The sequence below is a fragment of the Schistocerca cancellata genome, chromosome 7 (genome assembly GCF_023864275.1).
Source record: "Schistocerca cancellata isolate TAMUIC-IGC-003103 chromosome 7, iqSchCanc2.1, whole genome shotgun sequence".
Lineage (NCBI taxonomy): Eukaryota > Metazoa > Arthropoda > Insecta > Orthoptera > Acrididae > Schistocerca > Schistocerca cancellata.
In genome coordinates, this window is record NC_064632.1 from 308,289,493 (window position 1) to 308,361,581 (window position 72,089).

The following is a 72,089-nucleotide window of genomic DNA, read 5'->3' on the forward strand; positions in this document are numbered from 1 at the left end:
TATTGGCACTTTTGTCATATTATAACATGTTACCTTTGCAACAGAGAAATAGATACATACTGACGCTAGTGTGTATTACAAGAGCTGAAGAATGAGACTCTTTGCCCCAACACAAACTCTTTGACATAACTTTAACCACACTCTTTGGTTTATTTACGTTTTGTAAAGCATGGAGAACGTGTTATCTGTGATTAAGTGTGCAAAGTGCAGTACAGTTAACGTCATTGTAAAATATTCATTATGTTTTCCAGAATATTGTATACACCAACGTCCAACTAGCGGATACTAACAACTGTAAGTAAAGCAACGAAATCTATCTCGTAATGTGAATAATTCTCGCCACACTTAATGCTTACATGTTTCGTTTGTACATCCTTCCACAGCTACACTATTCCCATACTGCTGCAGACGATCAATAAATAAGTACCATCTAATGCTGAATCACTAGGCGGTTCGAAACTGATAATGGGATAGTGAGAAATTGAAGAACAAAACAAAAGGCGATTGCCTGCAGTAATTTCAAGAAACCTACGTTTTTGAATGAGTTTTACGAACTTCGAGAATTTATTGCTATCGCTTCTTCCTAAGCTACAGAAAATACACACGTAATGCAGAAAGCATATTTCAACTGAGGAAAGACTCGCACAGCCAGTCTTTCTAAGACTAAGATAAGAACCTCCAATTGCGCTTACGATTAATTTTGTACATAATTATGCATTATCTATTAACGCATTTGTCATTTCTTTTCTTCTCTGGCGCTTGAGATGGTTGCCGGATCTCACTCCTGGCTCTCACAAAATCAGTCAGTTCAGTTTCCAGATTTTCATCAGCGCTTCCATGCGAGAGTGCTGCTCACAAAATATTGCCCCAGAAGTTGGACTATTACGGAATGCGGGGAGTAGCTCACAATTGGTTCACCTCTTACTTTAGCAACAGACAGCAAAAGGTCATTATTCACAGTGTTGAGAATGGCTGTGAAGTGGGGTCTGAGTGGGGTACGGACAAATGGTGGGGTGCCTCAGAGATCACTGATGGGGCTACTCCCTGTCCTTATTTGTATAGATGATATGCCCTCTAGTATTACACGTAACTCTAAAATATTTCTGTTTGCTGATGACACTGGCTTGGCAGTAAAGGATGTTGTGTGCAACATTGGCTCGGTTTCAATTAGTGTAGTTCATGAGATAAGTTCATAGCTTGTAGAAAAGAAACTAACGCTAAATCACGGTAAGACTTAGCTTTCACAGTTTCTAACACACAAATCAACAAAACCTGACATTTCAATTTCACAGAATGGACATGTAATAAGTGAAAGTGAACAGTTAAAATTTCTATGTGTTCAGATACATAGTAATATCGTGGAAAGCCCACGTTCAGGATCTTGTTCAAAGACTTAATGCTGCCACTTTTAATATTCGAACAGTATCTGAAGTAAGTGATGGTTCGAGACGAAAATTAGTCGACTTTGCTTATTTTCATTCGCTTATGCTGTATGGTATTATACTTTGGGGTAACTCTTCCCATTCTAAAAGTATATTTTTGGCTCAGAAACGGGCGTTTCCGGCGATAAGTGGTGTAAGTTTACGAACCTCTTGTCGACCCCTTTTCATGAGTCTGGGTATTTTGACATTGGCCTCTCAATATATATCTTCCTTACTGTCATTTCTTGTTAACAATATTAACTTATTCACGAGAATAAGCAGCTTTCACTCAGTTAATACTCGGCAGAAATCCAGTCTGCATATGGATCGCACTTCCTTAACTCTTGTGCAGAAAGGTGCTGCATCCATTTTCAATAACATACCATAATAATTCAAAAATGTTAGCAGTATTCCACGCGCTTTCAAATCGAAACTGGAGATTGCTCGAGGGTCACTCCTTCTATTCAGTCGCGGAGTTCCTTGAAAAATTAAGCTGATTCTTGTTGTATTGTTGACAGCGTTTATTTAAACTTATGGCTTGACTTTTTTCGGGTTCATAAACATTTTATTTGTAACTGTTATTACTTTTATGTTGTAATTTCATGTGCTGACATGTTCCACGACCTTGAGATTTGTTCCTCAATTTGGTCCTACGGAACTTGACGTGTAAATAATAAATAAATAAATAAACAAAATAGTAAAGTGCGGAGTCTCATGATTTTGAAGAAACGGAATTAAAAACTACATTTCATCTTCGTGTCTCCATTTCCTTATCTTTTTTTGCAGCCTGGCCGAATGTGGTATTGTGTCTAGCACGACCTGGAATAAAATGCGACCTCAGTAGCGCCCATTTTCTTCTGCATTCGTCGCCTGCAATCATCACCTACAATTAAGCAGGATTATATATGTATGTGAAAAATATTATCATTGTTACCTTCAGCGACTGCAGCAATAGGTAACACGATGGGGCAAACAAAACCTTAACTCCGTTCGAACAGGCCTTGGAAGGGCAACGGCACCGACCGGCCGCCGCGACATCCTATGCCCACAGGCGTCACTGGATGCGGATATGGAGGGGCGCGTGGTCAGCACACCGCTTTCCCTGCCCTATGTCACTTTACGAGACCGGAGCCGCTACTTCTGAATCAAGTAGCTCCTCAGTTTGCCTCACAAGGGCTGAGTGCACCCCGCTTGCCAACAGCGCTCGACCGACCGGCTGGTCACCCATCCAAGCGCTTGCTCAGCCTGACAGCGCTTAACTTCGGTGAGCTGACGGGAACCGGTGTCACCACTGCGGCAAGGCCGTTGGCTAAACAAAACCTACAGTTACTGGTTTTGTTAAGCTCTTCACCGGTGTCCCTACACATATAGTCTTTGACAAGAGTATTGTCAGTGTTTATGCGACAAATCGTACAGTTCTGGATGCCGCTGAACAGGTATTACAAGTTCCTTGTCCATGTTTACGCCCGCATCTCGTGGTCGTGCGGTAGCGTTCTCGCTTCCCACGCCCGGGTTCCCGGGTTCGATTCCCGGCGGGGTCAGGGATTTTCTCTGCCTCGTGATGGCTGGGTGTTGTGTGCTGTCCTTAGGTTAGTTAGGTTTAAGTAGTTCTAAGTTCTAGGGGACTTATGACCACAGCAGTTAAGTCCCATAGTGCTCAGAACCATTTGAACCATCCATGTTTACGAAGAACATGTCTGTGACGTCAGACAGGACACCTGCGCTCAAGAGGAATTGGTAGCAGTTCGGGCAAAGCCGGAAAGAGCCGAAAACAACTCCCGTCAGCATGCGGCGTGACTACGCCTTGATGTAGTTCCCTCATGCTAGGCTGTGTTCCTGGAGCGCACCTGTCGCCTGTTGTGGAATCGCTCTCCCGATGGATATCCTACAGCACGACACGCGCACGGCACGGACATAGCAGCTACACGGTAGAAAAATGTTCAAATGTGTGTGAAATCTTATGAGACTTAACTACTAAGATCATCAGTCCCTAAGCTTACACACTACTTAACCTAAATTATCCTAAGGACAAGGACATACACCCATGCCCGAGGGAGGACTCGAACCTCCGCCGGGATCAGCCGCACAGTCCATGACTACAGCGCCTAAGACCGCTCGGCTAATCCCGCGCGGCAGCTACACGTAAGACTATGTGTAATGTGAATAGGACGAGTTCAGTCGCTATCCCATGCTTCATGACACTATCGGACTACAGGTGGGACACAGCCTGAACACGGCAACCTATGTGGAAACTGGCCCTAATATATCTGCAGCAGATGTAGGAAGGAAAACGGGATTACGTTCCGTCGACATCGAGGTCATTAGAGACGGAGCACAAGCTCAGATTGTATCAAGTATGGGGGAGGAATTCAGCCCGGAGCGGTTTAGGGAACTCACGGAAAACCTAAATGTGGATGGTTCAAATGGCTCTGAGCACTATGGGACTCAACATCTATGGCCATCAGTCCCCTAGAACTTAGAACTACTTAAACCTAACTAACCTAAGGGCATCACACAACACCCAGCCATCACTAGGCAGAGAAAATCCCTGACCCCGCCGGGAATCGAACCCGGGAACCCGGGCTAAATGTGGATGGCCTGACGCTGATTTGAACCGTCGTCCTCCCGAATTCGAGTCCTGTGTGCCAACTACTGCGCCAACTCGATCGGTGCTGCAAGTACAGCTCTCTTAAAAGTTTCGGAAACTTTAGGGCTTGCACAGTTACATAACAATTCGAAATCTGTAGCTCCCTTAGGAAAAATTTACGGAACAGCTTTGACGTCAGACATTAATTTTTTCCTACCACACTGCCCCTATTTTTTCGACAGAGAGGCCGTTCACCAGCGTCGTTTCTTCTGCTTAATCTTTTCTCTGATGATCAGCTACTTGCAGTGAAGTAAATACTGCACTGCTAAATCCTCTTCTTTCCTCATAATACCGGCCGGCGAAAATGTGTTTAAAACGCCACTTTATAGCAATAACAAAACGGGAGCAACCTCGACAAGTTATCAATGCCAGCTGCGATTCCACACTGCCGAATCCCTTACTCCCTTGGTTTGATGAGGATAAGAGGCCGAACGCCAGTGTGTTGGCGACTAACGTTCGGCCGAATCCGTCGGTTGTCGTTCGTCGGCTTCCTTGGCCTAGTGTCTTCGACCATAAATATAATAGACTGGCCCTGACGTCATTTTCGTGGCTCCAATATCTCTGGGCTAAAGTCACGTGAATGTTGGCAAAACATGGTTGTTTCGTGTTGCGCGTATGGCTGTACTCAGCGTTTTGTCGGGGGAAATGGCATTACATTTCACGTGTAAGTGTTTCTATGATAGTGCAGATGCGTTTATTGAAATCTGCTGAAGTGACTTTTATATGTTGTTTACACTTGAAATAGAGTATCACGTAAATTAAAGTGTTGAAAGTGATGCCTGTAAAGTCAGACATACTACATTTTGGAAAGTATCTGTGATAATTCGGTTACAGAAGTAAGTATAACTGTGTCTCGTTCCTACTCATAGGTTCCCTAAAGATGAAAACCGAAGGCAGCTTTGGATACAGGCCCTGAAACGGAAAAACTTAAAGCCATCTGCACATACGCGCCTTTTTGTATATACAAGTGAGATTTTTATAAGGTAAGAGCACCTATAGTCGACACATGAAGAGAATTTTTTTGTACCTTCTAATACTATTAAATAAATGTAGGCTCCAAAATTATTTTCTGAAACTTCAAAGTCTCACCTTTCATCTAAAATATCATTTTTTTTAAAAACTGATAGTTTAAACTTTTGTAAAAATAGTAGGAACTGAACCTTTGAAGTGCACTTAAAATTGATACTCTAACACGGACCTGCTCCTAAAGTCGACAATTTTGGCAAAATTGCCATATCCCATTTTCTTTTATAAGTGACTAGAGCTCAAAACGCGGCGAATCCAATGTTTAAAGTTTTGACACGAGCCCACTCTTACTGTTTAAAAGATTTTTAACGACGTTTTACTTCAATTGGTAGTTTATAGTAATTTCGTCCCGCTGCCCACCAGAGGGGCGTTCGATATATTTGTTAGATTTTATAAATGGTACTGTAAACAAATCCAGGTCAAATGTAGTTCTGGCATAATTTTTCGCAAATAAAAAAGTAATTTTTGTTGGAAGCGTTTGTTAGACAATTGAGAAATGGGGGTAAAATGCGATACTAACATAGGATGGCAAAACGCTGATTTGAAATCCCGCCACGTTTTGCCAACAGTCACGTGATTTATGTTGGAGCCACACCAGCTCTACAGGGTGTTACAAAAAGGTACGGCCAAACTTTCAGGAAAGATTCCTCACACACAAATGGTTCAAATGGCTCTGAGCACTATGGGACTTAACATCTATGGTCATCAGTCCCCTAGAACTTAGAACTACTTAAACCTAACTAACCTAAGCACAGCAAGCAACACCCAGTCATTCACACACAAAGAAAGAAAATATGTTATGTGGACATGAGTCCGGAAACGCTTACATTCCATGTTAGAGCTCATTTTATTACTTCTCTTCAAATCACATTAATCATGGAATGGAAACACACAGCAACAGAACGTATCAGCGTGACTTCAAACACTTTGTTACAGGAAACGTTCAAAATGTCCTCGGTTAGCGAGGATACATGCATCCACCCCCCGTCGCATGGAATCCCTGATGCGCTGATGCAGCCCTGGAGAATGGCGTATTGTATCACAGCCGTCCACAATACGAGCACGAAGAGTCTCTACATTTGGTACCGGGGTTGCGTAGACAAGAGCTTTCAAATGCCCCCATAAATGAAAGTCAAGAGGGTTGAGGTCAGGAGAGCGTAGAGGCCATGGAATTGGTCCGCCTCTACCAATCCATCGGTCACCGAACCTGTTGTTGAGAAGCGTACGAACACTTCGAATGAAATGTGCAGGAGCTCCATCGTGCATGAACCACATGTTGTGTCGTACTTGTAAAGGCACATGTTCTAGCAGCACAGGTAGAGTATCCCGTATGAAATCGTGATAACGTGCTCCATTGAGCGTAGGTGGAAGAACATGGGGCCCAATCAAGACATCACCAACAATGGCTGCCCAAACGTTCACAGAAAATCTGTGTTGATGACGTGATGGCACAATTCCGTGCGGATTCTCGTCAGCCCGAACATGTTGATTGTGAAAATTTACAATTTGATCACGTTGGAATGAAGCCTCATCCGTAAAGAGAACATTTGCACTGAAATGAGGATTGACACATTGTTGGATGAACCATTCGCAGAAGTGTACCCGTGGAGGCCAATCGGCTGCTGATAGTGCCTGCACACGCTGTACATGGTACGGAAACAAATGGTTCTCCCGTAGCACTCTCCATACAGCGACGTGGTCAACGTTACCTTGTACAGCAGTAACTTCTCTGACACTGACATCAGGGTTATCGTCAACTGCACGAAGAATTGCCTCGTCCATTGCAGGTGTCCTCGTCGTTCTAGGTCTTCCCCAGTCTCCCGTAGCACTCTCCATACAGCGACGTTGTCAACGTTACCTTGTACAGCAGCAACTTCTCTGACACTGACATTAGGGTTATCGTCAACTGCACGAAGAACTGCCTCGTCCATTGCGGTGTCCTCGTCGTTGTAGGTCTTCCCCAGTCGCGAGTCATAGGCTGGAATGTTCCGTGCTCCCTAAGACGCCGATCAATTGCTTCGAACGTCTTCCTGTCGGGACACCTTCGTTCTGGAAATCTGTCTCGATACAAACGTACCGCGCCACGGCTATTGCCCCGTGCTAATCCATACATCAAATGGGCATCTGCCACCTCCGCATTTGTAAACATTGCACTGACTGCAAAACCACGTTCGTGATGAACACTAACCTGTTGATGCTACGTACTGATGTGCTTGATGCTAGTACTGTAGAGCAATGAGTCGCATGTCAACACAAGCACCAAGTCAACATTACCTTCCTTCAATTGGGCCAACTGGCGGTGAATCGAGGAAGTACAGTACATACTGACAAAACTAAAATGAGCTCTAACATGGAAATTAAGCGTTTCTGGACACTTGTCCACATAACATCTTTTCTTTATTTGTGTGTGAGGAATGTTTCCTGAAAGTTTGGCCGTTCCTTTTTGTAACACCCTGTATAGCTTCTGCACAGCAAGGCCAGTCTACTATTATCTATGGTCGAAGCCTAGTGTTTATGCGCCTTTAAGCGAAGCGTTTGGTGAGGCTGGAAGAAGCAGCAAGGCTGAGGCGGCGCCAAGGCCGCATTCGGCGCACGTCCTGTTTCGCGGCGACCTCCGCCGCTGCCCTGAGCTGGCAGTGGGGTGGGGCGGCTGCACGCTCCGTTTGACACGAGGGTCGAGCGACACACGCGTCGCGGTCGTTGGCCCGCTAAGTGCTGACTGGCGGACGGAGCGCCCCAGACCTCCCTGCGTCAGCCACACACATGGAAACTTACTGTCCTCAAACAGACGTCTCTCTGCTACGTCTACGTCTAATTTGTTATGACCCATCGGGTCATCTCAGGGTCCTGTTAACATGGTGAACGACGTCCTTCCGAGCACTCCAGGCCGTTGTTTTGGTCCTCAGTTCTTCCAGAGCTATTCCGCTTGTTTCTTTGATGTCCCCTATACACCTGCTAGTTGGTTTTTTTCTACAAATCTTTGACCTTCTTCCGAGCAGCACAGCTCTTCCTACTGTATCTCCTGCTCTCATGCTACTGTATGCCCAAAGTATCTTAGTTTCACCAGCAGTATTTTGCCCTCCAAAGATATTTTTAGTTTTTGGGGTGTAGAAAATTATCTGCTACCAGTCACAATAAAAGGTTATTTATTTTCACACGACCGATTTCGGGCTTGCACCCATCTTCACGTGTTTACACATTCATGTACATGTTTGTCCTTTAGGAGATCACTGTATAAATACAAATAAATTATTTGCTGGTGACTATACAGATACAAGTGGGACAGTTGTAAGTGGTAAGGCAGCATTTGACCAAAATATATCTGTACTTACATAAAGATGAAGCGTCATTATTACAGTTATGCTGTGGTGATAGTTTTGTCACTTACTTACACACTTATGGTCATTTTCACGTCCAGATTTCAGTTTTACCAAGTATGGCTTCATATTCAAATGGTTCAAATGGCTCTGAGCACTATGGGACTTAACAGCAGCGGTCATCAGTCCCCTAGTACTTAGAACTACTTAAACCTAACTAACCTAAGGACATCACACACATCCATGCCAGAGGCAGGATTCGAACCTGCGACCGTAGCGGTCTCACGGTTCCAGACCGACGCGCCTAAAACCGCACGGCCACACCGGCCGGCGGCTTCATATTACACTATTATGATGTGCACTCGTGAAATACACTATGTTTACATACAAACATGTGGGCTGTGGTCAAAGAACTTAGATGTAGCAAATGTAAAGATGTTGCTCACACAGAAACTTGTAGGTTATTGTCAAAGATCTTAGCCACAGTAAGCACAAGCCGTAACTGGCATTGTATAATGTGTAATAGCTTTCAAAATTTCATGTGTGTAACATTATTGTACCTCCTAGATGTAATTTCTCGGACAACAGTGTGGCTCAAAATAGTTCTAGCTGTCATTTTTTAATTTATAATAGCTGTGAGTAATTTCAATATATATAACAACATTGTGCTTCCTACATCTAAGCTCTCCAACAAAAATGTGGGAAAAAATCATAATGTGTATCAAGAAATGTCGTAGTCTATAAAAGCTTTTTAAATTTCTATTTATGCAACACCCTTGCACTTACTGTGGCTAAGATCTTTGAGAATAACCTACAAGTTTCTGTATGAGCAACATCTTTACATCTGCTACATCTAAGTTCTTTGACCACAGCCTACATGTTTGTATGTAAACATAGTGTATTTCACGAGTGCACATCATAATAGTGTAATATGAAGCCATACTTGGTAAAACTGAAATCTGGACGTGAAAATGACCATAAGTGTGTAACTAAGTGGCAGAACTATCACCATAGCATAACTGTAATAATGGTGCTTCATCTTTATGTAAGTACAGATATATTTTCGTCAAATGCTGCCTTACCACTTACAATTGTCCCACTTGTATCTGTATAGTCACCAGCAAATAATTTTTTTGTATTTATACAGTGATCTCCAAAAGGACAAACATGTACATGAATGTATAAACACCTGAAGATGGGCGCAAGCCCGAAACCGGTCGTGTGAAAATAAATAACCTTTTATTGTGACTGGTAGCAGATAATTTTCTACACCCCATAAAGGAACAGTCACGGAGTTCGACAGCATCCACTATGGATAAAATTCATTTTTAGTTTTATTTTTACTTTTTCAAAACAGGAAAATCCGATGGTGCTCCTCACCCACACTTCATATGAAAGGATTTTCTTGCGCTCCACGGTTATCATTGTGCACGTCTCACATTTGTACAAAACTATGGGGAAGATCAATGTGTCAGACATTTTTACGTTGGTCAGTAGTGACAGTACCCCTTCTTTTAGCAACGTGACCAACTTGCTTAATGTAATTGTATAGGCTTTTCCAAATGGTACCTCTCTTCTCATTTCCTCAATGGAGGAGAATGTAATTGTATAGGCTTTTCCAAATGGTACCTCTTTCCTCATTTCCTCAATGGAGGAGTTGCTTTTTGCTCTCCTAGATCCTAATATACAAGGTGTCTCAAAAGGTACGTACAGCTTCATTGTCGTATAACTCGACTTGTAACTAACTTAGAGAAAAAAGGAAAGTTTGTCTGATGCACCTACTAAAAGAAAATGTTTTGGTGTCCAGGTGTCAAGAGTAACAAAACTGAAAAAAGTGTTTTTTTTTCGTTGTCGCAGGATTGTTGGGGAACTTTAAATGGCTCTAAGAATTAAGTATGCACAGGAAAGAGCACAGTGTGTGACTTGGTTTGTTGAAAAGAAATCAGACACCCTAGTTCAGAGAAGTTTCAACCACCAACCTCTCGGGCTCACGCGGACGATCCGAGTTCAGTTCCATGAACTGACAGGGATTTTTTTCTGTTGTGGGAGGACTGAAATGACGTGCAATCGGCATCGAGATGCTAACAGAGTGAGAAGTAGCGGCTCTGAGATGTGGCAAGCTGACAACGCTTGGCTAATGACTCCATTCGGATGGGATGACATGGCTTCTAGTAGACATCGCACAGACTTACGTGTTTGATAGCAGTTTTTATCGACGCTAGGGTCATTTAAGAACTTTAATTCCTCTTTTGTCTTTCTTTCCTCTTTCCTATTTTTCCGGTACTTCTTCACCTTCTACCCAAGCAGTTTAGTCATTTCTTCTGTTCGTGCTGTTCCCGATTTCTTATTTCTTCCACCCAGAAACCTTTCTAAATTTAATACTTTTTCTTAAACAGGAACCTTTCTCTCGATTCCGATTCTTTGAGGTTATTTCAATGTAGCTCTTTTCTTATTTCTGTAGTAGACGCTATTATCATCTTCTATTTGCAGAAATATGGAAATATTTGTTTCATTAGCCTCTCCTCATTCATTCGCTAGAGGTGTCCAAAGAAGGTTAATCTTCACTCCTGATATTTTCTTTATAATTTCGTAGATTTCCTCGTTACGCCTCATTTTCCAACCATCTGTCTATTGTATTGCACTGATTATTTTTCTAATAGCCCGTCATTCAAGTACCTCTAGTCTGTCCATCTTATAGTTTATCATTAAGCATTCACAAACATGTAAACATTCCGGTCTTACCTCTTTCGTATAGTATCTTAGTTTTGATTTACTAGGTATGCATTTCTTTTTATAGATACTTGTTGTCAAATCATACGCTCTTCCCATTTTATCAAGTCTTACATCTATTGCAATTTCTTCTAGTCCATTCCGTTGTACAGTTCTTCCGGGATATTTAAATTTATTGACTGGCTGTACCTTAACTATTTTTGCTTCTGTGTTCTTTGCTGCATTTTTTATATTTGCTACGAATTTAGTTTTTTTTTCAGCCGCAATTTTGTGAACAGCTCTGTTCGCAATTTATTCCAAATGACTTACTTCAGTAGTTGCTTGTGTCAGATTTTCTGAAAGTAATGCAAAATGTCCCACAAAAGCCAGACAGTTTGTCTTAACCACATCTGTTTTCTCCCCAGAATTATTGCTTCAATACCGCAATTTTTTATCTTCAAATTTCAGATCCCTACAGTTATTTATTGGGTATTCGTATCTCCGTCTTCCCTTGCAGTATTTTCCCTCTACAGTGTCATCAAGTGCCATGGAAGTTATTCCCTGATGTGTTAACATATACGATGGGGAAACGTAAAGTTTTAACTGTCACCCACAAAAAATAAAGTTCCGTAATTAGTTTTTTGTTTGCTCGCAGTTACACGTCTCCAATCCTGGTATAAACTAAAAGCCTGCACCACAATACCGTAGCATTCGTGCATTGATAATGTGGAGCATTGAACGGTAATTCGGTTTTCGGCAGCAGCGGAAATGTTGCAGCTGTGTTAGGCTAATTCAGATAACTTCTTTAGCTGTCTGGATTGGCGTGACACAGCTGCAAAATTTCCGCTGCTGGCGAACACCGAATTAACGCTCGATATTCCACTTTATAAATGGGTTGCGCCTATCTCTTTGTTTGTCTAATTGCGTGATACGTTACTGCAGCGTGAGTTTTCAATGTGTACCAGGACTCCTGACGTACATACAAAATTTGAAATGGACCTTTATTTTTTCGAGGTGATAATTAAAACTTTATGAGAAACTCTCCAATTTACCAGGCTGTTTTATTCCTCATCATTTCATCATCATCCTCATCCTTTATGTCTGTGGCTGGATTGGACTGTGAAAAAAATTGAAGTGTGAAAAAATTGGAACTTGGTCTGGGCGATGATGGCCGCGCAGTTGAGCGCCCCACAAACCAAACATCATCATGATGCTGTTTTGTGCTCTAGTTACTGTTTCACTCAAAATCCTGTCCTCTCATATTCTTTGAATAAGAGGATAAGGGACAGTCAAATGAAAACAAGGCAGATGAAAAAATAGTAAGTAAACTGCTTTTTTATTTAAAAAGTAATCGCCATAACTGTTAGCACGTTTATCCCATTGTGAGATAAGACGGCCAGGCCTTCATGCAAACATGTTTGTGGTTACCTTAGAAGCCATGATTGTACCTAGGCATGTGGGCTGTCGAAAATGCACGGCAGTTCTGGGTCAACGGATAAAGCACGAAAATCCACCGATTTTCTCTCACACCCTATCGGAACCGCAGAGCTAGATCCCACGAAAGGGCACTGCACGCTAGTGGGTAACGACGTGACTCAGACTGGCGGGCCAGATCCGTCTAAGATACCTACAGTTCTGGCCCGTGGTGGAAATCTGTTCGTGTGTGGCCAAGTAATATGTTTCTTCAGGGCTCCAAATATATGGAAATCGTATTGGGAGAGATTGGGACCGTATGGAGGATGTGTAAGAACTTCACAGTGAAACTTCTGCAGCGTATACAAAACAACAGGCACGCGATCTCTAGGAAAGTCATGACGATCTCTTTTTATGACTGCTGTGCGAATGATCCTGGCGGAGGTTCGAGTCCTCCCTCGGGCATGGGTGTGTGTGTTTGTCTTTAGGATAATTTAGGTTAAGTAGTGTGTAAGCTTAGGAACTGATGACCTTAACAGTTAAGTCCCATAAGATTTCACACACATTTGAACATTTTTTTATGACTGCAAGGGCCCATGGTCACTGACTTACTGAAACATGGCACCACATTTACTGTACAGCGGTACGTGGCCACTTTGCAAATTGGCATCACAGGATAAAGTCCAACGGGTTTAAGTCAGATGAGCTTGGGTTGCCAAGCAATTGGCCCACCTCTTCCTGTCCAGCGATAAGTATAAGGGCAAGTGAGATACTGGCGGACGAGAACACTAAAATAAGCAGGTGCACCACTGTTCATGAAGTAAATCTATTGCCAGAGTTGTAATGAAAGATCTTCTAACATAGGAGGAAACCTTGTTGAAAAAAAAAGACTGTTTGTACCTCCACCCGTTCAGGTGGTGGAGAAGTACGTAGGAGTCCTCAATAACCCGTACTGAGACGTCGATGGCGAATCTTTGCTGATGGGCCGCTTCAACAGTTACACGTGGACTGACGTATGCCCACTCTGCTGATTACGGAAATTTTGGATGCCGTCATGCGTGAATATTGCCTCAACCGCTCACAACACCACTGCTTGAAAAGCAGGCCCTATGCTGCGTTGTTGGATAAATCACCGACAAAACGTAAGCCTTGCAGGAAAATCCACAGGACCAATGCCTGAATCCGCTGAAGGAGAGACGGATACAGCTGACGTCACCAGACAGTGTTGTGGGGTACATCCAGTTGACGATCCAAGCGCCGAGGGCTCATGTGCGAATTCTATTCTCGAGCATCAACAGTGTCCTCAGTAACAGGCGTGGTGCGTCGTGGACGTTCTCTTGATCCAGGTAAAGGCGTGGAACCACTATGCTCACATAAGCGGCGGCGGAATTCTCGGAATGTCTTCCTGTCAGGGCACCGGCGGTCTGGATATCGTTCGTCGTACAGGCGACGGGCTTCCACAGCACATGAAATGCGTGGATGTATACTCAACATTTGAGTACACCACTGTCTAAAACAATACGAACAGGAAAATCAGCTGTCACAGTACAATATATTTTTTTTATCTTATGGGACTTAACTGCTAAGGTCATCAGTCCGTAAGCTTACACACTACTTAACCTAAATTATGCTAAGGACAAACGCACACACACCCATGCCCGAGGGAGGACTCGAACCTCCGCCGGGATCAGCCGCACAGTCCATGACTGCACAGTACAATATTCCAACAGCGCATAACCTGTACCTGGAGAAACTCACCCTATGGCAGCAGCGGGGGTGCACGTACTAACAGGGTTGTAACATGATGTCCGCCAGAGCTGTCTGTAGGACCCGCCACGAAGTCCAGTAATTCCGGCCAGGCCATGGTCTGTAGAGACTGCCGTCACGCCACTGCATCGCCGCGTGGGACTGAGAGACCGCTGTGGCAAATTCGTAGGGTATGTTAGTAATGTCCGCGGTAACTGACGTCCATGTGCGATATCTCAGTAAATATCCATTTCCGGACCCCGTTCATATGACATTTTTCTATCTACCACATCTGCTGAACCTCACCCTGAAATATTTCAGGAGCCTGCTAAACCCGTTGGGCAGAAAAGGTAATTAGGATTGTGGAAAGGGCCAAATGAGTTTGGGGTCAGTTTCACCTTCTAATTCCAATTTATTGTAATTTAATAACACATTCACAACCAAAGTGGCTCATAGCTGAACCTTTAGTAAATTCAACTCTTTCACAACTGAAGGCCTCCAAACAGGAAATCTTAAAAATCGACAAGATAAAAATGCTGGTAAAATAGCAAATAAAATAATTAAAAAAACATATATCACATGTATCACATTTGCCTCAAGGCAAAGTAGATAGAACAAACATATGCAAGGTGCAATACAAATGGCTGAAGGCCACAATTAAGTTTCAAAAGTTTAAAACATATTACCGTAATCTTTTAAGGGGAGAAGGCCGCAATGTTTAAGCTTGTAAGATAACTTTAAGAATAAACATATCAGATAGGATCAGTAATCTATATAAGAATTCTGAAATAACAATAGCATTTGAAACTAAGAACACTTTGCAAAATAAATTGAGACATGCTGTAGGTAATGATAACGATAGATTTCTCAGATCAGCGGTTTACAAGATCCAGTATGGGGATTGTAGAAAAATATACATTGGCCAAACAGGCCGGAGCTTTACTACACGATACAAAGAACATATATCAGGTACCGCACGAGCAAACTGTCTTTGGCCATCACATAACTTTTAATAAGCATGCCAAAGGGACGGTACAACAGAATTGGCTACACTGATTCCCGTCAGATCACAGAAGTTAAGCGCTGTCGGCAGTTGGATAGGTGACCATTCAGGCCGCCATGTGCTGTTGCCATTTTTCGGGGTGCACTCAGCCTCGTGATGCCAATTGAGAAGCTACTCGACCGAATAGTAGCGGCTTCGGTCAAGAATACCATCATAACGACCGGGAGAGCGGTGTGCTGACCCTACGCCCCTCCTATCCGCATCCTCCAGTGAGAATGACACGGCGGTCGGATGGTCCCGGTAGGCCACTCGTGGCCTGGCGACGGAGTGCTCTTTTTTTTGTGAGGAGATCAAGATATATGCCCATTATAGAGATGAACCGTCAGTGCTTCTCAATGAACAGTTAGATTTTCGTAAAAAACATTTTTATGATCACTTTGACGAAATCCTATGAACACATATATACTCTTTTGTTCAGAAAATCATAGGATCCAGTTGTATCCATGGCAGAAATGTACCTTAAGACAGTACGTAAGTATTTATATCACAATTTTTACGAAATATGACTCCATTTATAATAAATCAGTTTTATGACATTTTAATAAAAGACAGACAGACTGAATCTAGCATAGATGCATACTTGCAGTCGAGTCACAACTCACATATCGATATGATGCCGCAATGCCAAAGACCTCCACAACATCGTTGACTTTGAAACCATTGTTGTAGTAGCACCTTAGCCAATAGAGGGCACACTGACTATAAATCGTCTGTACTGTTATTTTAAAGCTTTTAATTGATATTTTATACAACATTTAAGTATTTCCATGGTTGTAAAGAGATATTATACATAACTATTTTTATGTTATTATTGTACTCTGTTTGTTACGTTTTGACGATTATGTGAACCCATTTTTATACCGATTAGTTGAAGTGAGGTGGAGAGAGAAGAGGTAGGCGGAGCATCTTCGTACTTAAGCGTATGCTCGTCACTTGCTGGCACCAGTTGACATCACAGCAGCTGAGAAGAGAGCTCCACCTACCGTCTTCTAAGGATGCCATGGGTATAACAAGTCTTATTGTATTGTAAATCTATTAAGGTTTCTATTACTATCTAAATTAAATTACAGGTCTGATGATGGTCATGTGATATGACCGAAACCGGTCACCTATGTTCTTGTAACATACGTGGTGTGATTAAAACTGAATTTTAAAAACAAAAAATTTCAAAAAATTTTAATCACTGTTTCAAAAATGTTTATTAAAATTGTTTTGAGAATAAAGTTGCAAGGCTGAAAGCCCACAATTAATTCTCCAGAATTAAAAAAAAATATAACCATAAGCCTTAAATTTTAAGTAGCTGAAAACAGATAATTAAACACCGGCGGGAAAGACAATAAAGACAGAAGCCTCCAGGGAGGTCGGTCTGCCCTCGTTCACTTAGGCGAGACAGGTGGTGAGCCCAACTACACTTGATCCGTCGGAACCCAGCCAGGGGACAGCCACGGAACGACCGACACAACGACTTGCTTGCCATCACACAGTACATGAGAACTCAAACACAAAAGGTTACGAACATGATAATCCACAATGAAGTATGTACTAGCTGTCAAAACTACACACCATGTTGGCCAGCGACAACAGGTCAGGAAAGGACGCTGGCTGAAATTACGTTAGTGGCCAGAGCAGGTAACCGGAACACTAACGGCCACAAGGCAGAAAATTCCGCTGGTGCACTCGAATTGTAGTCAACCAATATAGTTAATTGCACCGCATGGCGACTAAATTTCAGCAATAGAATCACTCGGTGTTGCTCACAGGAAAACCTCACCAACAGCGAACCACCGAAACGAACCACCACAATATGAATGGACGTGGCTTGAGTATTTGAGTGGTCTGCAGCAACCGACCGACACCCCTCAGAATGCCGACAACATCTAAAATAGTCGACTGTGGAAATAACCCGAACTACACACACAACCAGACAAACACTTGCACGAAGACCTGAACGATATCCAACAGTAACTAAGCACGCACGAAGACAAATTGGGAGTCGATGGACACACATACAGCCGACACATGAACGATCGGCGAGCCAAAACACGTCGTCTGGTAGGACGACCGACCAACGATCCACCAAGACCGTGGCCCAGCTCAAGTGATACGTGGCGACAATGGTCGGGCGAGCCATGTCGACGCAGATCTCACTGCTGCTCCAACCCGAGTGCACTAGTGCCGCATTGCAACTCCCCGACTGACAGGTCCGGACTGCGCTCCAGACGCGTTCCAACTGACTGGCAGCCCGAACTCGCGACCTGAAAGTAATAGAACTGGAGCAAAGATACTACACGAAGGGATATATCGATACGCACTGCTGGCGCTGGTCATGGTCAGGCAAAGCAGCAACTCAGTGACAGTAGTAATTTAAATTAACGTAGTGAGGTGGAAGTACGTTAAACACAGGGTGTAAAATACATGATGGCGGGAACACGAGCCATGGACGGCTCAATATCGCCATGTAATTTTGGAACAGCCTTGTTACGGAACCCCATATTGAGAGATAAGCCGGTATTAAGCTCGCGTTGCAGCTAGGAGCTGTCTTCGGAAGGCAGTGGATGCATTTGCGTAGTCGTCTACTTAAAGAGCGTCAGTCTGGCGCCGAACTAACCACACACACACGAGGGCGGCAGCGTCTACCGAGCGCCGGACTCCGGTCCCGTAAAGATGCACATGACGAAGGAGGATGTGCCTCGTGCTCTGCCCAAATATGGTAAGATTCACGCAAGTGACTCCTATGTACGTCAGAGGGAATATTCCAGAACGATGTAAGTGCTACAAAGGGAAGCCCACCCCGAGTAAGAGGAAAACGCAGTTCGGTGGTCGTCTGGTTTGGTACTTCTGCGTCGGTCATCGCCAGGTTGCGGACGTAGGATAGTGGGAGAATGTCGGCAGACTGTCATTACTGAGGAGACAGGCCAGGGTTCGCAAGGTCGAAGACAGCTGACTAGTACTGCTGCCTAAGCCAAAGACAGTGATAACATTCACTGATTAGAGTAACACCACTCAAAAATGCCAAGAATGCAGTTCATTGCAACTAAGCTATTCTGAGTTTCATTGCCCCTGAGTTACCTTGAGGATTATACAGAATTCTGCGTTTCTGAACACCCTTCCAGGATGTAGCATCTTTGCAGATTCGAATCATGCTAGCTGCCCACCTGACAGTCTCTCATCGATTGCATCGGTCGAGGTAAGCCTTTGTCAGTTATTACGTGTCTTTCTTTCTCCCTCTCAGGACATGACAGCCGGTAATTTTCTTACCGCATCACATATCGTAACGCCACCAGACAGCATTCAGTCACACGGTGGACAGTGGTCGTAATGTTTTGGCTTATCATTATTTCTTTCACCGTATACAAACTCTAGAGATTGATCGATACAGAATACGAAACAAGAAAGACCTAATGAACTTATGTCACGAAATGCGTGGTTTCCATGACAGAGACCATTTACTCAGTCATACTTTGTTAAAGAGCCTGCGGTCTAATACGCGCTGTACCCTGCAGCCAGGTTACAGTATGCATGGTTTTCTCCTTGAGGGTGGTACTGTTCCTCATACGTCATGCCCTAGCGCCTCCCCGTGCCATAATAACGGGTAATGTTGTGTCCGATTCACATCTCTTGCTGACCCACCTAGTAGTGGATGCGAAACAGTGCTGTACACCATGGTTCCGTATTCGAATTAAGGGATTGCCGACATGGTGTTTACTTACGGAAAGGCAAATGGTAACGGGCGGCGGGCAAGAAGGTTGTACCAGGAGACCTATGCCCGCCCTGCCGACAACCACGGCACTCAATATTGGCAACAGTGGTTTCGCCGTTTGTCTGAGACAGGATCGTTTCAGGAAGCAGGAAATCATGAAGGACGTACCCGAAATGTTCGGACACCAAACTTGGAGGAAAATGTGATTAATACTGTGTAAAGCGACTGCCGTGTCAATACCAGGCAGTTGACCGCCAGCACAGGGTAAGCCAGACGACCGTGTGGAACATTCTCCATGAAAATTGTTACTACCTTTATCATTTACAGTGTGTGCAGGGATTACTAGAGACAGACTTTTCACATCGGAAGCACATTTGTCACCACTATTCCGGGCTTTGTGTCATCCATGCTATTCACAGATGAGACTATCTTTACGCGGAGTGGTATCTTCAACTTTCATAACAATCATCTGCGGGATAAGCAGAACCCCCCATGGTATGGTGACAGCGAATCATCAGCATCGGCGCATCCAGAACGTTTGGGCCAGGATAACTGGCGACCGTATTTTGGGACCAGTCTTCCTGCCGCATCGCCTAACAGGATGGAATTATGGGCGTTTCTTGCGGGTGACTTTGCCTCCTCTGCTGGAAGACGTGCCATTGATGATTCGAAGGGTTATGTGTCTGCTACATGATGGTGCTCCAGCCCACTTCGCCGTTAACGTCGGGACGCATCTCGATCGTGTCCTCCCTGGTCGGGCGATCGGACGAGGGGGTCCAGTTGCATGGCCTGCTCGTTCACCGGATCTCGACCCGTGAGATTTCTGGTTATGGGGCCATCTCAAAAGTATCGTGTATTCAGAGCCCATTCGATATGTGGAGACACTGGAGCAGCATATTCAATCTGGCTTTGACATTGTTCGGATGCAACCTGGCTGATGTGAATGTGCGATGGTTCAAATGGCTCTAAGCACTATGGGACTTAACATCTGAGGTCATCAGTCCCCTAGACTTAGAACTACTTAAACCTAACTAACCTAAGGACATCACACACATCCACGCCCGAGGCAGGATTCGAACCTGAGACCGTAGCAGCAGCGCGGTTCCCAACTGAAGCGCCTAGAACCGCTCGGCCACAACGCCCGGCTTGAATGTGTGAGACAGAACATGCTACGGCGTGTACACGCATGCTTTGAGGTACGTGGAAACCGTTTCCCAACACATACTGTAGCTGTGGCGCATTAGACAGTAGTCTTTGTAACAATGTATTAATGAATAAATGGTCTCTAGCTTAGAAACTATATACTCCCGGGCATAAATTCGTAAGACATTTTTTCTTCCTTGTCCTCTCATCGATCAATTTCTAGAGTTTGTATACGGGAGAAAAATCACCCTGTAGATAAAACTGGAGGGAAGGCTTAGTTTGCTTCTGGAAACAGTCGTTGGACAGTACGGAGTTAATTCCTCGACACAGAAATTAGGTCAGCTGCAGAGGCGGGGGGACTAAACGCTTATTCTGCGAAGCAAGGAAAAGAACAGCTGGAGTAAAGGGGAAAGCGCAGGTTCCAGCGTCCATTCTGGGCTGTGTTTTTGTCGTGTCGCGGGCTGTGCGTGCGGGTGGGTGGGGAACAGGTTTGAGGTCGGCGCTCGCTGGCGGCACCTGTCGCGCGGCGCCGGCGGACAAAAAGCCAAAGCCGGCGGGAATGCGCTTAAACGGCCGGCGTAAATGCCGCGCCGGACACAAATGTCACGGCGACTCGGCACAGCCACCTGCCCGCCTGCCCCGGGACCGCCTCTGAAGCGGGCGCTCCTCACCATCCTGCTTCCGGATCTGCTGCTACAAGCAGTCACTAACACCGAGCCGGCCTTTGTGGCCGAGCGGTTCTAGCCGCTTCAGTCTGGAACCGAGCTGCTGCTATGGTCGCAGGTTCGAACCCTGCCTCGGGCATGGATGTGTGTCCTGTCCTTAGGTTAGTTAGGTTTAAGTAGTTCTAAATCTAGGGGGCTGATGACCTCAGATGTTAAGTCCCATAGTACTTAGAGCCATTTGAACCATTTTGAACTAACACCGAGTAGTCCGCCTCGCTAGTTGCACGGTGAACGCGGCGGATTGCTAAGCGAAGGGGCCCGTGTTCGGTTCCCGACCGGGTCGGAGATTTTCTCCGCTTGCGGACTGGGTGTTGTATTGTCCTTACATTTGAATCGTCATTTAGCTCTAAATGTGGAAAAATGTAAGTTAACGCGGATGGGTGGGAAAAACAACCTGTGCTGTTCGAATTCGGTATTCGTCCTGCCTGACACAGTCAAGTCATTTAAATACCTGGGCGTAACGTTGCAAAGTGATATGAAATGGAACGATCATGTGAGAACTGTGTTTCTAAATCTGACAGAAAACCCAAAGAGATTTTGATCTTATGTAAAGGACACCAGCGGCAAGACACAATCAATACCTTCACTGCGCGATACCAATGCTAATATTACCTATGACAGCACCACAAAAGAGGAGCTGTTAAGGCGAATGATCGACTTCGGTTCGTTGGGAGAATTTTAGGAAAGTGTGGTTCACCTGTAAAGGAGACCGCATATAGGACGCTGGTGTTGAGTACTGCTCGAGTGTTCGGGATCCCTACCAGGTCGGACTGAAGGAAAACATCGAAACAATTCAGAGGCCGGTTGTTATATTTGTTACCGGTAGGTTCGAACAACACGTGTTACTGAGATGTTTCGGGAACTCAAATGGGGATCCCTGGGCGGAAAGCGACGTTCTTTTCGGGGAACACTAGTGAGAAAATTTAGAGAACCGGCATTTAGAGCTGACTGCAGAACGATTCTACTGCCGCCAACGTACACTGCGCGTAAGGACCGAGAGGATAAGATACTAGAAATTACGACTTATACGGAGGCATATAGATAGTCGTTTTTCCTTCGCTCTATTTGCGAGTGGAAAAGCAGAGGGAATAGCTAATAGTGATACATGGTACCACCGTGCGGGCTCACGGAGTATCTATGTACATGTAAAAGCCTTTATGGGCACATCTCGAAAGCCAATAAAAACAGAAAAAAAGGAAGTCGACCAGTAACTCGGAAATTAGTGCGGACTTCAGTGCGAGCTGCTTTTAATAGCTGCGTCAACGAAACTCTGTCTCTCAATCTGACAGAAAACCCAAAGAGATTTTGATCTTCTGTAAAGGACACCAGCGGCAAGACACAATCACTACCTTCACTGCGCGATACCAATGCTAATATTACCTATGACAGCACCACAAAAGAGGAGCTGTTAAGCACACTTTTCGGAAATTCCTTCACCAAAAATACGAAGTCAATGTTCGAGAATTGTAATCAAGAACAACTGCGAACGCGAGTAACTCAGAAGTGGATGTTTTCGGCGTAGTGAAGCAGCTTAAATCACTCAATAAAGGCAAGATGTCTGATCCAGGTTATATACCAGTTTGGTTCCTTTCAGAGCTGATTATAATTAAAGTACAGCTACTCAGGGGCGTCCAGTGTGGGCTGTATTTATCGTATGGCAGCGAAATTTGATATATATGCTGATGCATTAATGCGGAACCGATTTACACTGAAAAAAATTAGTTCCAATTTTGCCCACCAGGTGCAAATCTGGCCCTGTGAATGCAACAAGGCCATACAGAAATATACACTCCTAGAAATTGAAATAAGAACACCGTGAATTCATTGTCCCAGGAAGGGGAAACTTTATTGACACATTCCTGGGGTCAGATACATCACATGATCACACTGACAGAACCACAGGCACATAGACACAGGCAACAGAGCATGCACAATGTCGGCACTAGTACAGTGTATATCCACCTTTCGCAGCAATGCAGGCTGCTATTCTCCCATGGAGACGATCGTAGAGATGCTGGATGTAGTCCTGTGGAACGGCTTGCCATGCCATTTCCACCTGGCGCCTCAGTTGGACCAGCGTTCGTGCTGGACGTGCAGACCGCGTGAGACGACGCTTCATCCAGTCCCAAACATGCTCAATGGGGGACAGATCCGGAGATCTTGCTGGCCAGGGTAGTTGACTTACACCTTCTAGAGCACGTTGGGTGGCACGGGATACATGCGGACGTGCATTGTCCTGTTGGAACAGCAAGTTCTCTTGCCGGTCTAGGAATGGTAGAACGATGGGTTCGATGACGGTTTGGATGTACCGTGCACTATTCAGTGTTCCCTCGACGATCACCAGTGGTGTACGGCCAGTGTAGGAGATCGCTCCCCACACCATGATGCCGTTTGTTGGCACTGTGTGCATCGGTCGTATGCAGTCCTGATTGTGGCGCTCACCTGCACGGCGCCAAACACGCATACGACCATCATTGGCACCAAGGCAGAAGCGACTCTCATCGCTGAAGACGACACGTCTCCATTCGTCCCTCCATTCACGCCTGTCGCGACACCACTGGAGGCGGGCTGCACGATGTTGGGGCGTGAGCGGAAGACGGCCTAACGGTGTGCGGGACCGTAGCCCAGCTTCATGGAGACGGTTGCGAATGGTCCTCGCCGATACCCCAGGAGCAACAGTGTCCCTAATTTGCTGGGAAGTGGCGGTGCGGTCCCCTACGGCACTGCGTAGGATCCTACGGTCTTGGCGTGCATCCGTGCGTCGCTGCGGTCCGGTCCCAGGTCGACGGGCACGTGCACCTTCCGCCGACCACTGGCGACAACATCGATGTACTGTGGAGACCTCACGCCCCACTTGTTGAGCAATTCGGCGGTACGTCCACCCGGCCTCCCGCATGCCCACTATACGCCCTCGCTCAAAGTCCGTCAACTGCACATACGGTTCACGTCCACGGTGTCGCGGCATGCTACCAGTGTTAAAGACTGCGATGGAGCTCCGTATGCCACGGCAAACTGGCTGACACTGACGGCGGCGGTGCACAAATGCTGCGCAGCTAGCGCTATTCGACGGCCAACACCGCGGTTCCTGGTGTGTCCGCTGTGCCGTGCGTGTGATCATTGCTTGTACAGCCCTCTCGCAGTGTCCGGAGCAAGTATGGTGGATCTGACACACCGGTGTCAATGTGTTCTTTTTTCCATTTCCAGGAGTGTATGTAATCGATTAGGAACAGGACTTGGGCAGAGAACCCATAATCTTTATTTTGTTATTAACTGCCGCCCACACAATTTGTTCAATATGAGCACCAGTGACGTCGATGAGATGCTGCATCCGTAAAATGACGTGACCAGGAGTTGCTCGCAGCAGTTCTGGTGGAATCTGAGCAACGTTTTCCTGTATACTGGCCTTCAGATCAGGTAGAGACCGACATCCCCACAGCCAACGTCACGTGTATTCTGATCAGCTGATCTTCCAAGCCATGTATCACCAAAACTTCTGTAGACAGCACGTTCGTGGAGGACTGCGTTAAACAGACATTGCACTGGGCAAGCTACAGGAGGTGTTGCCCCACCTTGCATGAAAACAGCGGTTTTCACACAGTTGCGCTCTTCCAAAGCAGGAATCACATGCTGTACAGGGAGGTCTAGATAACGTGCAGCCGTCACGATACACGTGAAGGCCCTTTGGCTGTATTCTATTGAAAGGGTCCTGTAGCCACCTTTCATTAGTCCGGTAGCCCATTTTCACTAGTATTTCTCTTTCCTTCCTTGTTTCTCTTTTCTCATAATTATCATAGTGGTGTGATTGAATGAATGTGGTTGTGTGTCACGTTGCTAGACGGTGGCGTAGTCTGCTGCAGAAAGTCTGCGATAGTCGTACAGATTCAGCAGTTGTGCAGAATAGCCAACTCTCGTAGTGGTCAAGTAGGCAAAGAGGTTTTCGCTACTTATGAGAAATCCACCTGCGTTAGGTTGGTGGCGGAAATGGCATCTTTGGGTTTTCCGGGCCACGCGGAGCGTGGAAGAGGCTGGAGAAGAAGCGGGAGGCAGTCTGCCGCCGGTATGGGAAGCGTCCACAGCTGTGCTCCAGTCGAAGAAGGCTGAGTTAGACTGACCGCGTGGCGCGTTGTTACTTGGCGAGGGGAGAGCTGTTAGCTTTTGGTCTCGCTTTTCAACTCTGAAAGATTGCTTTGCCTTGTCGCAGCAAGGAATTCAAAACTTTGGCAGATGTTTCACTTAGTAAATTTCTATAGCAGACTTGGATCCACCGCACAAAGGTGTCGATAAGAAGTGAGCACTCGCTTCTGTATGAATGTCTGTTTGTCTTCTGCTGTGCCTGTATAAGCTTTCATTTTTCTAAATATTAATAGCTTTGCCTTCTCGTAAATTTTCCTTGCTTAATGTATCTTTCGTCCGTGGGGAGCCGACCACGTGGTTGAACATTAAAGTTTTGTTGGGCTACCGTCATCACTAACTGTCCGGTCTCATGCTTGTTTTAAAGAACTTTAACCACTCATGACTGTGTGATGTGATATTGTTGCAACTTGGTCACGATACCTACGAAGTGCGTCTCCACAAACCACGTGGGCACGCGGGTGTACTGCGAAACGTGTACCGCTTTACGAGTTATTGCGATCAAGCAACAGCAGTGGTACGAATGATTCACACCAATGACTTTAGGAGTAGATTATAACGGTGAATGTATCGATGCCTTTCCTTAATGTCTTAGGAATAAATGATTTTATCCACAATTTTCTCTTGTGTTCCGAGGTTACGTTTTTGCACCTAAGCCACTCACCTCATAGCTTTCCCGTTAGCACATCCAACGCGTTTCCTTACGCACAGGTCCAGTGATTAGTTTCCTTTTTTATTTTAAAACAAGTGCTTTAGATTAAGTCTTATTTTCAGGTGTGTTCTGGGAGCTGATCTTATGCAGTGTTCATGCATTTTCTATTTTACTTTAAATGTTTGATTGTCGTGAACAGTGCGCGGGCAATACTATTAATTACATTGTATCCAGTATGAGCGACATCACAACGTATGCATTTTTGTGAGTTTTTGGTCTGTGATCAAATCAATTTATTTTCCGACTCGACCAAACCTTCGATTAGTTGTATGGTTAGAGTCGGTGGCGGCCCTAATCTTCTCACGTTAACTTCCCAAGCAATAAGTATTTACATTCCGAATAATAACGTAATAACCCGTAGAAACAGGTTAATTACACTATTCATGAAGAAAGGACAGAGAATAGAGGTGCTTGTGAGTTTACACTACTCACTCACATACGGCGAGTGCAATGGCTCTTTGTGCACAACACGCAGTTTAAAATTCCCAGAAATTCAGTAGTTCTTGAAGTCACTGCACCATGTAGTATAAAATGCGCCTCGTCAAACCATATAATATTGCCTTTCCACGTATCAACAACTTCGATCCGTGCCAGAAACCAAAGAGCAAACTCAGATCGCTGCTACGAATTATTGAGTATTCAGTAGCTGCACTGTCTGGGTCTTTACCACAGTAAAATAAACCGCAAGACTTTCCATGCTGTTGACCGTGGAATAGACAATTCTCGTGACATTGCACGAACACTAACACTACCAGGGGCATGTGCTACATGGTGAATTACGATACTCAAGAAAGGAAATAGGTGTGAATCGCTGAATTACAGGCCCACTAACGTCGATTTGCAGTAGGATTTTGGAACTACTCTGTGTCAGGACGGTACAAATTACTTCTATTGACACACAGGCAGCACGGATTAAAAAAAATGTCGTTCTTGTGGAAAACAGTTTTTATGTGCACAGGGGATCTCAAATTGATTCCAAAAGGCTTTCGATACCGCTTCTCACAAACAGCTTCTAATCATATTGTGTGCCTAAGAAGTATCATCTCAGTTGCGCGACTGGATTCGTGATTTGTTGTCAGAAAGGTCACAGTACGTAGTAATCCATCGAGAATCATCGAGTAAAACAGAAGTGATGTCTGGTGTTCCACAAGGAAGAGCCATAGACCTTCTGGCACTTCCAGGTCTGTATAAACGATTTAGGAAACAATTTGAGGAGCCTTTTCAGTTGTTTACAGATGATGTTGTCATTTAGAGTCTTATAAAGTCGTTAGAACGAACCGCAAAATGGGTTACGTACGATATCTGTACGATGCGATAAGTGGAAATTGACTCTAAATAAGGAAAAGTGTGTGGTCATGCACATTTACACTAAAAGGAGTCCGTTAAATTTAAGCCACACGATAAATCACACAATTCTAAAGCCTGTCAGTTCAGCTAAATACCTCAAAATTATAATTAAAAACAATATAAACTGGAACGATCATATAGATAATGTTGTGGGGAAGGCAAAGCAAAGACTACATGTTATTGGCAGAACAGTTAGAAGATGGAACAGGTCTATTAAAGAGACTGCTTACACTAGACTTGTTCATCCTTTGCTAGAGTATTTTTGTGTGGTGGGTTCTTACCAGATACGATTGATAGAGGACATCGAAAACGTCCGTGGCAGCTCGTTTTGTATTATCTCGAAATAGAGGAGAAAGTGACACGGATATGATAAGCGATTTGTTAAAATAAAGGTGCTTGGCATTACGCAAGGTCTTTTTACTGAACTTCTATCACCACCTTTTTCCTCTGAATGTGAAAATACTTTACAGTTTCAAACCTACATAGGAAGAAGCGATCATCATAATAAAATAAGAGAAATTAGAGCTCGTACAGAAAGATTTAAGTGTTCATTTTTCCCACGCAAGTGTGGAACGGTAGAGAAATAGTCTGATGGTGGTGCGAAGAATCTTCTGTCATGCACTTGAGTGTGAATTTCAGAGTAGTGATGTAGATGTAGATGGGGCTCGAGAAACATTTAGCGATATGTCAAGTCACTGCACTGTTTCATAAAACAATCTGAGTTCACTTGACTCATCAAACCTGTGTAAAATCTCGAGCTTTCGGCGAAACCCTCCATCGTCTTCGTCAGGAGCAATTACTGACTGTCGTGGCCGCCGCTGTGGCAACCATTTTAGCCCATAAACGCCCTGTGATTCGTCGGCGTACGTCATCATTACGTCAAACTGTCACAGACTGTGTCCGTGGCTGCACTAGTGATGTCAGCACTCTCATAAGAAGGTAAACTACTTCTTCTTCTTTTGCCTTCTCTCGAGCCTATTCGAGGTCGGCATGTTTACTATCGGACGTGGCATTTTTAATGTTACAGTGTGTCCAGATGTGCTTTCTGTCCTCACCCCCTTACTAAACGGGATTGGCTGTCGCTTCTAGTGTTATATCGTGTAAAAATGTGCGACTGTTCTGTTTGTGCATCATTTCACGGAGGGGGGACGTGGATACCAGCCTGGTATTCGCCTAGTCGGCCTTGGAAAACCTCCTAAATACGACATCCAGGCCGTCCGGCACACCGGCCCTCGTCGTTCATCCGCCGGGCGTCTGAACGAACCCCAGAAGCGGCCTGCTAACACGGTCGCATATCGCGTAGGAACGTAAACAATTCCGCGCATTTCTGAGTTCTTTTCAGCGTCGATGGCTCGACTGACCGATGTGGCAGCATCCGGACACACAAGAGTCTTTTTCATTCCAGTGGAAGGTGGGTGAAACGTCATCTGGACTGTCACGACTGAGCCTAGGGACACAGAAAACTAAGGATGCGTTACTAATATCGATCGTTATAGTAGATTTTTGTACGTCATAGCTTCTCTCCAGCACACTCATCCCCAGGGATGGTGTGGGTATACTACCTCGACAATATTTTTATACAAATTAATATGCAAGAAATTATACAAATATTAAGTCACGTTTACAGTTCAGTGACATTAATGGAACCACTGCCAATGTTCGACGTAAATGTACAATAACCAGTAACAAAAAAAAAAAAAAAATAATGGCTCTGAGCACTATGGTACTTAACACCTGAGGTCATCAGTCCCCAAGAACATAAAACTACTTAAACCTAACCAACCTAAGGACATCACACACGTCCATGTCCGAAGCAGGATTCGAACCTGCGACCGTAGCGGTCGCGCGGTTCCGGACTGTAGCGCCTAGAACCGCTCGACCACTCCGACCGACTAACCAGTCACAGATGGCTGTTGGCAGCACTAAAAGTGGAGAGTATATAAAGCGTGTCGGTTGGGCAGGGAGACACGGAAAACAGTGCACTTGTCGTATTACGGAACTGGAGCAATTATCTGACGTCCAAAAGGAACTTGATCATTGGCTTTCGGACGAAGGGTGGAGTCATTTCTGAAAAGGCTAAGTTTGTAAATTGATGCGTGCCGCTTTGGTCAAAGTATATCGTGCATGGCAAAGTGGCGGTATACAAAATCGACGCCGAGGCAACTGTGGCGCCCCACGGGCCATAATTGACAGGGGTGCAAGTCGGCTGCGGAGATGTGTATGAATGAGTCGACGTACAACAGTTGAGCTACTGGGACCAGATGAACCAGTGACTGTCAACAGTGTCTACTCAAAGACTATTCAGAGAACGTTGGTGCTTATGGGCCTCTGCAGCAGGCACCTGTTTCATGCATCCACGCTCACTGCTGTGCATCGACGGCGAAGGCTGGAATTTTCAGGCCAATACCGCAACCGGACGTCCGCTAAGTGGCGACAGCTGGCCTTTTCAGATGAATCATCTTTTGTGCTCTGTCGAACAGACGGCCGTTTACGTAACGGCGTGAAACAACTGAAAGAAAACACGCTGCAACAGTCGCTGGAAAGGTCGAGGCCGGAGGAGGGAGCGTTGTAGTCTGGGTCATCTCATCGTTCTGGAAGGCACAGTGGATCAACACAAGTATGTACCTAACCTGCGGAACCACGTACACCCCTGAATGCAGTCTGTTTTTCCTCGGCACGAGGGCACGTACCAGCAGGAGGCAGCAACGTGTCACACAGCTGGCAGTGTACGTGTGTGGTTCAAAGAAGACCAGGATGAGTTTAATGTTGGCTACCAAACTCTCCGAATTAAATCTGTGGGACCACGTCGATCGGGATGTACGCGCCATGGATCCTCAACCGAGAACTTGGCGCTTCTGGTCACGACACTGGGGTCGGCTTAGTTCCACATGCCTATCGATACCTTGCATTGAATCCTTCCTGCACGTCTCGTCGTGGTCCGCGCTGCAAAAGGTGAATATCCAGGTTTTTGAAAGGTGGTCACATTAATGTGACTGAACAGTGTATAAATAAAATTTGATAGCAATTACTCCAAAAGTGATGCTTCTGTGGTACCAGTTTTCGCCTCCAGCACTACCTCTGTGCGAAGTAGATAGATCTTACGCCCATAGCATCTCTTTCCAGATAATATGTGATCTGTGCACCAAGTTTGTTTGACATCGATCCAGTGCTTTAGGAACAGGTGCAGAATGTGCATACATATCCAGAACGATTTTTGTAAATACTGTGTATAGAGTAATGCACATTCACGTGTTCCTCATTATCCTTACTGCGTAAGGTTAATTTATTCATAAAATATGTATGTACCCAGTACTGCAGTAACGTCGCGTAACGAGTGAGACCGTATATTTCGTAAGTTTTACATCTATTTCTTTTAGTTTTCGGTGTGTGATAGTCAAGAAATGCTTATGCAAAAAATGGCTCTGAGCGCTATGGGACTTAACATCTGAGGTAATCAGTCCCCTAGAACTTAGAACTACTTAAACCTAACTAACCTAAGGATATCACACACATCCATGCCCGAGGTAGGATTCGAACCTGCGACCGTAGCGCCGTCCGGTGTGGCCGAGCGCTTCTAGGCGCTTCAGTCTGGAACCGCGCGACCGCTACGGTCGCAGGTTCGAATCCTGCCTCGGGCATGGATGTGTGTGATGTCCTTAGGTTAGTAGGTTTAAATAGTTCTAAGTTCTAGGGGACTAATGACCTCAGATGTTAACTCCCATAGTGCTCTGAGGCATTTGAACCATTTTTTTGCGACCGTAGCGGTCGCGCGGTTCCAGACAAGCGCCTAGAACCGCTCAGCCACTGAAGCCGGCAATGCTTATGCCATGACATGACATCTATGTATACTCGTGTGCAGAATTTCAGGACAGAAGTGACTTTCACATGATGTGTCACTGACAAGTAATACAGCTCGATAAAACTTTATGCATACAAAGAATTGCTACAGTATAGCACAGAAAGTGGTTGAAAGATGTACACAACGAGGCGAGCAGAAATGACACTTCTGTTCACAGACAATAATTACACTCACTGCGATTTATGACGGACCCGTGCACTTTACAAAATGCGGGCAAAGTTCTTATCAGTGTGTGTCATCACCAGGGACGACAATAAATGCTCTGCGAAGTGTTCCCTCGCTGGCCACATGGTTAGTAAGGAGTTCTTGTGACAGTCCGTTCCATTCCTTCAGCAGCGCCGTTGACAAGTGCTGGACGGGCTTTGGTGCATGTGTAAGTGCTGCAACATATCACGCCAACGCATCCCATACGAACTCGATGGGATTTAAGGGGGTGGGGGGATGGACAGGCTAATTCATTCGCCGAATATTCTTTCGTCCCAAGAGCTCCTCCACCTGTGCTGCCCGATGCGGTCGCGCATTGTCATCCATAAAAATAAAGTTAGGGCCGTATGAACACCTGAAAAGTTGCACATGGGGATGGAGTACAGTGTCACTATAACGATCACCGCTTAGTGCTCAAAGCAACACTATGGCTTCCCAAAACATAACATTCAGGTCACCATAACGGTCATGTTCGACAATGCTGGACGTATTTTCATATGCCGAGAGGTGCGAACATGTAACGCACCCAGGAACATGATCGTTTTGATGGTCCTGGTGTTACAGTACGTCTTTGTGTGTGTGTGGGGGGGGGGGGGGGGTATTGGGAAGGGGGGGGGCACAATGGTGCACGGGCATACTGACTTCCAAACACTGTACATTAACCCATGAACTTTATTGTGACACTGTACTCCATCCCCATGTGCGTCTTTCAGTGGTGCAGTGGTTACTGCAGCACTTTCATTTGCACCATCACACAGCAGTTGTCAGCCGCGCTGGTGGAGGCATGGAACACCCTGACACAAAAACTCTTTAACAACCTTGTGGCCAGCATGAAAGCACTTTACAGAGCATGCACTGCTGTCCACAATGATCACGTAGCCTATTAAGTACCATGTCAAGCCTTTTCTAATGTCAAGGGGAGCACCATAAGTCTCGGTGTCTTCAGTGTAATTATTTCTTTTGAAAAAAAGGACATCTCTGTTCGTCTCATTCCGTGTTTATTTCAGCCGTTTTCTGTACTGTACTGTAGCAGCTCTTTTATGTTTGGTGTAAGTTTCATGGAGTTATGTTACTTGCCAAAGACACATCATGCAAAGTTACTTTCGTCTTCAAGTTTTGATGTTACTTGCCAAAGACACATCATGCAAAGTTACTTTCGTCTTCAAGTTTGTCATGTAAGTTGTGTGTCTATGGTTCTGACCTCCGCTTTAACGCATTATGATTGGTGCTCATGAACTTGTTTTCGTTCTATGAAAGATGTGACAGTTGATAAATAAAATACTGATGCAGTCGTATGGCGTTCCTGAAGATAAGCCATTCAAGAAATATCAGTGATAGAAAGTGAAAAAGTTATGTAACTTGAACTAGAAATCAGTTCAACAAGCGTTGTTATTGTTGTTGTTTTTGTGGTCTTCATTCTGAAGATTAGTTTGAGCAACTCTCCTCGCTGCTGTATTCTCTGAAAGTCTCTTTATTTCCATCCGACTATGTACATCATATTAACGGAATCATCTGCTAACTGCAAGCTGAACTTTGAAACTCTCGTTAAATGCCTAAGACATCTATGATACAGGTAGATAATTTCGTGAAAAGTGTAAGAAAATTTTGTAAGTGACCTAGGTCAGTAGAATGAAGCTGATGATGGAGGCATTCCAGAAATATCTCGCTGCTAATTTGCCACTTTGCAGAAAGTTTCGCCACTGCTGAACAACTCCGTCTTACGAGTCCATCAACTAAAATACTATTCTCAACAAGATTTCCCTTCGTAATATGGCTCTCCCCGTAGGAGGTTCCAGTCCCCCTCCCTCGGGCATGGGTGTGAGTGTTGTCCTAGCGTAAGTTAGTTTAAGTTAGATTAAGTAGTGCGTAAGCTTAGGGACCGATGACCTCCGTAGTTTCGACCCATAAGAGCTTACCAAAAATTATGGACCATTTTCGTCAAACAGTCTGAAAACACGTGTTTGTCTCGCGTCTACTTAACTTGACATTTCGCTTGCGTTTTCATACGAAATAAAACGTGAGGGCTTGAAAAAGACAAGCAAATGTATTTATACGGATAGAAAAGGTTCGAAAAATAGCCCTACTCGTGCAAAAACGCTTTGATCGGTAAGCAGAAGCCAGTTAATTTAGTCAAAGTGGAAGTATTTTGAAATCGGCGAAAAAAGACGCCAATTGTACGATCCTCGCATTGCCGTTTAAGGTTCATTCAATTTCAGTGTTGAAAACACAACCTGAAACTTTAAATGCTTCTATTTTCAAAACGACATTTTTCGAGAGGGCGGTAGCTATAACACATGAAATATACGAGTATATGCAGTTACGTTATACCTTTTTGTATCTTGTAAATCGGCGTTTTTTCTGCTGTAGTACGTGGGATTTTTGCGATATATTTTAATTCCGATTTTTGGTGCATGTTTTATAACGACTTTTTGACAAAAAAATTGGCTTTTGTTTCAGAATGTCACCATTTTGTTAGAAACTGTTTTTTAAACGTCCCTATGTACCACATAGACAATATCTTCAGTTTCAAAGCAGATTTTGAAATTTTGTTCTACACTGAAAATTGTGGCATTCAGAGCTCCGAGCAACCACCCTCGCACTCCACGAAGGCCTTTCATCGATTTCGTGATATATCCTCTGGGTGCAAGTTAATTATTTTGAAAAAATACAGAATACACTTTAACGATGGACGATAAAGGTCTAAAGAGAGTTTTGTAATTTGCCTGTCATTTTATTGAAAATATTTACGAATATCGGTTCCAAAATCGAGCGTCACCCTGGTCTACCTCGTTAATCGAACATTTAATAGAAATTTATTACACGTGGTAACCATGTGTCTTTTGCTCGAACATATCCGACTAGAATACGAGTTTCTCCTCGTTCGATTTTTTTCTCCGGTTGTAATATCCAGTTGTGTTAAGTTAACGCTGATGGTATTAATGAGGTTTCACGGTTGGTGGAACAAAGAATGAATCACGTTAAATTTGCAATGTGTTTTGAGGTGAGCAAGTTAAACCGAATAAAATGGCGCCATGACTGTAGGTTTCCGTGTGTTTATTGTGCTCTGACAACATTACTCGTCCCGTCTGGGAATCCTGAGTGTAAATACTGTGGTATACCGAGTGGATGGGCGGCGAGAAAAAAATGAAGGCAGCAGTAATCCGACAACTTTCGAAGTGGCGTGAAAGGTGTTGGGATGTTTGGGGCGTCGAGAAAAAGGGACGGTTATGGTGCGCGGCTGGCGAAAGCGTTTGTTGGGAGAAAGGTCTGAGGCGTGGATTGACAAAACACAATCCGTGTGCGGGCGCCCGCATGTCTCGCGGTGCAGTGAAAGCTGCAGCTGCGGGCTGAGGCGTCCGGCTGGGGTCGCGGGGACACAGGTTGCGCTTTAAACGCCCGCCCACGTCGAAATTATGAGAAACGGAGCACTAGCTTGCAATACGCCGGCTGGTTATAATTAAAGAGCAACTGCTCACACAGGTCCAGCGTGAGATGTAATCATCGCGTGGCAGCGAATCTTAATAGACATTCCAATGCGTTAATGCCGAACCGATTTATGTTGGAAAAAATTAGTTCAAATCTTGGCCACCTGGTGCAAGTATGGTGCTGTGAATTTAAGAAAAGCGTATCGAAATGTCTGCATATGTGATGGCTTATGAACGGGACGTGGGCAGAGCAGGTCCAATGAGAAAGGCATAGCGTTGATTTTATTATTAAACTCCGGTTACGCAATTTGTTCAACATGAGCACCGGGGACGTCGAAGAGATGCTGCAACCGTAAAACAATGTGATCAACAGTTGCTCGCGGCAGTTCCGGTGGAATCTGAGCAATGTGTTCATGTATACCGGCCTTCAGATCAGGTCGAGGCCGAACGTGTCCCTGGTAAACGAGTTCTTTTAGATATAGCCAGAGCCAAAAGTCACATGCATTCAGGTCAGATAATCTTGCAGGCCATTATGCTGGAAAACCTTACCAGATAATACGTTCGTGGAAGATTGCATTAAACAGACATTTCACTGGGCGAGCGACATGAGGTGTTGTCCCGTCTTGCATGAAAACAGTGTTTTCCACACTGTTGCGCTCTTCGAAAGCAGGAGTCATATGCTGTACAAGAAGATTTCGGTAACGTTTAGATGTCATGGTACACCTGAAGGACCTCTCATTGTATTCTGTTCAAATAAAAACGGACCATGAATAAAGGTGCTCCTGAATCCACTCTATACAGTCACATACGGCGAGCGCAATGACTCTTGGTGCACAACAATCGGTTTAACACTACCTTAAAATCGACAGTTCTGTGTATTCACTGCACCATGTACCATAAAATATGCATTGTCACTTCTTCGAATATTTTCCGGCCACATGTCATCAGCTTCGATCCGTGCCAGAAACCGAAGAGCAAACTTAAATCCGTGCTGGGAATCATAAGATTTCAGTTGTTGCACGGTTTCGATCTTGTATGATTACCAGTGTAAAACAGACCGCAAAACTTTACACACTATTAACCATGCCATGGACAATTCTCGTGGTACTACACGACACTAGCGCTACCCGGAGCACATTCTGGGTTGTCAGTTACAGAAACAGTAACCTCGTCAATAACTTCCTCCGGAATAGGACGCCTTCATGGCGGCTTGAAACCTGCTGGGGACACTTCGATGATGCGTCTCAATGTCTGCGGGCAAATTGCAGCACATTTTCCCTCAAGAGCCGAAACCAGAATGGTTAGTGGTGTTGGACGCTGGGCTCTGGAACGAATTCAACTCATCCCAAAGACGGTCTGCTGGGTTTAGTTTGGGGCTCTAGGCATTTCAGTCCGTTTCAGAAATGTCCTCAAACCATTATCTCATAGATAATGTTTTAAATAGGTACATGCTGATACAAACAATCATCGTCTCCGAACTATTCGTCTAGTGTATACAGTAGTGTAAAATATGTTAATATCCTTCCACATTTAGCGTTTTCTTAAGTGCAATATGGGGACCACACCCTAACCACGAAAAACCCCCAAACCGTAACACCATCTCCTATGCGCTTCACTTTTGGCGCTACACATGACGGCAGGTAGCGTCGTCCAGGCACTGGCCAAACGCTAACCTCTCCATCGGATTGCCACAGGGTATAGATTGATACATCGCTACAGATCACTCGTTTCTTACACCAACGCGTGCGCTGTTTAACACTGACCACAGAAACTGATGGCTTATGAGGAGTTGCTCGACCATTTTACCCCATTATTTTTAACTCCTTACGCACAGGCGTTGTGCTAGCTGGAAAGCTGGTAGCACCTTGGAACTCACGAGTGATTCCTTCAACTGATTTAACCACCCTCCGCATTGCTCGATGGTCTCTGTCAATCACTAGATAGTGCCTGCCTCAGTTTGATTGTCGTTTTACTTCGGGTTGAAATGTACATGATTGATTTGTTACTCAGATGACAGCCAATGACTAACTCATGTTCGAAGTCACTGAGCTCTCCTGAGCGACTCATGCTGCTGTTAGTGATTCTCTGCTGACAAAACAGTACCCCCAGTTCCCATTTATACTGTAGGCTCGCCTCTCGCGACATCTTGTGGTCAATTCCACATTACATGGGGGTGCCTGGTTACAGTTATTTGGGTAGTGTACATGCAGTACCCAATAACAGAGTTTTTTTTTTAAATTATGACTGAATTGGCGCAGTATAAGGACAGTGAATTCATCTTCCGTAATGAAGACATAACGAAACATCTATTTATCACTTAATCACATTTTTTGTATTAACACTTAAATATTACGTGTTTAAGTTATTCCAAAACAAAAGACAATCCATACAGAACAGTACTGACGCATTACAGCATCATGTAACTGTCTGACTTAGTACACGTCACCCTGTCTACTCTACTGGATACCAGAGTGAGCAACTGTGAGACTTTTCTCTTTCCCTCAACAGAGGTGCAGGCTGTACACATCAGAGCTGAAACCGTCGTAGAACGGAAGCAGCACTATCCAGACATGGATTCCTGTTCGAAATATTACGTTCTCACTCACCTGTACTAGTCCCAGAAGTTTGTAACGGGAATTTTCGAACATCCTGTAGAAACACTGCCCTAGTGTCTGCTGCTTCGCTCGTGTGGACTGTAGCACTTTCATTGCCGAATATACGATTCTGGTAGCTGGAATCTGAGGCTTTTGTTGATCTTGTCTTTTGAGTTCTTGCGATGATATTTTCATTGAAACTTTCATCCCCTAACACATATTTCTTTATTTTTAGCCGAGAACTTGCATGGGGGCTTAATAAAATGCAAATGCAAATACTTTTTAATTTTCTTTCGCTGTATGTCCGATTACGCTGTTTCGTAAACGGCCGGCCCTGACTAGTATTATTACGCAATCTGACTGCTTAGAATGACAACAAAGAATGAAATGAAAATTTCAGTTAATACAATTAATTAATTAAGTCCCCAGCAACTATAAAACCTACGAAACCAAAGCACAAGTATAAATGTTCTGTGTGTGGGAGTGTGACTCAACGTACACATCTGGCACGGTTCTTCTTCAACAAGACAAGAAATTTTAAATACCATTTATACTGACGTGATAAAAGAAAATTAGAAATACTATAATTGTGCAAGAAACCCAGAATTACACTCTAATACAAGAACACACGCCAGATGCTTTGTTGACTGAACCTGTAATGAAGCATTATTCAGGACACACAAATAATAAGAAAATAAAGAACAGTAGTTAGTTACCTTAATTTATATTGACGAAAAGCACTCAGATCATTACAATATCTCCATTGGAACAACATCTGCTATCTCTCCCATCAAACCACTGCATAACATGGAACAACACTCACTACTACCCCATCTCATTCCAACTTCAGATACAAGCAGTGTCCCCCACAAGTTCTCGGCCAGCACTGCCTGCCGCTACGTCTCAATAAGCACTGCCAGTGGAGGCGGCGGAACAATACTCTCTGGCGCGATTTCTGGCGATGTGGCTCAGTGTAGCCACCTTTCATATGCCCTTCCTCCACGGGCTAGAATTTGATGGTATTTTTGCCAGCATTGGTGGTGAAAATACCACCAAATTCGTCAAAAAAAAATACAGACAAAAATAAAAGATAATATTAATACGTAAGTATCATATAACTAGATAAAATTTTGGCTTTGCACTGACCTTACAATAGCCTAATATATAAAATACAGTAAGGAATACAAATTCTTTCATACATATGACTTTACATAATAGTTTACAGAAATATCATGTGGTTAAACAATTCAATCGATAGCGTCAGCAATGACGAATATGAGCAGGTAAGAGTCTTATAACTTTTCACAAACAGTAATACACAAAAAATCAGTTTATACAAATATTCACATAAAATGTTTTCATAACAAGTGGTTGACAGTTCCAGCAGTAGCACCCAGCAATGTTGAGTAGGTGCAGACACCATCAGGTGACATCATTTCAGTAGAAGCAGTCCATCAGTGGCACCCAGCATTGTGGAACAGGTGCAGACTCCAACAGGTGACATCATTTCAGTAGAAGCAGTCCATCAGTGGCACCCAGCATTGTGGAACAGGTGCAGACTCCAACAGGTGACATCAATTCAGTAGAAGCAGTCCATCAGTGGCACCCAGCAATGTTGAAGAGGTACAGACAGCAAGAAGTAACATCATTTCAGTAGAAGCAGTTCCATTTGTGGTACCCAGCAATGTTGAAGAGGTACAGACAGCAAGAAGTAACATCATTTCAGTAGAAGCAGTTCCATTTGTGGTACCCAGCAATGTTGAAGAGGTACACACAGCAACAAGTCACATTTCTCAGTAGAAGCAGTTCATCAATGGCACCCAGCAATGTTGAGTAGGTGCAAACAGCAACAGGTGACATCATCTCAGTAGAATCAGTCCACCAGTGGCACCCAGCAATGTTGAGTAGGTGCAGACAGCAAGAAGTAACATCATTTCAGTAGAGGCAGTTCCATCAGTTGCACCCAGCAATGTTGAGTTGGTGCAGACAGCAGTCCATAATATTCACTATCACTGATCACACACTTCATCAGCAGAAATTAAACATGTCCTAGTGGCACCAATCATGTAGAAAAAGTACAAGTAACAGTCCATAATATTTACTATCACTAATCAGACAGTTCAAGCATGAACAATAGTTTGAATGCACATACAAATGCTTTTACAATGCTCTTACACTAAACATACAGATCATAACAAACACACAAATGATATCAGATAATTGTCATATTACTATTACAAATACACACATCAGTAAACCTATAATATTTATGGGTGTCAGTGCAAGCCACTACAAACAAATAAAATAATATTTAGGAGATAGGTGGGTAGGATTAGGAAAGGAAAACACACAAAACACACTCACTCATCTTTCATCCACATTAAGTACTACTGTGTAATTGAATAGTGTTAACTGTGTGAATCCACTTCTGTCAAAATTTCATGTTCATCATGTGTATCAAGTAGTAGTGACAGCAATGTATAACAGTCAATAATAGTTAAGTCAACGTCATAGTCATCATGTCAAGACCAATGTTTGCCAAGCCAGATCAAAATGTACGGTTGCTGAACAACTGTCAGTGTGCCAAGATATGCAACTTCCTCTCTCCAAAAAAAAAGTACATACTGCTTAGTGATTTAACAAAGTGTGTGTAGACAATCTTCCTTCCATTTTAGTGTTCTAGTCTGCTATCTTCATCCTCCTTGTTCCATATAGACCAACAACAACAACAACAAAAATATGCACCTCACTTATTTTACCTCTTATACACCATAACTCCAATCAACTTCATATAATCTCAATACCTCCATAATACCTCTTCAATACGTCGATACATATAAACCTTATTGCCAGTATCATTTCACTTCCATAACAACTCTTTCCTCTAGTCAGTCTCCTCGATCGAGTACAGATAAAATCCTAATGCAAACCTCCTCATCCCATACAATCCGAAGACACACTGTCAACACACAACCTCTGTGTAATCCATCTGACCAAAATCTTCTACTCATTATGAATTATAAACAAAGAATGCATACATGACCTCTAACAGACTTAGTTCGAATAACTCTCAGTAATTAAGTACGATTACGGAGTGTGAATGATCCTAATATTTCACAGTGTGTACACCACTTCAAGAATTATGGCAAACAGAAGCAAACATGTGGAGTATTTCTTGTGTCAAGTGTCACTTCCTATTTCAATTGCTCACGAAAAATGCAGTGTAATAACTGTGTTGGTATGTCATGTCGTTAGCTTCCTTCCTATTGGCATACATTTATACAGCTTTCATAAAACCTCCAGCTCATGTGACTTCTATGATGTTTCTTGTACTAAAGTCGCTCGTCGAATTACTGCAGTTCATTTTCTTATGTTAAAATATAAAGCACTGAGCGTAAGCAAAACAAGCAACAGCGAGTAAATATACCAGTAGTGAACAGAATGTCAACAAGTGGATGCAGCACAATTTCTATAACGAGGCTTCGCCAAGCGAACAATCCGTAACCCATACCACATCGTAACCCACACTCCATGTCCGTACACTGTACATCAGCATTGCTATATACCAAATTAAAGTATAGGTATGACAACAAACAGAAATGTGTAAATGTGCAATCCATACGCATAGCAGTAAACATATATCTTACGTACTAAACAGGTCATTAGCATCGTATCTTAATAAGTAAACATGAAGGCGCAAGCAGATAAATCACAAAGTATAACTTACATACCTAACCACATCAGCACAATTAATCAGGTGACAATTATAATTTAAATAAATAGGCACAGCAGGCACATAATTAAAAATATGACATCAGTGAAAAAGCAGTGCAGCCAAGCGATGCATAATATACACAAGTAACAATCCAGTTCATTAATAATCATTGTCAAAATCAGTTAACGTACGCAAGCACGTCGCTTCACAAGTAATTTCATAGAACATGTAATTAGCACAAAGTATGAATCACGTAATCGCGAGCAGCAAATTACGTCTAAAGTACGTACCTAAGTGGAAATATGTTACCTGAAAAATAAACTCACTTAATAATTACCTTTTTAGTTTATTACTTTCTTCTTCGAAATGACATTTTTCCTGAAATTTTCTCGATAGCAAGTCGTCTTAACGTCGGACACGCACAGAATTTACCTGAAGTTCTTAAATATTTTATAGAACCGTATCCTGAAAAATACTGAATGTTAATAACAGAATTCATCAAGTCACTATAGCTTTATACTGAATTTAGTCGGAGAAATTAGACTGTGTATTTATTTACGGCTGTCAGTGCATTCGCACTGAGCGCTCGATCAGCTGTAGGCGCGTGACGTAGGAAGTGATTGTTTGCGGTCAACGACTGCCTTGTGCGGCGCGCAGACTTGACTGTTGCTTTGAGTATATGCCGCCGCCAAAACACAGCGCGGTATCCTTGTACTCTCCGTGTGTTTACATACAACTGTTAGTTTCTCAAAAGTATGTCATTCTACAAAAATTTTTCAAAAGTATATCATTCCACAAAAATTTTAACGTTAGATATATGATGTATTCCCTTAGAGCGTCGTGATTTAAGAGTTTCTACTTCGACAGTGTTATCATGAATAATTTTGCGAATTCTATACGGGCCGTTATAAAGCAGAAAAAATTTGCGACACAAGCCTTTTCCTTTGTGAGACAAACGATGAGACTTAATTAACACTTTCTGACCAACTGACAAGATTTTTAAACGACCAGGACGCTTAGCTGATTTCTCTCTTCTAGCAGCCGCAGATGCAATATTTCGTAGAGCCAGGTTGACAACTTCAGAATGCCGCAGTTTCCGTGAAGGCGGAAAAGGAACGATTTCAGAAATGCGATTTGTCGGTGCTTTGTTTTTTAATATCAGTATAGGCGGTAAAGAAGTTGAATCATTAGGGAGTTCATTCAGAATGTTTTGAAAAATATGAAGATACTGATCCCACGTTCTGTGATTCTGATGACAATAAAGACGACACAATTTATTGATTTCCTTCATCCATCTCTCTGAAGCGTTAGATTGAGGGTGAAAAAGTGAAATGAAAATTGGTTTAATTTTACGACGCCGTAGAGTACGAAGCCAAATTTTAGAACGAAACTGTGATCCATTATCTGATATAACCTTATCAACATGACCCACTTCTTTAATAAAATGGTTAATGAAAGCATTAGATACTGAACGAGCTGTTGCTTTGCGTAACGGTGTAAAACACACATATTTTGATGTCAACTCCACTGCTACGAAAATGTACGCAAAACCATTAGTAGATCGAACCACTGGACCGAACAAATCAACTGCAGCCATGTCCTTTAATTTTGCTGGAATGATAGGAAACAACGGTGCTCTGTGAGAAACTGTCGGCGGTTTAGCCTTTTGACATAATTTGCATTTGGCAAGAACAAATCGAATACGTTTTTCCATATTATTGAAGTAGCAATTTTCTCGTAATTTATGAAAGCATTTTCTGGGACCAAAGTGTGCATAACTGAAATGCGTATACCAAATCAGCTTATTAACCCACTCATCAGGAATACAAACTAACCAAACAGAGTTGTCGACCGATTTTCGTTTGAAAAGAATGTCATTGCGAACTAAATAATGCTGTCTAATCGCTACGCTTTCCTTTCTCTTCCACTTCTCCTTAATGTCCTTCCAGATTGGATCCTTATTTTGCTCCTTAGCAATATCCTGGAGCGAAGACGAAATAAAGTTCTCAAACGCAACACCTTGAATATACATCAAACAATAATTGTTTTCCTTGCAGTCCTCTTCAGCACTTTGTTTCCAGCCCATAGGTGCACGTGATAAAGCATCAGCAACAATATTTGAAGAACCCTGTATGTAAACAATACTAAAATCAAACTCCTGTAGGTACAACGCCCATCGTGACAATCTGCCGTGAGTTAATTTTGTCGACATAAGAAATTCCAGAGCTCGATGATCGGTGTAAACCTTAGTATGTCTGCCAAACAAGAATGTCCGAAATTTTGTAAAAGCCCAAACAACAGCCAAAGCTTCAAGTTCCGTAATCGAATAATTCTTTTCAGATTTAGAGAGAACACGACTTCCAAATGCAATAGTTTTCTGGACTACAACGCCGTTTTCTTCTATCTCTTGAAATAAATGTGCACCTAGGCCTTTGTATGATGAATCCGTCGCCAAACAAAAATCTTTAGATAAATCTGGATGTGAAAGAAGTGGAGCAGCAACTAAAGCATCACGGAGTTGTTCAAATTCTGACTGAGCTTCGTCATCCCAACACCAATTAGATTTCTTTCCAGATAGTTCACATAAACGAGGTGTGGCCAAATTGTCCAATTTAACAAAGCGTCTAAGAAAATTACAGACACCAAGGAAACTACGAACATCACGTTTTGTGGTAGGAACAGCATAATTACGAATAGCGTCAAGTTTTTCTGGATCAGGACGAATACCTTCTGTAGAAATAATGTGACCGAGAAATTTCACCTGTGAACGACCAAATTCAGATTTCTCCAAGTTCACAGTAATGCCAACTCTTGCAAAGATACGTAACAATGAATCCAAAATTTTGTTGTGCTCACTCCAAGAATGTTTAGCAATAAGAATGTCGTCAACATATGAAGTAATATTGTCACGAAGATAAACAGGTAAAATTTCATTTAAGCTACGAATGAATGCTGCAGAAGATACAGTAAGTCCAAACGGTAATTTCCGAAACTGGTAACAGTTACCAAAGGCTAAAAAGGCAGTGTATTTTCTACAATCAGGGTGGAGTTCTATTTGCCAAAAACTTGCGCGCATATCAATCGTGGATAAAACTTTAATTCCATGAAAATGTTGAAGAAGTTCATCTAAATTTTGTGGACGGTCAGTTTCAGGAATGATGATATTATTTATCTGTCTGGAATCCAGAACCAAACGAATTGACCCATCCTTTTTAAGAACAACGTGTAATGGGCTAGTATAAGGACTGACTGCAGGCTCAATAATGCCCTGATCTAACATGTACTGAAGTTCATTCTTAACCTTGTCTCTGTAAGCCAAAGGAATAGCGTACGTTTTCCCGCGAAATGGTGTGTGTTCTTTTACTTTAAATAAATATTGTAAGCCTTGTATAGTTCCCGTGTGATGACTAAACACTGTAGCATGTGAAGTCAAAATGTGGTGCAGCTCTTCTCTTGCAACGTCATCTGGCACTTCAGCCTTCTTAACCTTTTCATTAATTAATTCTTCGCTATTAATTATATCATCCATCGCGTCGCTGTATCTATTGTCATTGTCATGAATAAACACATTGTCGTCATAATGCTCAACGAAAACATCAGAAGTAAGAAACCTTAAACATTTTGTATCTGACTCAGATCTTGTTAAACACTCAAAAAATTTCCAACATTTCGGCATTCCGGCAACAGTCAAATTCACACTTCCTTCTTTAAAGTTCAAAATTGCCTTATGTGCGTTAAGAAACTCCATACCTAATATAATTTGTGTACTGAGTAATGGAACAATAATAAAATTAGCAGAAAATTCGTATCCTTGACAATTGAAATTTAGGTTGGTCTGTTGTTTAACTTCTACACCTTTTCCAGAAATCGCTCCTCGAATTGTAGTTTTAGAAATAGGTAACACAGGACAGGCAATAGTCCTTTCACATATACGAAAAACTGATTCACTAATGACGTTCAATGGGCTCCCAGAATCTAAAACTGCAGTGAACTTATTCTTACCCACACATACTTCAATAACAGGATGTAAAAATGCGTCTACATTATTTTCCTTTTCGTCTAACAAAATGTCTCTCATGTCTTCCAGGCGTACGTAGTGTAAAGTCGTAGTGTCATTACTTTCTGAACCGTCTATATTGCTGCCAGAAGCCGAAGCTGCTAGTCATTGTCGATTGTTTGCGTCACGTCTTTGATTATTCGCGTCATTTCGCGGATCCATTTCTACGATTTGCACTTGTCTCTCTGAAGTTCTGTCACGTGGAGGATGCCAATTAGGTCCCTCCTGTCTGTTAGATACAAATTCTTGGTTGTGTCTGTTATTAAAATTTCTGTTTTCCTGTCTGTCTGCATAGCTACTTCTTGTGTAGTTTCGACTGTCACTTCTGAAATTATTGTTGTATCTACTACCCTGATTATTTCTGTAGTAAGAATTTCTATTACTGTTTGAATAATTTCTGTCTTGATAATGCCGATTACTGTTTCCGTATGATTGATCATTCCGGTACGAATTACCGTTATTATAATTGTCTGTGTAATTTCTGTTAGAACGTCTGTTATTGTCATAGGGCTGGTATCTATTGTCCTGTCTGTTACGTCTGTCATTCTCAACATTACCCATATAACGCCCGTTCCGATCACTATCCCTTTTCTCTGAAAATCTACTGTAATTACTGTTACTGAAAAAATTACAGGAAGTCCCATCGTCGTTGTCATACTCAAGTTCTTGCAACAAAGTCTTAAAAGACTCAATGTCGTCTTTACATCTTCCGGCTAAAGCAATTTGTCTTATGGATTGTGGCAGCTTAGTTAAACAAATGCGAATTAATTCAGTCGGGCTATAAGGGTTGGAAAGGAACTGATTCTTTCGAATCATGTCTTCAAAATATTCTGCCGGCGTGCGGAACTCAGACTGATTAAAATTACGCTGCATAATCAGACTATGTTTGACTCTGTCTTGTGTGTTTTCGGACCAATATGCCGATAAAAATGCATGATAAAAATCATTCAGATTATTACAATCTCTAATGAGTGCGCGCATCCGCGTCGCCGGTTCGTTTTCTAAATGTCCACACATAAATTCCAGTTTGTGACTTAGTGGCCAATTTGGTGGCAGTGCGTACATAAATTGATCTAACCATGCACATGGATGTATGTCATTCTTAGAATTGCGGAAGATCTTAAATTTCCGAACAGTCAAAAAGTGTTTATAGTCAAAGTTTTCGCCTCGTGGCGACAAAGACCTACCGCGTCTGTCCCAGTCCGAATGCCGATTATTGTCAAGTTCGCGCGCCTGGCGCTCTCTTGTTGCATCCCGTAAATGAAACAAATTGTTTTCTTCAAACCCCTCTGGTATCTGCGATTCTAAATTTCTTCAGCTATCTTTTCCTACGATTTCGCCTTCAATTTGTTTGACTTGCTTTTTTAATGCCTCAAATTCCCTTTTCACGCGTTCATTAAATTTTCCCTGATTTTCAACATGTTTATTTATGCTCTGGTACTCTTCGGTTTCTGAAAATGGCAATGGAGCTGTGTCATCTGAATCTCTGTCCCCATTTAAACTAAGATTTGTCAATTTATCTGAAATCTCCTCCACTCTTTCCGATAAGTCACCAATTTGTTCTTTCTGTTTAGTTACGTCTTCCGTAAGTGTCGCGACTCGCGTTTCAGTATTAACGCATTTAGTAGTTAACTGTTCATACTGTTGTGTTAGGTTATTTAATCTGTCATTTGGTACGGATTCCTCGATTCTCTCAAATATTTGTTCCTTATCTTTTGCACGTTGTAAATTTTACTCTGAAAATTTCTGTACTATCACGCGATCTCTTTCTTCCTGTTCTCTATCCTGTTCCCTTTGTCTAATCTCTACTGCAACTAATCTATTATTGTGAGCATTCAAAATCGGTTGTACCTCTTCTCGAATTTCTTTCTTTAATTCATCTTTCATATTTTTGAAACATGTCCCTATTCGTGAATCTAACCGTGTTTCCAAAGTTCCCATCTCGGTTTTAATTGTTCCTATCTCTGTTTTTAATTCAGATCCTAACTGCGATCCCAATGAGTCTAACCGTGTTTCCATATCTGTTTTTAATTCAGATCTAAACTGAGTTTGCATTGTTCCCATATCAGTTTTAATTTCAGATCGTAACTGTGATCCCATATTTAATATAGCACTCATCAACTGCTCCATATTAAATGGTTCAGAATTCTTTTCGCCCCTAACATTTTCCGCAATACTAACTTCCTTCTGCATAGCCATAAAGCTATCTGTGTTCGATACTATTCCAGAATCTTCTGTCGTTAATCTCGGATTCTGTGAATTTTCTGGTTGAGAAAAATTTTGAAATGGTTCCGGACTATTTTCTCGACTGATTAAATTGTTTACCACTTCATTATTCATGATACTGTTTTCCTCTGTTGGCGAGTTCGCCATGTTAACAATTTCGTCATTCTCACTATCCATCATTTTTGCCTTTTTCATCGATCGCGTAATCATTTACAAAACATACAAAATTCGTCACTGTACGAAAATTTATACACAATGACACTTTATCACCAACAATATCAATCACACGAAATGCTTCCTTCAAACACGATTAACGAACAATAGAAGAATGACAATTACCAATCTACACATGCAAAATAGACTACAATTACTGAACTACAGATTACTACAACAATACTACTGTCTACTATTTTTGCAATCAGAAGATTCCAGGTTCGAATCCTGGCAGGGTCGCCACGTGCATGGGGGCTTAATAAAATGCAAATGCAAATACTTTTTAATTTTCTGTCGCTGTATGTCCGATTACGCTGTTTCGTAAACGGCCGGCCCTGACTAGTATTATTACGCAATCTGACTGCTTAGAATGACAACAAAGAATGAAATGAAAATTTCAGTTAATACAATTAATTAATTAAGTCCCCAGCAACTATAAAACCTACGAAACCAAAGCACAAGTATAAATGTTCTGTGTGTGGGAGTGTGACTCAACGTACACATCTGGCACGGTTCTTCTTCAACAAGACAAGAAATTTTAAATACCATTTATACTGACGTGATAAAAGAAAATTAGAAATACTATAATTGTGCAAGAAACCCAGAATTACACTCTAATACAAGAACACACGCCAGATGCTTTGTTGACTGAACCTGTAATGAAGCATTATTCAGGACACACAAATAACAAGAAAATAAAGAACAGTAGTTAGTTACCTTAATTTATATTGACGAAAAGCACTCAGATCATTACAATATCTCCATTGGAACAACATCTGCTATCTCTCCCATCAAACCACTGCATAACATGGAACAACACTCACTACTACCCCATCTCATTCCAACTTCAGATACAAGCAGTGTCCCCCACAAGTTCTCGGCCAGCACTGCCTGCCGCTACGTCTCAATAAGCACTGCCAGTGGAGGCGGCGGAACAATACTCTCTGGCGCGATTTCTGGCGATGTGGCTCAGTGTAGCCACCTTTCAAACTCAAATACTAATTTTCATATACAATATTTAGCAACAAAAATGCTGTAGTAGTTCCTTAATAATCATTTATTTTCAAAAAAACTTTATTCCATTGTAATACTCACTTAAGCGTACAGTTTTGCAAAAACTTAAACATTTTTTTAAAATTTCTGATTGAGGGACCAAACAACGATTTTCGTAGTTCCAGCTTCGAAATTACCTTTTAACGACAAATTTTTTTAAAAAAAATAATTTAATCCCTTATTTCACCCGCTTAGGGGTGGAACTTCGAAATATCCCTTCTTGCACGATGCATACGGTATAAGACCAACACCCTCACGAAATTTCAAGTTTCTGTGCTAAGAGGTTTGGGCTGAGCGATGATGAGTCAGTGAATCAGTAAGGACATTTTCCTCCTATATATAAGGTGGTCAGGAACAGTCTGGAAAGCCTTTAAGGTTGTTGCGGGGTAGACTGTGCTGAGAAATAATTGTTAAGAAAAATATCGATACGTCCGAGTTAATTAGCATTGAAGTCATTCCCCATAAGGGCGTTGCCAGCGCAATTTGAAACGGAAGCCAGATACAATTACAAAGTGTCAGTTGCTCTCATAACGTAGATGATACCGCACGACGAGACTGCTCAGCCTTTGGCTCATGTTCGATTCTTACTGCCGATCCACGTCCAGTTTTTGTATCGCTCTCTCGTTCGGTCTTAGGAAACCAAACGAAGCACACGTTTGGCGAGGCCGTCTCCGGCGTGTCTCTTGAATTTGCACACGCAATGGCCTGATTGGCTAAATTTCGGTACTAAGTAACTTGGAAACGGCGCGACGTATCTAACTTTTTTTTTTAACAATGATTTCTCAGCACAACGTACGCTGGAAGAACCTTACGAGCTTTTCAGACTCTCTCTGACCACCTTGTATAGAGATGCAGAAGCTTGTCTCTCTTGCCAGAGCACGGGGTGAAACGTGATGTCATAGAAGATTTGTCTAAGAAGTAAAATGGCAGTTACTTCGTAGTGCAGGTGCGTGCTACGTGATAGTACATCCTATAAATTTCAGTGCACAATTTAAAACAATTTTCACGTTTCGTAACTTATAAAATTTTGTATTCTTTGTGCTCCGCAGCTTGTAAGTGTTCTTTAAAAGACATCTTGCTGTGTACTACGAGCTGTGTGTAAAATGTTGTTGCGTTATATGAGGGGACTTCTAGTATATGATACTGTTTACCAGCGTAGTCACCAACCCTCTGTAAACAACAGTCGGAACTTTCTACCAATCGTTCAAGTCCTCGAAGATGGAAATCGTTGAAAAATATGCGATTGCTGCGAGTCAGTTCCTTGATTGCCTGGACACTGTCGTCTGTTGTCGATGTCGAAGGTCTTCCTCCGTGATCAGTATCAAATACGTCTGTGCACACTCAGTCAAATTGTTGGCACCATTTCACTAGGAATGGATGTGATGACGAACTAGGTTCATATATCGCCAGAATTTGGATGTTTTGTCCATAGCAACCACGCTGTGCAGCGTACATAAACTTTGGTTCATGTTTCCACCAGCGTGCTTCTTCACTCCCACACTGTGATACACCTGTTACCAGTACCGCAACAGAATTATGTCTATAGGAAACCCGTAACATGCACTCTCTGTTGACAACGTGGCAATCTTGTTGTGCAATGGTGTTAGCATGGGACGACATGTGTAACTTACTTTTTGACTCCCCTTTGTAGCTATATGCGTGCATTTGTTTGTTTGTGCTTTGTACCAGATGCCATTGACGATGGGCCTTATGGCCGACTGCCAGTCTGATAATTAAATAATGAGTTTGTTTGCGCTATGTTTTACATGCAGCTCATGGTGTACAGCAAGGTATCTAATAACTTATAAGGGATTATCAAAGAGTTTCCATTTGAGGGTGTTGCTGCAGTGTGTATGCAACGTAGTGCAACTCCGATGCGGGTACACAAGCACCAACATGTAGGCAAGTGGTTAGTGTGGGCCTCGTACCTTTCCGACGTGCGTGGTGTAGATGCGGAAACATGAGCTATGGCGATGTTGCTACCAAATGTGTCAAAATAGGACCATTGTACCGTTGTCCTTTTCTTGGCTGCAGAAGGACAAACACCAGTAGACATCCATCGGAGTATGAGGAATGTGTTGAGAGGTGGTTTGCCACTCTCTCACTTCAACAACATTGTCAATCAGATTAACATTCATATTTTAGGTCATGATGTCGATGTTCCCCAGTACTACACTTCGTATGTGTGGTTTATGACTTTTTTTACATGGGGAAACGGTGGGCAGCCTGTTCTTCTAACTGTATGTGTAAGCTGTAGAGAAGTTGTACCCGAGAGGCCGTAGTGTAGACGAGAGAGAACAGGGAGAGAATGCAGCGACCTGACCTGGTGAGTGATTTTGGGAAGCAGCACTCAGTGGATCTTACGGGCAGAGGGACTTTTGGCCGATGCTCTCTCCTCCTTTTGATCAGGGTCAGACAGAAGGGCGCCAGTTCGCAAAACATTTTACCTGGGCCAGGAGGCAGTCCATCGCGAAGGAGGCTGGATGGCAGAAAGTGAGTAGAGGAGGCCATTTAAGCGACACTGCTGGCAACTGAGCCTTTGTGAAAACTTTGGGAAGCTCATAAAGCACTGTGCGTTCTCATGTTACAAGTTGGGACGATACGGACAGAGCCGTCAGTGTACGTGTGTAATGGAGGTAGGACTATAACTACCCGCCACCCCCCCCCCACCCCCCTCCCCCTCTGACGCCAGAGACTCTCCAAGTTCTTTTAGCGAGTGCCAAAAACGTATATTTCACGGGTACGACTGTCTGGTAAGCTTAACAGCCTTCTTTCAGAAATTGAAAATGGTTGACCCGGAAGATTAGATCTCTCTGTAAATGAGAGGCTCTGTACTGTCTACGTAGGTGTTTTTCGCCAAAAAATGGTCATGCTTACCGCGAGAACGACACCTCCCTAGTCTAAAATCTTCTTCTTTTAGACAAGAGAGATTTGGAGTTGCTGATTGTTTCCTCTCAGAATATACAACGTGCAGGCTTGCTCCCCCAAGCATGCGAACCCTGGCGCTGTGTCTGGATGGGCTACCAGGCCCACAGAACAGTCAACAGGGAAGATTCAGTTAGTAGGCAATAGTCCGACTGGTGTGTACAATGTGGGGGTGGTATCGTCTTTGCTAATTCTGCTCCTGTACCGAGGCTTGGTGGAAATTAGTTGTGTTTCTTTGCCTTCTTCGTCTTCTGGTCCTTCCCTGGTGGAGAACTTCAGGTCTTTCCCTAGTGGGTGAGAGTTGTGGTCTGTGACTTGTACTGGACTATGATCTAGTGGCAGTTTCTAACTGTAGCGGCAGTGGAACTGCACATCATATCGAACATATCGTCTGTCACGAGGGTGAACTCATTCGTCCTGAGTCGGCCGTCCGACGTTTGAGAATTCCATCACGCACCGTCGTGCATATGAGTCAATGTGGTTTGGCCAGACCAACGAATAGGTGCACCACACACTGAAATCTGCCGGTATTTCAGGGCTCTGATATGGAAGTTTCAAGCGTTCTGATAATCAGAGCGCCAGACCGCATAGTTCGGAAATTCTTGTGGATGCGTTACAGCTGCAGCAGCGTACCGGTCCTCGACCACAGTGCGCCGTTTTCTGCTGCCGCCTGTATCTAGGTGAAAGGGTAAAATACTGCTAGCCCGGCGTGGGATTGCTAAACGATATTCACTGCTTCCTGTTCTCAGGTGAACCATAGTTTGTGAAATACTTGGCTGTAGCTGATTTCATTTGAATAGAGTCGGGCCTCGCAGTGGATTCATGTAAACGAAGTCAGATTGCGTTTTAAAATGGATTAATGCAGGGGGGGGGGAGGGGGGATTTTCATAGCTTCCACGCCAATGTATTCTTTTCCAATCAAACACCATTCCTTTTCTGATTTCTGTTTATCATTTTTGTGTAACATTTATCAGCTAGTTGTAGCTAGAAAAGGATTAATAAAACTTGTCATTATTTTGTAAAGTTAAATACGCCACTGTTCCCGTTTATACTCCCTGTACCACTCACTGTCTTCATTTTATTGTGGTAATCCATGGATACACCAGCAGTTTAAGGTTCAATCTCATTAAATTAGTTAATTTGACTATTAATTCGAGTTCTGGAAGTAATAACAGACATGAGGCAACGAAAGTGCCATGAGTAAGTACGCTGATTCATATATAAAAATTAAGGCTGTAGCGCACGATTTGAAGGTTTTGAGAAGATAATAGTTTTCTTTATGTACAGATACTCGTAATAACATTTACCATCACTCAGACATATAGATTCGATTAAATAAAGCGATGGCGCGGAACGTATGGGGCAGCACGTCTCTCGTAAACCACCTTTGTGGAATGGTGCGCTAAGTTCTGTGCTGGTAGCGATTCGACACAAGACGTCGGTTGATGTGGGCGGCCAGCCTCATAAGTGCGAGACACTCTAGCACCTGTTCTACAGTCCGGATCACTCCCCATGCGATCATCACAACGACCTTCATGGGTCGACGATTCCTGTCAGCAGAGGATGTGCAGCAGTCACTTTATAGACTTCTCAAAGCAGCAGGACACGGTGTCTTATTAAATGGGTATTTTCAACCTGGTGTGACGGCAGGATGATTGCCTCTATTCTCAAAAGCGACTTTGTCTGTTTTGCATACTGGCCTTCGAACGGCAACTTTTTAATCCCTTCTTATATACTCGTATACATCAGCCGGGCCACGCTAATTGAGCCAAGTGTTTGAACAGTCGTTATGTCGTAAGAAATGAGTGTGAAAATACCGTGCTGTGTATTATTTGGTGACCTTGAACTACCATTGCGATATTTAGAAGCGAATTAAGTAATTATCCCAATTGAGAGAACTTGATAATGATCATGAGAGAGCAGTTGATAGACTTGTGTGGTTTGGCTGTGAAAGTGATTCCGATTCATGTACGAGAACAGCGTGTGAACAGTGTAGCCCTGTCAAAGAACAGTTTTGGGAATAGTCTTGATATTACCAGAACTCTGTTACCCTAATTTGTGTAGCAGCACTCATTCCCTACATGTCGAACTTTTGTTTTGCTAGGACAGGACATTTCAGGACTCCTCCGAACGACGACATCACAGAGCAAGGAGCAGCACGCTCTGAAGCTTCAGGTAGGTGGCTTAGGCCACGGTCGTTAAGTAAACTTTCCTGCCGCCTAGCCTTCCGTATATTCTTCCAACCGGGACGCTTACAACTGGGGAAGTTTCCATGACGGCTTGTGATGGACTTTAGGTACCGTGTACACCTTGTGCAATCTGTAAACAACGATTTTTTTTTTTTGAAAGAGGGTGTACATGATAGTACTCTTGACGTCTCTGTGTTCCTTTCTAATGTTCTTTCATGCGTTAATGCACCGTAGCTTTAAGTTCTGGGATGTCGCCGGATGCACTAGATTATGCAAGTGCCCGTAGTGCGTTGCGTACTTCACGCGGAAGTTCTCGCACGAAATTTCCACATGTTTTTAGCGTTCTGAGGAAGTTGCACTTCGGTGTCGCGCAGTGTGGTGTGACGTAGTGTGACACTGTTGAGCCACGTAGAGTGTAGTAAAGTGAAGGCCTCTTAACCGGACGTTCCTGTTCCATGTACGTCCAGTGTCAGTTTCAGTATATCTACGTGATTACACTGCAATTTAAGCAGAGGGTTCTTGAAACCGCTTTCAGACTATAACTCGACCGTTCCATACTCAGCCAGCATGCGGGAAGAGTGATTCCTCTTATTATATTACGACGGTCATTTCTCCCTACGTGGGTGGGAGCCAGAAATATATTTTGGCATTCGGAGGAGAACATTGGCGATTTAAATTTTGTGAAAAGCTCTCGCCGTGACGAAAACTTTCTTTATTTTAATAACTGCCGCTACAACTCGTTTATCATATTCGTGACGCATTCTCTGTGTCGCGGTAATACGAGGGGGGTTCAATAAGCAATGCAACACTTTTTTCTCGGCCAATTTTACTTGAAAAATTTCTGAACTTGTTGCGGGACATCGTGAAATATTCCCGATTTAGCCCTTATAGTGTCATGAAGTTCCGATTGGTGGCGGCGCTATACGTAGCCTTCAAAATGGCGTCTGTGACAGAGGTGTGTTCCAAGCAGGGAGCTGTCATTGAGTTTCTTTTGTCGGAAAACCAGAGCATCGCAGGTATTCATAGGCGCTTGCAGAATGTCAACGGGGCCAGGCAATGAATAAAAGCACGGCGAGTCGTAGGGCGAGGCGTCTATCATCAACGCAACAAGGTCGATCAAACCTGTCTGATCTCCTGCTTGCCGGCCGGCCGCACACGGCTGAGACTCCTGAAATCAACGCGCGCGCACACTCATTCCGGCTGATCGACAGATTATCGAACACCTTGCCGCACAACTGGACGTCTCTGTTGGTAGTGTTGAGACACTCGGTCACCATTTGTGGTATTCAACGGGTGTGCCCCCAGGTTCCTCGCCGCCTAACAGTAGACCATAAAGAGCAACGAAAGACCACCTGTGAGGACTTGCATTTCTCGGGAAGCAGTAGGTGGATGATGGGGAGGTTATTGATACAGCAAGACGTTGTCTTCGACGTCAGCCGGTAGAATGGTACCCTGCCGGCGTACAGGTCCTCCCAGTAAGTTGACGCATGGCCGTCGCACTGAACGGAGATTATGTCGAAAAATAGGGCTTTGTAGCCAAAAGAGTGGGGAATAGTATGGTGTACTGGAATCATAAATGAAACCATCCCGCCTTCTGAAAGAAATGTATTGCATTACTTATTGAACGCCCCTCTTAGAAAATGAACCGCCCCTTTTTGAACTTTTTCGTTATCCTTCGCAAATTCTGTTTAATTAGGATCTCATAACGCGCAGCATTCCTGTTTTGGAGGAGACAAGACTAATGCACTCCGCCCTTAGTAGATTTGTAGCAGCTTCTTACCGTTCTGCTAAAAAAAATGTCCAGTTTTGGATCGCCTTCCTCACAACATTTTCTATGTCATGGTTAGAACTCAAGTCGTTCGCAATTGTCACCTCTAGGTATTTAGCAAAATCGACAACAGGTATTTAGTTGAATCGACAACCTTTAAACTTCTGTGATTTATTATGTAATCGAAATTCAACGCAGTTTTAATTAGTAATCATGTGGAGGACCTCAGAACATTTATTGTATACCATTAATTACCACTTTTCGCACTACACACCTATCTTGTCTAAATCATATTGCCAATCGTTTTGATTCTCTAATGACTTTACTAGGTGATAAACAACAGCATTATCTCTAAAAAATCCAAGCGGGCTGCTGGGATTGTCTCCTAAATCGTTTGTATATTGAAACGTCCCCTTTGAACAATTATACAAGACTGTGCTTAAACTGCCACACAATATTTTTAGCGCAACGCAATCTGACTTTCAAAAATCCCTACAAAAGAATGGCCCTGACTAACATTAACCTATACCTTTCACAAATCACTTACCTCACAAAAATCTTCGTTACTCGAACTACTGCAATACAGCGAGCGCCACTACTGCCAGCTAAATAAAAGATTCAAACTACGGAAGTCACTAACTACTGATAGGCATAGTTAGCAAATGAAAGATTTTAATAGAGAACAAACAATGTATTTACCTTAATAGTCATAATATATATAGCAGTTCATGACAAATTACAAAACTCCGCCATCTCTCTCCCCACATCCACCACTGCTGGCGGCTCACCTCCAACAGTGCAACGCTACGCGCTGTTCACATCCAGCTGCCCCTGCCCAACACTACAATGGCAGACAACAATGCAAACTAGCCACAGACTGCACACAGCACAGCCAGTGATTTTCATACAGAGCGCTACGTAACGTTGCCAATAAGAAAACATAAACAGCCTACTTACAATATATTAAGAACAGCAGATGGGGAGCCTCAGACATTATAAGGTCACTTCCCTCAATTACTACGAGCTATGAACTGAGGCTATAGTCCATAGGCAAGCAATTTGATGCTGAACTCATTCTTTGTAAACAAATAAAATAATGAGGGCAGAGTGCGCGTCGGTACGCGGGGTGTCCGTGGAGGAATGGATATGACGAGAACGGCTATTAAAGCAAAACAGTCCTGTAAACATAGGCTGTAAACGCATACTTTAAGAGCTAGGAGCACTTCTTCATCTTCGATGCTGTGCAACAAACCTCTTCTACTGCAAGTTCTTTGCTTTCAGTATTTTGGAAGAAGAAATAATTATCTAGTAAATACGGGCACTAAAATGAATACCTGAAGATCTATGAGCACTAGTTCAATAAAAGAGATGTATTTCATAGTAGCGAAAATGACCACGTGCTCATAGGTCTTAAGGTATCCAGTTTAGAGCCCCTGTTTAATGGACTTTTTTTTTTGTTCCAGTCCATACTAGCACGTCTCAAAGTGTGGAAAGGAATGGACTTGCAATAGAAGAGATGGTTCAAATGGCTCTGAGCACTATGGGACTCAACTGCTGAGGTCATTAGTCCCCTAGAACTTAGAACTACTTAAACCTAACTAACCTAAGGACACCACAAACATCCATGCCCGAGGCAGGATTCGAACCTGCGACCGTAGCGGTCTTGCGGTTCCAGACTGCAGCGCCTTTAACCGCACGGCCACTTCGGCCGGCCGCAATAGAAGAGATTTGTTTCAAACTATAGAAGATGAAGATGTCCTCATAGTTCTTGAGGTATGTGTTTTAGAGGTCATATTTACCAGAATTTTGGCTTCGAATGATCGTTTCTGTCGTCATCTGCTATCCTGCTAAGTCGGAACAGATTGTTTCCAGTGATATTTCGTGAAAAGTAACTGACGCTCGGAAAACTGATAACCGATCGGACTAGCAAAATCACCTGAACGCGACAGGGGAAATCGGATTCGGATATTCTATTTTCGATTTCCGCTTGTCGCACGTGAACACGGAAATTCTGGCGATGCGAGGCGGCCCTCGTTCGCAGATCCTGGACTTGGGACGCACTTTCGCCGTTGTCGGCGATCGCGGAGCCGACGAGCGTCGCTAATCGGAAGGCAGGAGCGCCGTTGCGTAACAGCAGAGGGAGGGCGGGCGGTTTTCTCCGCTGCGTAATCGGCCGCCGGCAGCGGCTAAGTGCCGGACGTGGTCAGCAAGCGCGGCGCACAGCCGAGATGCGTCGGCCACGCTCCGTGACGCGTGACTCGGTACCGTACGGGTCGCAGTGGTGACAGAGCTCAGCTGCTTTCCTTGCGACCAAGACGTCACCTCCACAACTCACGCGATCTGTGAGGACACATCCTGGGTACTACTAAAGTCAAAATACGCGTACACTGGCTGAGAAAAAAGTGACGACATCGTCGAATACAAATGTACTTTGAAGGCGTACACACCATCAGCGGATATGTGAATGATTAGAGATGCAATTCTCTGTGACAGACGGAACAACTATCAGCGTGTTCGTGACTAGTGTTGTCACCAGGCCTTTGAGGGGTACAGGGTGCTTCAGCTGCCCCTACCTATGGGTTTTAGGCAATCCACAACGCATTCAAAAACCACGCACGAGATTTACATATTCCCTAACACGCTTCACACAAAGTGTTTGTCCTGCATAAAAAATGAACAGGAACTTTTTGTAGGAAATTTAATGTAGTTAAATTTGCTACTAGGATACGTTTTCGCTGGAGGTCATGTGCCGCTATGCCCAAGGTATCAGACAAATAACACGCCTTCCATTGAATTCCTGCAACAATTCCGGTTAAATCGATATGTCACGTGACATAGTTACATGGAAATGTACGTATTTTATTGATATACAAAAACAAGCCAACATCTCGTGAATATAAACCACTAACACTCACACTAAGAATTGTATGCACGTAATTTCCTAAAACCGAGCTACGAGATACACTTCTGAGGAAAGGAGAATTTTACGATGACAACGCCCATACCATGTTCGGCCGAAACCTTCATAGCGGGACATACAGCGGAGACAATGTGACGCCGCAGCCACTGCACAGGCCGCCGGCAAATGCCGCCCTTATCCCTGTTTTTAACGACGAGCCTTTGGAAAGCCTTTCTGCAGGAACATGGCTGGAGATGACACATAAACGTCCGGACAAATCCAGCTCAAAACATTGGTGACTCACTGTGGCCACCTGCTTAAAAACCCACGTGGAAAAAAGCTGTTTGTCTCAGTATAACGTAGCAGAAGTTAAACTTTGCACTACGAAAGAAACGACACCTTTGATAGGCTACAGAAACTCTAGTGGGTGCCGTTATCACAAGTACAAACGCTCTGATTGGCCAGAAAGAAAAAGCGTGGCCACCAGCTTTGATATACGAAAAACGCAGACAGAAAAATTCGCTCTTCTCTTGCAGCAAATCGTCGAGCGTTTGAATAAGGCAACTCGCGCCACGCGGAGACGATTGCGAGAGTAATTATGAAACACTTGTTCACAGGCTCGTATTAACTCGTAAAGGGTTAAATTGCAAAGTCTCCTAGTACGGAGAACTGACAGTTAACGCTTGCAAGCGATTTGAAGGCAATGACGTACACGCTATTCCAGCCAAGCCAATTAATTCAGATAATAGAAGCACAAATGTCAAGTTCATCTTGGGTACTTTGGAACACAACTCTTCTAATGAACAAGTGCTCATAGCTTTTAAGGTATGCATTTTTGAGCACATGTTTACTGGACATTTTTTTTCTTGTTTTGGTCCATACTACCACTTTCCAAAATATGGAGAGCAATGAGCTTCCAGTAGAAGAGATTTGTTTCACAATATTGAAAATAAAGAATAGCTCGTAGCTCTTAAGGTATACATTTCAGAGCCCATATTTACTTGACATTTGTTCTTCTATTATCGCGTACTTTCAGCCGCGTAAGTTTCCGCCAAACTTTTTGATACACACTGTATATAAGGATACATGGTGGCCACCCACCCTCTGGAGCTCAGTTCGTCAGCGCACCTGACGACGGTGACATGTCTGATAGCCGAAATGTTGTGCCCGTTGGACACTGTGAATCGGCAGTACACCCGGAGCCTCTTCGATAAACATATTCATGATTGTCAAGCTTAATTGAAACGAAAACATATGATACATCCGATCTATTGAAAAGGATTGATCAGCCACTGCTGAGTGCTTTATACCTTAAAGTTAGTGAACTGTTTCGGGTTGTGCACTTATATTGGCAGTGATATTTACATACCCTATATAGACCCATTCATTTTTGGGTATTTTCATTGTGCATTTTAGTTTAATTTATATGTCTGGCCCCAATTATATTTAATTGTTTGTATTTTATCGAACGCCAGACATGGTAATCAACCATTATACTATCAAAGAACCTTAGGATAGTTAGGAATTACGCTTCACAGTTGTGAACACCCAGTATCAATGTTTTACCATCCTGAACGTATTGTAATAGGATTGCTATGTTATGAAGACATACTTAGAGTAAAAATAAACATTAATGACGAAAATCTAAGATTTTCATTTTTTGATAGTTACACCTGAACCTGTACACTAATTTCTGCTAGCAATAACGTTTCCTTTACAGGGAGTGTAGTGGAACCGACATTGAGATCGTTGATTACAGCCCTGTCCGTACTGCTGCACTCTTCTGAACTATATACACGAGAGATAGTATCTTCCTACATCAGTTAGCATGAAAACGTATGTATGTATCCACATAACGTTCCTTAACAACCGCGCCAATTTTAGTTACATTGCCTTGAAAATTTGGGATTTTCTAAAGTTTTTTTCAAAGTATTGCAACTTTGGATACGTACTCCCGTAACGTGGCCAACAGCCAAACGTTGGTTACCCCCGAGAAAAAGCTAGCAGCAGATTACTACTGGTCGGCACCACTGCTACTCGGATCTAAGTTCGGCGCCTTTTGTCGAGTAACTACGGATATTATGGTATACCATTTACTTTTGTAATTGAATCATCAATTGAAATCCTTTTCTTTCAAACAAACTTCATCATAAACTTCAACTACACTCTAAGACAAAACAAACGACGAACCATTAAGGAATTATCTGAATGGGACAGAAATCGGTAGTTACGATGCACATGTGGGAACAAACAAATCATTGCAATTACAGAAAAATTGGGTGATTCGTTCAAGAGAAAGACTTTCACGAATTCAGCAAGTCAATAACGTGTTGGTCCACCTCTGGCCCTTATGCAAACAGTTATTCGTCTCGGCATTGATTGACAGAGTTGTCGGATGTCCTCCAGAGGGATATTGGCGCGTTAGATGGTCAGAATTCGGAGCTGGATGGAAGGTCCCATTCCTAACGTCCAAAGGTTCTCAGTTTACGGGAGACCTGGCGGCCACAATGGCCGAGGTAGCATTTGGCAGGCACCAAGACAAGCAGTGGAAACGATCGACGTGCGCACGAGGGCTGAAATGTAAGCCCAGGATAGCTTGCTATGATGGGCAGCAAATCGGGGAGTAGAATATCGTCGATTTGCCGCTGTGCTGTAAGGGTGCCGCAGATGACAACGTCGTGGGTCCTGTTGTAAAAAGAAATTGCACCATAGACCATCATTCCCAGTTGTTGGACCGTACGGAGGGTGATAGATTATCCTCCCAACGCCGTACGGGGCGTCTCCAGATACGTCTTCACTGGTCGTCAGGGCTCATTTCGAAGCGGGACTCATCACTGAAGACAACTGTGCTCTAGTTAATGAGATTCCAGGCCGAAGATGTCCCTGGAAACACCTCGCAAAGCTGTCGGATTCGAACCTGACTGTCGCCCGGTAATCATTCCGCAGTAGGACCTCTTTGGTTGTCATTTGCGGCACCCTTTTGCACAGCGGTGGTAGTCGGCGATACTGTACCCCCCTGCCATTGTGTTGCCCTTCATGGTAAAGTATCCATGTCTTACATTTCAGCAAGATAATGGCTTCCTTGCCCAGCAAAGTCGTCGGATATCTCCGCAGATGAGTGCGTGGAGCATTATGGACAAGGCTGCCCAACAAGCTCGGGATTTTGACGATCTAACGAGCCATTTGGACAGAATATGGCACGAAATCGCTCAGCAGGACATGCAACAACTCCAGCAATGTAAGCCAAGCCGAATAACTTCTTACATAGGGGCTAGTTGTCGACCAAAACGTTAAGCATTTTCTCAATTTGTGAAGCTATTTCTGTTGAATAAATAATCCAGTTTTTCTGAAGTTATAATCATTTGTTTGTCTGTAAATATACAGCGCATCTAATGGTTTCTGCCCCTTTCGAAATATTCCTTCGTAGCACGAATTTTGTCACTTTGTTTCATAATATTAGTTTTGCATTCTGCACTAAATCCACCTATGCTAATGCTAAATAAATGAACACCATTTGGCGATGGCGTCACTCGCCTTTCAATACAGTTGACGTCTAGTGTGAACGGGCCTCAACATGAAAAGGCTCAGCCTGGACGCAGGAGTACACGGAAGGAATTAAAAGCGATGCCCGCCGTAGAAACTGGTGCCGGCCGGGACAGTAGCGCAGTGGCGGGACTGGCGGCAGAGCGAGCGCGGCCTTACGTTTCTTTCCGCGTGGCTGGCCGGACGCTTTCAGGCCGCCGACGCTCGCCGGTGCGACGTGTCGCGAACAAAGGCGCGGCACCGGCTGCCGTTCTGATCCTTCCAGAGACGCGCCGCGGCGGCTCGCTTCCGGCTGTTTCCCAACCTTTTGTCGGGAAAGCCGTCACCGCGCGGCAGATAAAGAAACCCGTCCTGCCGCCACCCAGCCACGCGCGTACGCACTTCCGTAGCCCAACCGGCTCCCCGCCTCGCGAGTACGTCCTGCACTTGACAGCACACGACGCGTTTTCAGACAAAACAACTCCACGTGCGTCTGTACCTGCGTCCCTGTTTAGAGATCAGGCGTCAAGGCAGAAGTCCATCTACACACGTCGGACAAAATAAAACACTGCTGGCGGTTAAAATCGCAAAACAATTTAGGTGGCATACAACATAACTCCGACATAGGACTGACAAAGCATTCAAATACCGAAGTCGAAACAAGGTACTCGGAGTAGACAACGTTACGTCAGAACTACTGATATATCTGGAAGAGCCAGCCATGACAAAAGTCTTCCATCTGGTGTGCAAGATGAATGAGACACGCGAAATACCCTCAGACTTCGCCGGCCGCCGTGGCCGAGCGATTCTAGGCGCTTCAGTCCGGAACCGCGTTGCTGCTACGGTCGAAGATTCGACTCCTACCTCGGGCATGGATGTGTGTGATGTCCTTAGGTTAGTTAGGTTTAAGATGTTCTAAGTTCTAGGGGACTGATGACCTCAGATGTTAAGTCCCATAGTGCTCAGAGCCAAGCCAATGTCAGATGCACCAGTTCTGCTGTTATCGATTTCCTTCAATATCGACAGTGTGAAAACTCCTGGATCAAATCCTAGCCTCTGTAAAGCCCATAATCTGCCAAGATTAGTACAGTTAAACAGTAAACAAGCATCATACGCTGCAGCTTCATCAGCAGTTGTTGAGACAAATGTTGTCTAGGGATATAGTTTTTCTATCAGAGAGTTGTAACTTTCATTAGGATTTTGAGTTTTCCATGCACACACTTTTCTAGAAGTTCTGGAGCTGCTAAACAACGCCGGCCGGTGTGGCCGAGCGGTTCTAGGCGCTTTAGTCCGGAACCGCGGGACCGCTACGGTCGCAGGTTCGAATCCTGCCTCAGGCATGGATGTGTGTGATGTCCTTAGGTTAGTTGGGTTTAAGTAGTTCTAAGTTCTAGGGGACTGATGACCTCAAATGTTGAATCTACATCTACATCTACATCCATACTCCGCAAGCCACCTGACGGTGTGTGGCGGAGGATACCCTCAGTACCTCGATCGGTTCTCCCTTCTATTCCAGTCTCGTATTGTTCGTGGAAAGAAGGCTTGTCGGTATGCTTCTGTGTGGGCTCTAATCTCTCTGATTTTATCCTCATGGTCTCTTCGCGAGACATACGTAGGAGGGAGCAATATACTGCTTGACTCCTTGGTGAAGGTATGTTCTCGAAACTTTAACAAAAGCCTGTACCGAACTACTGAGCGTCTCTCCTGCAGAGTCTTCCACTGCAGTTTATCTATCATCTCCGTAACGCTTTCGCGATTACTAAATGATCCTGTAACGAAGCGCGCTGCTCTCCGTTGGATCTTCTCTATCTCTTCTATCAACCCTATCTGGTACGAATCCCACACTGCTGAGCAGTATTCAAGCAGTGGGCGAACAAGCGTACTGTAACCTACTTCCTTTGTTTTCGGATTGCATTTCCTTAGGATTCTTCCAGTGAATCTCAGTCTGGCATCTGCTTTACCGACGATCAACTTTATATGATCATTCCATTTTAAATCACTCCTAATGCGTACTTCCTGATAATTTATGGAATTAACTGCTTCCAGTTGCTGACCTGCTATATTGTAGCTAAAAGATAAAAGACCTTTCTTTTTCTGTATTCGCAGCACGTTACACTTGTCTACATTCAGATTCAATTGCCATTCCCGGCACCATGCGTCAATTCGCTGCAGATCCTCCTGCATTTCAGTACAATTTTCCAATGTTACAACCTCTCGATATACCACAGCATCATCCGCAAAAAGCCTCAGTGAACTTCCGATGTCATGCACAAGGTCATTTATGTATAGTATTCAGAGCCATTTGAACCATTTTTTTCTACTAAACACCGAAATATACTCCACATTGTGACTGCGTAAAACTAGAAGAAAACAGCGCATGGATATGTAATATGAGTTAATATAGACAACGAAGAAGAGAGGACCTCGGTAGGCTTTCGTTAATTATTATTATTATGACGCCCAGGAGTGGAATCTGAGCGTAATATTCAGGAATTGAAATTTCAGTACCGTGCTGTAATTGAAGATCCAATAAAAATGTTTTCACAGTTTTGGTCGCCTTCGCAACATGAACCTCCGATGTGTGGCAAAGCATTGCGAAGGGGACGATGTAAACAGGGGCCATGGCGGTTGGTGTCCTCAGGCTGGCCGCCCTTGGCGGACGTGACTGTGCCGTGCGACGCCTAGCCTCGACTCGCGGTGTTCCCCTGCTGCTGGTGCTGCGGCCACGAGCCTTCCTTCCGGCGCCGCACGCACAGGATCGCGGCGGCGCGCGCCCGGCGTCGGCAATGACCTCTGACGTCACGCCTGGTTTGAATCCACTGCCGCCTGTAACGAACGTCGCCTGGCGGAGAGCCAGCACGGGCGCCTTGCTACATTGGTCTCAGGCCCGAGTTCGCACCAGCAGCGCTTTCTCCGAAGCACCTGCTGAGGTGGCGCAGCAGGTAAAGCACTGGACTCTAGTTGAGAGGGGGCGGGGTTGAACTCCCTACATCGTCAGCCTGTTGTAGGTTACCGCGTAAAGCCGTCGGCAGACGGATTGTGCATTCGAAAGTGAACGTTCTGATGTCGTAGGGTGGAAAAAGCAGGTTGGGTAGTTTTTCAGAACTTCCAGAGATCTTCTCCAAGGTATAGGATATTCATACTTGTTTACATATGAGTCACGATGCGAGTGGAGATTTTTAATTAAATGTATTGATGAATTCGTGGTAAATATGAGTGCCGGCTCAGCTGTGAACTATCTGTCCCCGGTAGCTGACTGGTCAGCGCGACAGAATGTCAGTCCTAAGGGCCCGGGTTCGATTCTCGACTGGGTCTGAGATTTTCCCCGTTCAGGGACTGCGTGTTGTGTTGTCCTAATCGTAATCATTTCATCCCCATCGACGCGCAAGTCGCCGAAGTGGCGTCAAATCGAAAGACCCAGCAGCGAACGGTCTACCCGACTGAAGGCCCTAGTCACACGACGTACACATTTTTAACTGTGAATTGCACTAGGCTATTGCAAACTATGGGACCAAACTGAGGAGGTCATCGGTCCCTAAGCTTACACACTACTTAATCTAACTTAAACTAACTTACGCTAACATACACACCCATGCCCGAGGGAGGACTCGAACCTCCGACGCGGGGAGCCGCACGAACCGTGACAAGGGGCACAGACCGCGCGGCGACATCGCGCGGCTTGCCTAGCGCGTCGGACATTGGGGATCCGGATAGATTGCCCTATACCGCGGTACTGCTTTTACGGCATTTCTTTTGCAGTACCTTATAAAAGTAGTATATTCAGTCTCTCCTCGTTGGTATACAAGCCTGCACGAAAAGAATGTTGAGGTGGAAATGAGCGGCCTGCAGCACAGACAAGTAAACAGGCAAATGTGTTGACATTTTGACACAGCGTAGCGCGGGAGCTCTGCTTAAAAGTGTTAGCACCTCCACTGCCCATTCCGGCCACCGTGCTGGCAAATTCTAGGACACTGCTCGATTTTTTTTTACCTTAGGTTTCTACGTCAACATTAACAAACACTACTTCACTGTAATTCTCTTCTTAAGAGTTTTCCAATGCAGTTATAAAAAGTATACCGTTCCATTTAAAAAAAGGTACTAGCTTCAATATCTCTTCTGTTGATGTTGTTATTGTTGTGGCTTTCAGTTGAGAGACTGGTTTGATGCAGCCCTCCATGCTACTCTATCATGTGCAAGCTTCTTCATCTTCGAGAAACTACCGCAACTTATATCCTCTTGAATCTGCTTAACGTACTCATCTGTTGGTCTCCCTCTACGATTTTTACCCTCCACGCTTCCGCCCCCCCCCACCCCCCAGTACTAAATTGGTGATCCATTGATGCCTGAGAACGTGTTCTACCAACCGATCCCTCCTAGTCACGTTGTGCCACAAATTCCTCTTCTCCCCAATTGTATTCAGTACCTCCACATTAGACGTGAACTACCGATCTAATCTTATGCATTCTTCTGTAGCACTACATTTCGAAAGATTCTATTCTCTTCTTGTCTATAATATTCATCGTCCATGTTTCACTTCCATACCTGCCTACACTCCATACAAATATTTTCAGAAAATACTTCCTGACACTTAAATCTACACTCGAGGTTAACAAATTTCTCTTCTTCAGGAACTTGCATAGCTAGTCTACATTTTATGTCCTCTCTACTTCGACAATCATCAGTTATTTTGCTCCCCAAATAGCAAAACTCATCTAGTACTTTAAGTGTCTGATTTCCTAATCTAATTCCCTCAAGCATCACCTGACTTAATTCGACTATATTGCATTATCCGAAATTAAACCTGTCAACAAGAGAAATGCAGCTGTTCTTGATAACTGATGAAGCTTCTTCAAATGAAAAATAATTATAAATTCAGAAAAGAATAAATCGCCAGTTCTGTTGCAATTTTGGCGGAATCCTGCAACCCATCCTATTTTTAATAGTGAACGACTGGAAAGGAAAGTTACCGAAAGATTTTCTGCCTGTTTTTCATCTGAGAAACATGAAAATAATTCTCACCAAACAGTGTATAATATTCCTGTTCCTATCTCCATTCAGAGCGAAGTGGGAACTTCTGCCCCATAACTATCGTTTAATGTGCCAAAGACAGATTAAATATACATATAATCTGTTTCGACCTTAATGAGTAGTTTCAAGTGGTTCATAAAGTAATGAAACACTGTAATTTTTAAGGGCCATCGATAGGTGGTGAAACAAGATTTGCTACGGGTTTTGCAACAACAGATTAATCCGATCATTTGCAAACTCATCAGCTGTAGCTTAGAAGTTACGTAAGATGCGTGTTTGTGCATAGGCTTCTCTAAATAAGATACTGCTACCCAATACAAGCAGGGTGTCACATATCAAATTCATCAGTTGAAAAAGGCTGATACGCTAAAACCGCGTTAACCAGGAAGTAGTGGACAGTATCCCTCCATCAACATCGCCGTGATCACCCTGCACAGCAGTATCACGAAACCGGTTGTGTTCCTATAAATAAAGGTTCATAAACAACCAGAAGCGGTTTATTTGTCAAATATTGATAGGAATAACTGCAGACTTTTCAATCACAATAGCGTTGCATAAAACCACATGTGCCCGATTACGAAAAACTTTCCCTGCACCTACGGAGTGCAGAGACTGCAGCCCCATGCTACGTAGTGAAGAGTGCTGGAAGTGCTCAGGTCAGCCGGCAACCGGCAACTGATGCGGCCGCCCCTTTGAAACGATGGGACACACTCGTCCAGCGCTCACGACAGAACGCCTTTCTGCGCCGTTGACACGTATCTTCGGGGAAATCTACCTGTTACCTTTCAGTGAAAACAAAGAGAACCGATGCTCTGGTCAGTTTGTCAATGCCAGTGCTTTTGTTACAGTAAAACAGTTTTCAGTTAGAACACGTTCTTACTAGTTAAAACTAGATTATATTAAATACCTTTGTTATAGCTAGAATTTACTGCTGGTGTACCGTGCGTCTTGCATTTCTGTCACTAATTTATCGTATGAGTATGTTTCTTTTGTCCTTTTTTTCGTGTTCATCAGTCTGTAATATCCTACTTAAGATTTCTTCTTTCCATAACGTTTCCCAAGAGAAATGTTCAATAGTCGATAAATACGTGTCTGGCGGGACACTGAAAGGTGGCTACATTGAGCCAGCCACAGCGCCAGAAATCGCGCCAGAGAGTATTGTTCCGCCGACTCCACTGGCAGTGCTTATCGAGACGTAGCGGCAGGCAGTTCTTGCCGAGAAGTTGTGGTGGACACTGCTTGTAGCTGAAGCTGGAGTGAGATGGGGTAGTAGTGAGTGTTTGTTCCATGTTTTATGCAGCTATGTGATGGGAGAGATAGCAGATGTTATTCTAATGGAGACATTGTAATGATCAGAGTGCATTTCGTCAATATAAATTAAGGTAACAAACTACTTTTATTCTTCTCTCTCATTATTTCAGTGACCTGAATAATGTGTCATTACAGGTTCAGTCAACAAGCATCTGGCGTGTGTTCTTGTATTAGAGTGTAATTTTGGTTTTCTTGCACAATTATAGTATTTGTAATTTTCTTTTATCACGTCAGTATAATTGGTATTTTAAAATTCTTGTCTTGTTGAAGAAGAACCGTGCCAGATGTGCGTTGAGTCATACTACCACATACAGAACAGCTACACTTGTGCTTTGTTGGTTTCGTAGGTTTTATAGTTGCTGGGGACTTAATTAATTAATTGTATTAACTGAAATTTTCATTTCATTCTTTGTGGTTGTTACATGCAGTCAGATTGCGTACAAAAACTAGTCAGGGTCAGCCGTTTACGAATCAGCGTAATCGGACATACAGCGACAGAAAATTAAAAAGTATTTGCATTGCATTCTTATATCTTTATTTTAATTAAGCCCCCATGCAACACTAACTGAGTGGGTGTGCGCGGAAGGGCAGTGTGTCGACTGGCTCACCCCGACCAAGTCAGCCGATGCCGCTCGACCAAACAGAATAGTTCTATAAGCTAAAGGAACCGTCGCCAGAATCGAAATAATTTTTACAGATTTATTTTGACAAAACGCATTTTGTCTCATCAAAACCAGTTTTAACGGACAATTTTTGCCCAGCAATAAATTCTAGTTTAACAAGGTGCCGGCCGGAGTGGCAGAGCGTTTCTAGGCGCTACAGTCTGGAACCGCGCTACCGCTACGGTCGCAGGTTCGAATCCTGCCTCGGGAATGGCTGTGTGTGATGTCCTTAGGTTAGTGAGGTTTAAGTAGTTCTACGTTCTAGGGGACTGATGACCACAGCAGTGAAGTCCCATAGTGCTCAGAGCCATTTGAGCCATTTTCTAACAAAGGTATTCAGTATAATCTAGTTTTAACAAGTAAGAACCCGTGACGCATTGCTTTGTGATCTGAGGAGAAGACTCATCTGTTCATGGTACCTGCTGCGGCATATTTCAGTAAGTCACATATCAATGGAGTGTGTTTTATGTTGTGTTAAGAGGGCTTTTCTTAGTTACAGTGCCGATCTGACCTGGCCTACTACTCGTGTTATAACTGATGGCAAGATGTGTGTGACCCTAGCTAATTTTTTGGTGTTATTTGGACTTGATCGGAAAATCTTATGTTGTAGATTATATGTCGTGTTGAGCGGTTGGCTATTTTTTGTTAGGTGATCAAAGCACCACATTTATATGCTGTAGCCCTTTGACTATATCACGACTGAACTTCTCATTTCATGGCATGCTTTTCTATTCAGCTTGAAAACAGTATTTCGTGTGGTGTGTGTGCATGTATGTGTGTGTGTGTGTGTGTGTGTGTGTGTGTGTGTGTGTGTGTGTGTGTGCGTGCGTGTGTGTGCATGTATGTGTGTGTGCGTGCGTGTGTGTGTGTGTGTGTGTGTGTGTGTGTGTGTGTGTGTGTGTGAGAGAGAGAGAGAGAGAGAGAGAGAGAGAGAGAGAGAGAGAGAAACTACGCAGTTTGGAAGACTGTTACGCCAGTGAAAATAATTGTAATGTTTTATAATTTTTCATCTCAGCGGCACAGTGGTAAAGTGGCAGACTATGTATTCAAAGGTCTTGGGTTCGATCTTCGGTCAGTCAAAGAATCTTTCAACCTGTGGCAGCCTTTACTAATGAGAAAAATCCCGAGATGCAGTGTGGTACAGAACCCATCTAAGCTTTAGGTTCCCCTATAGCAAGCTGGGTAAGTTCCAAGACTGGAGCTAGGCAAGGGCATACAATATCCAATAGTACCATATCTCGTAAAACACTGTGGTGTTCAAATCAAGTATCAGGTTGAAAGTTAGCTATTACATTAGCACCTTTCACTATTTAATCTGCAACTTCCACTATTCAATTACACTGAAGCACCAAAGAAACTGGTATAGGCATGCGTATTTAGATACAGAGTTATGCACCCATTCATGTCCTCTCTGCATTCAGACGAACTTGGGCAATTCTAGTAGAACACTGCGATATCCCACACGTCAATAATTGCTACAGAGTGTCTCCAGGAACACTCTTCTGAGTCAAAACACTTCCGCTGGTCACCAAACATCCCAGACATGAGTATTATTGAACATATCTGGGATACCTTGCAACATGCTGTTCAGAAGAGATCTCCACCCCATCGTACTCTTACAGATTTATGGACAACCCTGCAGGACTCATGGTGTCAATACCCTCCAGCACTACTTCGGAGATTAGCCGAGTTCATGCCACGTCGTGCTGTGGCACTTCTGCGTTCTCGCGGGGGGCCCTACACGATATTAGGCAGGTGTACCAGTTTCTTTGGTTCTTCAGTGTATAATGTCCATGTAACAAAGTTACCAAAGATGTAACCTTACCTTTACTAGCACCATCTCAATGACTGACTTTTCAGATGCGCCTCGCACAATCCTGTGACTGCAGAATCGAGACAAACGCTACAAAGAGCATACGGATGCCCTACTCAAAACCTTAAACGAGTTCAGATTCACGTCACACATCGCCCTTCATGAACACAGTTTCTGACATCAATGGCAAATTTTCTGTGTCACACATTGCTGACAAATGATGACAGATGGTTATCGTTGAACAGTTAGAGATTTACACTGTTAAGCTAAAACTACCTTGTAGATCCTTAACGAACACACAACCTTTGCTTCCAGTATGTTTGAGAGATTCTGGCAACAAAATAAACTTCAAATAAAACTGTAACGAGATATATTCTTCTTCCTGGGGAACTTTTTATCTCACCAACACACAAGTAATTATTAAACCCGTGTATACACCGTTTTCAGGAGCAATGATGATGATACTTGGTTTGTGGGGCGCTTTATTCCGAGGTTATCAGCGCCCATGAAAATTCCCAAACTTTGCACTGTCCAGCCTCACCATTTTCCCGTATGGTAACGAACTGATGAAGACAACACAAACACCCAGCACCCGCGCGGTGAAAATCTCCGATCCGGCAGGGAATCGAGCCCGGGACCCCGTGATCTAGAGGCAGCAACACTAACTACAAGACCACGAGCTGCGGACGTTTTTAGGAACGATCGCAGGTCAGATGCAGATAATTGTAGGCCTATATCGTTGACGTCAAGCTATTGTAGAATAATGGAACATGTTTTATGCTCAAGAATTATGACGTTTTTGGATGACGAAAATCTCATCTATAAAAATCAACATGAATTCTGCAGTGAGAGATCTTGCGAAACTCAGTTTAGTCTGTTCCTCCATGAAATCCACAGCACTACAGACTACGGCGCTCATGTCGACGCTGCGTTCCTTGACTTCAGGAAGACATTTGACTTCACCCCACACTGCTGTTTAGTGAAAAAAATACGACGTTTCCGAATTTCGGACGAAATTCGTTACTGGATTTAAGACTTCTTTGCAGATAGAACTCAACACGTCACTCTTAGAGGAACAAAATCGACCGATGTAAAGGTAATTTGCGGAGTATCTCAAGGGATTGTGATGGTGCTTTTACCGTTTACAGTGTATAAAAATAGGTCTGTTTATAAATAAATAAATCTTCTGCTACCAGTCACGATTTTTCTTTATTTTACTATTCGCACGACGCGTTTCGAGAAATAATTCCCATTTTCAAGTGCGTTTTTTATGTGTGTTAAGCCATTTCTTTTGATGTTGTCAGTGTGTGTGAGTCTGCTTCATTTTGTTGACTTTTACTGTAATACATAAGAAACGCGATTTTTAGTTGGGTATCAAATCTTTCTGTGAGGTTAGTGGCTAAAGTTTGAGAACAATTTGTACTTACCTCACAGAAAGAATTGATACCCAACTAAAAATCGCGTTTCTTATGTATTACAGTAAAAGTCAACAAAATGAAGCAGACTCACACACACTGACAACATCA